Source organism: Python bivittatus, unplaced genomic scaffold (genome assembly GCF_059951505.1).
Source record: "Python bivittatus isolate LINGU-HERP-01145 unplaced genomic scaffold, Pbiv_v1 ctg000020_np1212, whole genome shotgun sequence".
NCBI lineage: Eukaryota > Metazoa > Chordata > Lepidosauria > Squamata > Pythonidae > Python > Python bivittatus.
Genome location: NW_028277030.1, coordinates 75133239 through 75194186, shown reverse-complemented (window position 1 = coordinate 75194186; position 60948 = coordinate 75133239). Strand labels below are relative to the sequence as shown.

The 60948-nt window shown below is 38.8% G+C and overlaps 1 protein-coding gene across 2 annotated transcripts; it reads left to right on the top strand.

The window, feature by feature from the left end:
- The first annotated feature begins 3102 nt into the window (after nucleotides 1-3102).
- On the top strand, nucleotides 3103-50634 carry EPM2A (EPM2A glucan phosphatase, laforin). Of its 2 annotated transcripts, XM_088141724.1 has the most exons (5): nucleotides 3103-3471; nucleotides 19159-19333; nucleotides 30842-30937; nucleotides 36833-37074; nucleotides 46510-50634. In XM_088141724.1, exons 1-5 carry the CDS (start codon nucleotides 3207-3209, stop codon nucleotides 46782-46784), a joined length of 1053 nt encoding a protein of 350 aa, XP_087997850.1. In that variant the 5' UTR covers nucleotides 3103-3206; the 3' UTR covers nucleotides 46785-50634. The 2 variants fall into 2 exon arrangements, with proteins under 2 accessions (XP_087997850.1, XP_007427650.1); XM_007427588.4 differs by lacking the exon at nucleotides 30842-30937 and having other exon boundaries at nucleotides 46510-50632.
- The last annotated feature ends 10314 nt before the right edge of the window (nucleotides 50635-60948 follow it).

The following is a 60948-nucleotide window of genomic DNA, read 5'->3' as shown; positions in this document are numbered from 1 at the left end:
GGCAAAATGTTTTGTGGACTGACGAAACAAAGATTGAACTATTTGGAAAGAACATGCAGCACTACATCTGGCATAAAAAGGGCACTGCATATCATCATGAAAACATCATCCCAACCGTAAAGTATGGTGGAGGAAACATCATGATTTGGGCCTGCTTTGCTGCATCAGGGCCTGGCCAGCTTGCAGCCATTGAAGGGAAGATGAATTCCCAAGTATATCAAAAAATTCTTCAGGATAATGTGAGAATGTCTGTATGTCATCTGAAACTCTGTAGAAGTTGGGTGTTGTAACAGGACAATGACCCAAAACACCGGAGCAAGTCCACAACAGAATGGCTTCAGAAAAACAAAACCCGCCTTTTGGAGTGGCCAAGTCAGAGCCCAGACCTCAACCCAATAGAGATGCTATGGAATGACTTGAAGGGAGCCATACACATGAGACGTCCAAAGAATATGTCAGAGCTAAAGCAGTTCTGCCAGGAAGAATGGGCTAAAACCCCTCCTGAACGATGTGCAGATCTGATCCACAGCTACAGGAAGCGCCTGGTTCAGGTTATTGCTGACAAGGGGGGGTGTCAACCAGTTATTGATTCCAAGGGTTCACTTACTTTTTCCACTAGCATTTTGAATGTTGAATGAGTGCATTCAATAAAGACATGAAGGATCAGAATTGTTTTTGTGTTATTATTTTAGGCACATTATATTTGTCAATACTCTTGACTTAGATGATGGTCAGATCACATTTTATGACAGATTAATGCAGAACACCATGAAATTCCAAAAGGTTCACATACTTTTTCTTGCAACTGTATATTATTTTTCCATCCTAACCTAGGACTACAGTGTAACAACACTGCCTCTTAATTACTACTACTTATATTGTATCATTCAGCTATCTAAAAGCTTATTCCCATGATTTGTCAGTTGTGAAAGTACTACTATAAATTATTTGTTTATAGTGCTATAATTTTAAAACCATGAGATTTTAAAAAACAAAGATATTTTTAGAAGGTGAAAGCATATGATCTGCTAACAATTAGTGTTTAGACTTGAAATTATATGTTAAGTCTGTGAACCCTTTAGAACATCCATAATCCTGCAGTTGTGTGAGCTACAATTTCTAAGCCCTATTAACATATGAAAAGATTCTGGTTAAAAAAACACACACACACAAAATAATGTCCTGGGTCATGACTTTATTAAAACAGTGAGCCAATATTCAATCTTTCTTGGGGAAAAAAAAGAAGCTTTAGTAACTGTTGGCACTTCCTTTAGCAGCAAGAACAGGAAGTCAAATGTTTCTAGTACCTACTGATCGATCCTACACATTGGCTTGGAATAATTTTGGCCCTAAAAAAAGTTGTTGGGATTTGACCATTCAGATCTAAGTAGCAGTCCAAAATATTATGGCATAAATTTTCCATTATTTTACAATGCTAGTTCTGCATCTCCCTAAGGATGTTTCACTGTTTACTAATTTAATACAGGCGGTTCCTAGGATAAGAACATCTGACTTGTGGACAACTCGTACTTACAAATAGCCATAATGCCATAAAGCCTATTATATTAAAATTTTGAGTTAAATAATAATGAACGCACATTCATGAAAATGTGACACTCATGAAAAATTACACGGCTTCAGCAGTTTGTCGAATGCCGTCTGCCATTAACACTGTGTTGACTGATGCTAAATAACTGTTCCAATTTACCTACAAATTCGACTTAAAGACAGACTTAGGAACAGATCTCATTTGTAACCCGGGGACTGCCTGTAAACAAAATGTTGTCCAAATAACCAAAGTTGTTATTTTGCCAAGAAATGTTAGTGTCTGGTACATTTAACTTTGGGCCTTTCAACCTCTATTAATAAGACTGTTTTATAATATCCAATACAGACGTTTGGCAAGAAATATGATATAAATATTGTTCTCTTTAAGCAAATGTGCAGTAGTAAAAATGCATATTTGGATATAATCTTATGAAGAGACAGAATTATGAAAAACTACATGTGAGCAAATGGAATCTATTACTGTATTAGATTTGCAAAATAAGTTCCTGATTCCATAGGAAGATTTGTTATCTTATATCTCTCTACAATACTTCACTCTAGATTTTAATAAACTGTTTGAAAATACACTGTGAAATAATAGCATATGCTTTGTCCAGTAATCTATGGGGAGAGGAGAAGAAAGCTCCAACAAACCTACTGTGACCTAGATCCCATCAACAGGTCTCCATGATTTTTTGAAATTAATCAGGGGAATATAGAAACCTATTTCACTAAATGATGGTATCTTCATTCTTTTAGCTCAGCCTTACAAAAGCAACAAACATTTATATAGAATAAACGTTGAGAATTCCTTAGAGTGCGTGCAAGTTTGGCCTTTAAATGACATACGGAAGGGATGCCCTTCAAACAAATAGGCGGGTTTAAGAAAATACAATTCAATGTTAACAGTAACTTAAACATAACTGAAATGCTGACTCCCCATGGATTTAAAAAAACCCTCCCAGTTACATTAAAAATTACACATCAGCGGCAACTTTGGGAAGGGCTCTGGATCCGCGAAGTTCCTGTATCAGAGACTTGGGAGCCTTCCTTCATATCTGTCAACGAGGCATTTACTCTGTTTGGAAGTGGGAAAGCTAGGGTATCTCCAGGTCCGCTTGATTAATCTCTACAAATCTAAGCCGCGTCCAGCCTGGTTGGTACTTTGTTAACAAGCCCCAGGAAATTCCCCAAATAAGCGGCAATTCTACCTCCTGGGAGTTGCCTGTTCATCGCCCTCCGAGTCTCCCCCCAGGGGTCGGCGGAGAAAGGGAAACGCGGGAGACTTCTTTCCTCGTTCCCCTTCCCTCTGCAGGCGGTGCGGAGCCTACTAAAGGACACGGCGGCTTCTCCAGATCACACGGACTGTTCAGAACTGGAACAGGGATCGAACGGAGAGTAACAGTTGAGGACAAACGCGAGAGCTCGAAAGCGGTCCCGCTTCTGAAGTTTCCCTGCCGGCCAAATCACGTGACTTCCCTCGGCCAATCCCACCCGCCTTTCCCCAGGGTCGCCGCCTCCTCCCTATTCGCTGAATAGAACGTTGCGGCGGCCGGTGACGTAACCGTCACCCCGCCGTGCAACCGGGACCTCCCTGAGCGCGCCCCTCCTTCCCCCCCCGGGTCTTTGGTGTCTGTCTCCCAGGTCCGAAGGCACCCATGCTGTTTCGTTTCGGGGTAATTCTCCCCGCCCGGCTGACTGAAGGCGGGACGGTGCTTTGCGTGTCGGGGTCTCGGCCGGAGCTGGGTCAATGGGACCCCAAGCGCGCGCTGGCCATGAAGCCTGGCCGGCCGCTGGCTCCTTTGCCTGCTCAAGAACCAGTCTTGTGGCTCGCCGAGGTGGCGCTGCCCGAGGAAGAGGCCGCGAGCACCTTTTGGTACAAATTCCTCAGGCGGCTCGAGACAGGAGACGCCGTCTGGGAAGGTAACACCCGCTTAAGTCTCGTGCGCTCGCTGTTGGAGCTCCCCTGGGTGCACGCGCGCGCGCCCACGCTGGCCAGTAGAATTGAGGGCGTGGCCATCCCCCCTCCCTTCTCCGGGCTCGTTCCCGCTAAGAAGAGGAACAGGGACCCTTTACAAGCTTTGTGCAATTGGAGAGGCGCCCAAATAAGCGACGAACAGCCGTTCTTCTCCATTGCCAGTTCGTTTAGCACAAGCTGGAAAGAAATAGGCAAGGGAGAACGATGCCTGGAAGCCCCTAGGACCCTCGCTCACTTCTTGTTGCTGTAGGAGTCTTGAGAGTGACCGGGAATTTGGAAGCATGCAGAAGCATGATCTGCTTCTATCTTTTGCACAGCTTCACAGGGCACCACAGCAGGAAGAACTAAGGTCACAGTGCCGCCTAGAGAAAGAACAGCTGCTCTGCTTGCTACTCACTGCCACTCTTGGAAGGAGCTGATTGTAAGGATTGTGAAGTTATTAAGAGATAATGGGGGGAGTCACTGCTGCCCTGTATTGGCAGGTGGCCCCAGATTTATTAATTTATTCATCACATTTATATAGCCACCCATCTCACATACATGACATACGATGCCCTCAGAAGAGGCCCAGAGAAATGATCAAGTGATCATAGGAGGAGTCACTGCCGGCCTGTACTGGCAGGTGGCCCCAGATGCCCCCAGAAGCATATGTTCTACAGAGAATGCATGGCTATGACTTAGCTTTTTCTTCTTTTGTAAGAGTAGTTGGGCAAAGGATGTTTGTTCCCCATGATTATTTATTTGTTCTGTACCCTGCCTTTCTTCCAGGAACCCATGGTGGTGATATATATTTCCAAAATGGTATACTGTATTTCCAAAACAGCCTGCTGGATAGGTTGGTTGAGAGAGTAATTAGCTCATCTTAATCCAGGGAGCTTCCATGGCTGAAGGTAGACTTGAACCTCTATCTCTTGGGTCTTAGTGCAACATGTTCACCACTATACCACACTTGATTACCAGTCCTTCCTTTCTGGAATGCTGTACTTCCCATTCTTCTGTGCAATACAGTGGGAAGAACTGCCCATAACAAGAAGCTTGTGAAAAATTGGTAGACATGCTACAATTAACAGGAGCCAGCATGGATTTGTTGTAAACAAACTGTTCCACTCTGAATTATTTCCTTCTTTGATAGAGTTACTAGTATAGTAAATCTGGGGAATGATGTAGACAGACTGTAACCGGACTCAGCATAGCCTTGGATGTAGTGCTGATTATACTCCCTTTAACAAAATGCTAAAATATAAGATAGATGATAGATTCATAGTTGGGTGAATCACCACACCAAATAATGTTCATTAATGGTTCCAGCTTGTGGAGGGGAGGGATATATCTAATGGAGGGCCACAGAACCCTCTCTTCATCATTTTCTTTTATCAGTAGTTTGGGTGGGGATGTTAAAGTGAGTCTGCAGATGACCCAAAGGTGAGAGGGGTGGCTAATACTTCAGATGAAAGAGATAACATTTTAAAAGATCTAGACAGGCTTGTGGGCTGAAATGAATAGGATGGAATTTAACAGGGAGAATTATAAAGTTCTGCACCTGGGTAGGAAAAATATAAGGCACAAGTATAGAATAAAGAGGTCCTGGTTTGGCTGTAGTACATGTGAAAGGGATATGGTGTCCTTGTTGTCCACAGGTTAAATAGCAGCAGCAGTGTGATTCAGTTGCTGAAAAGGCAGATGCAATCCTTGGATGCATTAACAAGAGCCCAGAGGAAGGGAAGTAATTGTTCCACACTACTCTACCCTGTTCAGTCCCTATTTGGGGTACAGGGCACCACAGTTCAAAAAGCACAGTGACAAATCAGAATGAGTTCAGAGGAGGGCTGCCAAGATGGTGAGGAACATTTAAAAGCTCTGGATATGTTTAGCCTAGAGAAGAGATGACTGACAGGAGATATGGTAGCAATCCTCACATTTCTAAAGGATTGTCGCATGGAAGAGGGGCAGACATGTTTTTTGTTGCCCCAAAGTTCAGGACCAAAATCAGTGGGTTAAAACTACAAGGAAGGAGCTAGCTAGACATCAGGAATATCTTCCTGATTATATGAGCTGTCAGCCAGCAGAACATGAAGTAAGTTTCCTTTGGCTGTGGTCTGGATGCTGTAGTGGATCCTGCAGCAATCAGAGAATTGAGTTAGATGACCTTCCAGCCGTATAATTCAGTGATCCACAGGGAGGAAAAATCCAGAGCTGATCTTTCATAGTGCAGTGTTCAAGGAAACCCTGCCACTTCACATTACTAATCATAGTTCTAGTCTTCTCTCACTGGCTGATGTGACAGGCTGGACTAGTTCCTCACCTTATTGCCATGTTAGAATGCAAGTGAGTGATAAGATGAATTGACTGCTTTTTCCAAAACTAACTCTGAATGATGCAGCATCTAGAGAGTACGAGGGAGTCGGCAGAGATGCCTGCTTGTATAACACAAAATTGGACTAAATTGACCTTGCCCTGATTTTGGGGGGGAGGTGGGGAGACAAAAGATACTATTTTCTCTAACTTAAGGGGTGAGCAACCTGCAGCCCTGGGTCTAAATTCAGAAGTTCTGTTCAAGCAATCGTTTGAGACATCTGGTAAGATCACCCTGTTCAAGTCTGCTACCTGGGGAGGTCAGCTCAGGGAAAAATAATTTGTACGTTGCATCTTTTTGTGCAGATGTGCTGAGTCATTGTTGGCAAGCATCACATCTAAGATTTCCATGGTCCACACTCAGTTTGCAAAGCTTCTCCCCATTAATATTAGAAAGAAAGGTTCAGATTCACAGCAGGATGAAGGGGATTGTTTCCTTCGCATCATCTGGCCATTTCCTTTGCTTGGTCTACTCACCATTTTTTTTTCCTGGCATGTAAGGTGAGGATCAGCAGAGAATGTTGACTTATTTTACCCCCAGAGCCATAAAAAAGGCCCGAAGCCAGGCATTGCTCCCAAGCAAGCGAGAAATCCTGCTTGCCTAACCACAACCCCATGTAAGGAATAAGAGTTGAGTGAAAGAACAAACCAATGGAACGTGTTTTCCTTGTTTCACTTGTGCACACTGCTTGTTCTTTGCAGCTTTTCTGATGGCATGCAGGATGGGAGAGCAAACTAACTGTGTGCTTCACCTACCCCAAAAGCTTAAAAAACAATTTCCCCAAGGAAGAAAACCCACTTGCTTCAGCCTTCATCATTGCCCCCCTCCCGAAAAAGAGGTCCAAGTGCCCCAGCAGGCTGAAGGAGGCGCATTTCCTTTGTTTCCCCTGGTCTGTTGATCGGTCTGTTTCTCCTTTCTAGCCCTTGGGGAGAGGGGAATGTTCCCTTGCATCACCCACACCCCTCCATGTTTGACAGAAATACCTCCCACATTCATAGTAGCTATTTGGGGTGCATAAGATACCTCGTGAACATGATTTTGTGACTATGCTAGCAAAATAATGGAAAAGACTAGGAAAAAAGATGATTATTAGAGTTAAGTTGGCCAGGGTGCTTCACTTGGAATTTTAACCCTAAAAGGAGATCCTTCAAAAAGTGAGCTTCCTAAATACACACATATTGAAAACTGTGTATGTAGCAAAAGGTAATTTGTGGTTTCTGTCATTGTACCTTTCCTGAATGCCCCCTTCCCCTTTTCCATTTCCCTCTATTTTTTTCTCCCTTTCTCATATGAGCAAATAGTCAGCAAATAAAAATGAATGTCTTCTAAATCCACTAAGTGTCACTGTTCTACCGGAATTGAAAATCTCAGTCTCTCTACAGTTTAGCAGGACCAGCACTTAATCACTTTTGTATATCACTGATGGTAAAAAATGAATGCTAAACAACCTTTTTATTCTTCTTTTGCCTATTTCAGTTATGTATAAGGAATAATTAAAGGAAAGCAATATATTTATTAATTTATTATATTTTTATACTGCTGTACTTCCAAGCAACTACCAGTGGAGTCACAAGTGAAACTGATATATAAAACAGATGAATATAAAAATAAGAATTAAAACAATATAGTAAGCATGGTCTTGACCACATCATTCCCTCAATGCCTTCTGGATAACTCATTGTTAAATAATTTCCTGAAGGCCAGCAGCAAGCATGCTAGCCTAGCCTTAAGAAGGAGGCCCTCCCAAAATGCAGGGGCTGCAACCAGGAAACATTGCCTGTGAGACCCTGCCCTCTGTATCTCTTGGGCCTGGGAAACTCTCAACAGATTTTGACAAGAGTCTGAAAGAGGAGGCAATCCTGAAGCCAAGCCATAAAGGGCATTATACATTAAAATTCAGTTGCACTCAGAAATCTATTGGCAGCCAGTGCAATTACTGTGAAATAAGTATTATATGCTGTGGCAACTCTGATTCACTGATACATGGGCTGCTGCGTTTTGAACCATTTGCAGTTCTGGGTGGTCCTTCAAAGGCAGCCCCATGGAGAGCAGGGGAGAGACCCGACTGGGTCTGTCTGGTCAGGAAGGAGTGGAACCACTGGAGCATAGTGCCTGCAATTCCCAACCCTTGCAGGAAGTCCAGGATGATACAGTGGTCCCATCCAGACCCTTACAAAGGTCTTTGAATTGAATGTCCATTGCCATTTCTCACTGTCATTTCTCACTGTTCTTATTGCCACAATGTAGGCTTGAACATGAGCTCCTGCATAATATTCAGTCAGATTGACTTTTCATCTTCCTCCACTTGTGCTCCAGGTATCTATTCTACAGCTTCATCTCTTAGAGGTTCTCATAAACCAAGGAGCCCCAAAATTGGCCCACAGAGAGAAACTATTAGAAAGCAATCATGAATTTCCCAATTCTAGAACTAGATACCTGGCAGAACTGCTTGCCAGTCCTTAGGGAAACTCCCCAAGTGCCTTTTGAAATCCTCTGGATCCATTAGATGCCTGGGACAGACCATCCAAATAAGTCCATCCACTTCACAGAAGGAATGGGCAATGAGAAATCTCATCTAGACCAGGAATTATGTGATGATCACAAGGGACTCAGTCTAATGTCCTTCATATCCAGATCACTCACCAACCATTCCAAAGTAAAATTGAGGTCTAGCATGCGTCCATCTGTGTGTGTCAAGCCAAATATTACTTGGGATAAGCCATGATAGTCATAAAGGCAATGAATTCCTGGTCCTTCCTAGAACCTGTCCCTAGGCATGAAGGCTGATGTCCCCCAGTACAAGTTGTGAGTTTTCTTTCCACAATAACAAATAAGAAAACCAGAGTAAGTAATTGAAGCTTCATTTTTTTTGCTTCACTTTTTTTACTTCACAGGAAGGAAGGAATACTCTATTACAAACTTCAGCAGTAAAGTTCAGACAAGCCTCCCAGCTGTATAGATAGCTTTAAGCATCATTCATTAGCTTCATTATACTATTCTTAAGCATATATATTTCTGTGTCATTAAGTCATGGACATGTATAAATTATATGTATGTCAATTATACATCTGGGAGGTCCCTTGAACATGCATACTAGTTTAGCTTCTTTCTTCAAGCCTGTCTAGAATCTGTTAATAGTGCTTCATAAAAGTGACAGATATTAAGAATTCATCTCTAAGCAGGTTATCTAAGTAGATTACTGAATATGGCTTTTCTCTGGTTTCACTCTAGCTCAACTTTCTAAAAGAGCAATCATGTGAAGAGGAAACATAATACTGTTGTCCATGTTCTAAGTTTAGCCTCTACAAAGTAACTAGGGGAATTCCAGTACCAGCCAAGAAATCAGGTCCAGGAACTCAGGAACGGTTGCTGTGAGGCAGCACTGTGGCCAAGATGCAAGCAGACCCCCAGCCATGGAGAGTGAGGCAGATCTTCTGATGTAATCTGGGATTGTTTTGACTTTGTGGAGCCAGAGGAAGTTGATAGGATCCTCTATAGTCTGAACATTACTATGTGCCATTTTGAACCACGTCTGTCCTGGTTCCTGCAGGCTGCCAGATAGGGCATGAACAGTTGAGTAAAGGAGATAGTCAACACTTCTCCAGGGGAGGGTATAGTGATGCCCACCTTAAAGGTATTTGACCACTTTCACCCAGTCTCCAACCTCTCCTTTAGGAGCAACGCTGTTGAGTAGGTGGTAGTCCATCATCTGCAGAGGGTCCTAGAAGATATAGATTACCTGAATCTTTTTCAGTTAGAATTCAGGCCCAGCATGGGACCAAAATGGCATTGGTCATTCTTGTGGATGACTTTTGTCAGGTCCTAGATGGGAGTTCAGCACCCTTGGTCCTACTAGACCTTCTAACAGGACCTTCTAACTGACAGTGGTATCTTTCTAGCTCACCTTTAAGGGTTGTGTCAAGCCTTTGAGGCTGACCAGCTGAGGAAACAAGAACACTTGCATTTCTGGAAAGATCTTTGTTGCTAGTAGGCTAATGTAACAAAATCTTGAAAACCTGCCAGAGCAGTTCTCTAGTTCAACTTTTATCTAGTATAATTAATGTGGAGTTATTCTGAGCCTATTTCTCATGCTTCTCCCCTGCCCTGGACTCAAGACTCTCTTCTGTAAGGTCATATACCCCATCCTCTTACTCTGGTGGTCTGTTCACCAATACTTCCCTCTTCTCATTAGGGAAGCACTATTTTCAGCAGTCCCAAAACAAGACCACTCATGCAAACCTTATCCAAACCAATCTTCTCTTGTTCTCCTGTCACTTGGTTGAGTCATTTGCATTGTCCTGGCTCTCTCGTGGGACATCTAGCATTTAGGAGCTCATCCACACATGTTTCCATCACTATTGTTGTCAGTCACGTGGGTCACAGCCCAACTTGACATCCACCAACTTCAGTTCTGTCCTACAAATGCCAGTAACATCAACACCCACTAAAACAAGCCATCAGAGGGATGATGTATTATCAAACCCTACCATTTTATTTCTTAACCTCATTTTCCTGGGGCTTCTTGCCAGAGTCCTGAGCCACATTATTGTTCTGGCCACCTGGTGTCTATTTGGGCTAAGATCCTCCACAGTTCTTCTCTACACATTCCAACTTTATTTTCTATTTCCATCTCCCTCTGTCCAGTTCTTCCTCCCCATTTCTCTCCAGCCTTCTACTGCATCCAATACAATCCTCTCTTCCCAATCCCCTGCCCACTCTCACAGTTGCTGCATTTGTCCCAACTGGTTGTTGTGAAGCCCTTTTCTGTAGTCCCTACATTTTCTTTGTTTCTCCTCCTTTAAACACACCCTACCACATTTGCCATTTTTCTTGCAGGGCTCTTCCAAATGCAGCAATGATCTCCTGATCTCCCCTGCAGCTCCATGGCTCCAGTGGTCTGGGAGACCTCCTTTTCCTTTTCTGGACAGCTCAAACCAAGCAGCATCTCCTTCAGCATTTCAGTCATCATTACACAGCCTCAGACTCCTACGCAGGGTATTTGCCATAATGATTAAAAAAAAAAAAAGATTGAGCCTTCCTTGTGTATAGCATGGAGATTGAAGGAGAACTTTTTTTGCTTGTTAGACTCTAAAAAAGTATTAGCATGTGAATGTATAAATATGGGCTTTAGAGAAGGAAAACTTATGCATGGGCATTATTGAGAAAGTTGGAGTTATGATCATTAAATTTAATCAGATACTAAATAAAAAAGTTCAACCAACTGTTAATTGCCTAGTAACATATAAATAGCTAAATGTAACTTCAAGCATTTTTGTTGGTGAAAAAGTTTAGACCTTTGTATACTTCAAGTTCGTGAGTCACATTAGGTTGTTGTATAATCACTGATGTAGCTGGAGTTCTTTCATCCCACCTCAGAAAAAATATAGAGCAAGAAAGAAACAAAATATTAGCTGATACAAAATAAGAGCCGTATTTTTTATAGAAAGATAAGATACACTGGGGTAATAGTAAGGAAATGTATATAATCAATAGAGGAATGTTCTGGTTGACTCTAGGGGAACGTCTGATTGTGTGAGAGGCAAGGCACACATGCCATTTGAGAAACAACTCAAGGGTTATCTTCTAGAAGGTAGCTAGGACCAAGGCAAACATGAAATGTGATTTACCTGAATTAAAATGAAAAGTTAATACTTTCAAATTCACCTTAACTTCACCTCACGACTACTGCAATGCCCTGTCCATGGGGCTGCTGAGGAACTGCCTGTCTCCAGTTGATACTTGAGGAACCATCTATCTCCAATTGTTTCTGCCCACCTGGTACATTTGGGCAGAGTGGATGCACTCCAAGTCTCCTCTACTAATTGTCATCTTACAGGACCAAGGAAGCATGCCTTCTATATTGTGGCTCCACCTTCTGGAACAGCATCTCTGTAGACATAAGAACAGCACCCTCTCTCCTGGGATTCCAAAAAATCCTCAAGACCTGGGTCAGGCCTGGGGTTGATGCGTTGTGGGGCCTCTGTTGTGATTCATTGTTATTATGATGGTTATTTTGGTCTAGGCTATCCATGTTGTTGTGTGTTTTTTAACTGTTTATAGTGTTTTTGGATTTTGTAAGCCACCTTGAGTCTACCAGAGTGGGCAGCTATAACAAATCTAAATTAATAAATACATATAGCTTATATAATTATACCTTATGGATTTAATAATATTCCTCTTCTGTCACATTAAAGAATTTAATTCAGTGGAAATGTTTGGAGGGTTTCTAGGCAGTGCAGTGCACCAAGGCTTTCAAGGGCTTCAGTTGTTCCTGCTCTATAGGTTGTCTACCTATAACCTAATGGGAAACATTATTGGCCAGCTTTTCCCAGCAGGATCTTCAATATGTGGTGGGATTTTAGCAATGAGAAGTTTTGTTGTGCTCCCAGTCAAAAAGGAGAGTAGTACCAGATTGGGTGCCCAAACTATTCTCATCTGGAGACATTCCTTTTGAGTACTGAGGTACATTAGTTAGTGGCACTAAAGACACCTTGTTGACATTGATTATGCCTACCTGCTATAGATGCTTTCTTTGTCAGCTGAAAAGCTTCTGAGATTTAGGAACCCACCAGAACAGCGTTAATAGAACACAAAAAGATCCAGTACGTGGGGAAGGAGCACTTGGTGAAATGTCTCATCTTGCATCCAAATTTCTGCTTTTGCAAAGCCACCATTGGATTATAAAACTGATTAGCAGTAGAGCAATGGAAATGCTGCTTCACATCATCCATGCTTAATTTCTGTAATTCTTCATCATCACAAGGCATGGTAATAGAGTTAAGTTAGATTAAATGCTATTAACTTAAATTAAAAAGAGAATTAGACAACTTATATGGTGGATAGTTTTCTCAGTGGAATTAGCCATGATGGACAAAAGAGACCTCCTTAAAATTTGCTGCAGGAAGATTTCCTGGGAGAACAACAGAAGAGGGCTGTCCCATATTACTTCTGAGTTTATGGGAGACATATTCACAGAGGTTTGGCATAATTCATCAAGACAATCCCTGTATTCTTAAACAAAATTTTAGAACAAAATTTCAGGAAGAAAGAGAACTCTGCAAACAAGACAGGCCTTTCTCGTTGACAACTCTTACCAGACCGTAGCCATTCCATCTGGCTATACCAAAGGGCAGATGAATCAGAGAGCAGAATCACTCCATTGGCTTAGCTGACAAGCCCTTCTGGTGGCTTTGCTCCTTGGATTGTTTTTCCTTCCAGCTAGTTATTTTAAGAATTTATCTTCCTGGCTTTTCTTTATTCTTCTATGCCCTCTTTCCTTTCCTGTTACTTCTTTTGCATTCCAAAACTGAAGATAGGAAATGTCTTATTACTGATCTTTCTAAGCCACCCTAGAAGCTATTTTTTTTCAAAATGCTTGAATAAAAAAATGGCCATCAAGCCTTCGATTTTATCTCTGGCTATGCTAGTGTAAATCAAAGCAATAAAGGAGATTTATCTTACCATCATCACTATCACCTTTGGTACCAGGATATTTAAAAGCTTTTCTCTATATACACACACACGCACACACACAACAAATACATACACAACAAAACTGGAAAATTTATTTACTACTAGTAGTTATGACTCCTAACCCAATTCATGGGTTTTTTTTAACCGGTCTTGCTTAATGTTTCCTTTAGAAACATTGCCATCTGTGCCATTGCAATCATGAAGATAGGGTTCAGTCTTTTAGAAAAGAGATAAATCTAAGGAGTCTAAAAAGAGGCAATAGATAGTGGAATTGTCCCCAGGTCCTTACTTAATTTGGAGTGCAGGTTTCCATGCCTAAAATATAAAGCTTGTGCTATATACTTGAGCGAGTCTCTTTTGACTCTCAGCCCACCCGCCACCTCCATGTTAGAACTTATATTCTTTTTCCATGATAGATTTTGGCTGCTTTGGTTTACTTTTTGATCATATCTTTCTCTCTTGATATTTTCATGTTTGTTCTTCTCTCCTATATGAGCTACACATTGCTTAAAGATCCTTGTTTTAATCTGCTTTGCAATAAAGCCAGTGGCTTTTTTGATATACCAGCTTGATCATCTTTCCTACACTTCATGCTATGACTATATGAGCAGTCCTTAGGCACTGAAAAGAGTGCTATTTGCAAAGATTGATTTGTAAGGCAGACTTTCATGACTGCTTTGTTCTTTAACATGTTGCTGTGCAAGCAAATGACATAGAAGAATTTTTGAACATTAGCAGAATAACAATAAAGACTTTAAAAACCGATCTCAAATATAATGTAACTTTGGAAGGAAACCATTACTTTGCTTTCTAATTTTGCTATTTACTTTTATCTTGATTGTTTTAGACATGAAAATAACTCTCCATATAGAACATCCAGGCTGATATTAGATGTTTTCTTTCATAAATGAAATACAGTATTTTTTTTTCAGAGATGTGGTATGCACTGAGTAGATTTTAGTTTGAAGATTAATTTAATAGAAAGCCAGTTCAATAGCACTGATAGTTGAAACTGAAAACTTTTATTTTTACCATAAATATTTATAGAAAGAAGGATTCTTGATTAACATACTCAGTCCTGACACGCTGGTAAATTGTTGTATTCCTATAAATAGAATTGGTAAAAAAGTAAAGTTGGATGATTAGTTTCACCAAATAATGGGCAGGGAGCGCAACAAGCAATGTCAAGGCAGGGAGCCCAAGCACAACAGGGTATTTTGTTTTAATGACAGTGGGTGGCTATGCAGGAGACGCAGTGGAGAGAATTAGAATGATTTAGAGAAGAAGGTAAGAAATTATGTCAAAGTATATTTGCTTTGTTCCAGCACTTAGGGAACCCACATCCTGATTTATTACTGTGCAGTAGACAGAGGTCATTCTAGTCTATAAGTTTTTGATCATTGATTCTTAATAGAGTAATCTGGCTAAGCAGTTATTGAAACCTAAAGTCAAATAGCCTCTTTACACTCTGATTAATCAGAGGAAGGGGACGCGGTGGCGCAGCGGCTTAATGACGCTGAAAGTTGCTGGCCAGAAATGGCTGACGCTTCAGCGGTTCGAGTCCAGCCTTCGCATTAAACAGGGTGAGCTCCTGTTTCCTCCCCAGTTCCTGTCAACCCAACAGGTCGAAAACTCACGTGAGTAGACAAATGGGTACTCTCACTCTGGTGGGAGGAAAAATGCTGGTGACGCCTTGGAAAGGAGTCGGGAGCAGTTGCCGGTAAAACGTGAAAACTGTGCTCGCCCGAAAAGGGCGCGAAGCAACGGAAACCCCGCCTCCTGCGCGCGCCAGCTGGGCTCTGCTCTAGGAAGGAGGCTCTGGCAAACCACTTCCGAAACACTTGCCTTGAAAACTGCAAGGACTCATCCAAGCAGTCACTGCAGAGTCAGTAATGACTGAGCGCAGATTAAAAAAAAAAAAAGAGGAAAACAACAAAATAAACAACTACATTTGGAGGGAGGAGCAAGGAGGGGCAATAGCTATGTGTTAACATATTAGTGGTGGTGACTGTATTTGGCTTCAGACCCTGAAAAGCTTCAGCATAACTTTGCTATTTAGACCATGAAAAACTTCTTGAGCTTATAGTCCATGTTTTAACTACCCCATTGTTTCTCTATAATCTACAATAGGGTTCACACCTAGATCTAACAGCATAGGCCGTTCAGGTACTTAGTCCCATGAGTGGCTGAGACTCAGAAGGAAACCCTAATGCCTACCCCATTTTGGGGGTGTTACACATGTGGGTAAGCCACTTGTCAAGGGATTGTTGTGACATAGGCTGGTTATACACCTATGACAGACAAGAGAAAAAACCAATGAGGAGGGCTTATAATTTATAACTTGTTGAGAGATGGGCATACAGTGACAAGAAAGGGGGAGAAGTTTATTCAATTGACATTCAATTGGTAAACATTTCAGAAAGATGCAACAATACTATTTAAGCTTCCTTTGCCACTATTGTTGTACATTGCCTGGACTCACTTCTCACTTAATGATGGAAATTCTGGTCCCAATTACCATTGATAACTGAGGACTACCTGTAAATATGATTCCAAAGTCAAGTAAATAGAAGTTCTTAGAACAGGGGTACATAAGTCTCTCTTGACTGGAAAGTCTTTGCATGCCAATGAAAATATAATAGGTTGATATGGAGTTTCAAAGCGTAGGAACAGCCAGGAGGAGACCTTCAGTTTCTCCTTCCCCACTTTTGCTCTATCCAGCTGGAAACTGTAAGAACTGAATCTCAAATTCCCCCTCCCCGAAAAACCTCTCAGCAGGGTTGGAGGTTCTTCTTGAGCAATGTGGAATGTGATACAAGGAGTTATTTGGGGAAGGGTGGAATTCCATACACTTATCCAAATCCAAGTCTATGAGGTAATTGTGAATGAAGTTAGATTAAATATTGCCTTGATGGTTATAATGCAAAGTTTTTATTTCATGTTAGGAGAATGCTTTCGTTTAATAAATAAAATCCCACTTAAACTCACATTTGTTTAAACTGAAGAGCTAAAGCTATTAACAGAAATGTGTTTGTCAACTGATTTGATCATGCTTTGTTTGACTATTGCTCACATTTATCATTCCCTGAAATATATTCCATCTTGATTAGTACAGTGTACTCTAAGGCTGTTCTCTATAAAAAGCAAGGTGCTTCAATTTGTGCAAAATGCACCTGCTAAGCTAGGAATAGGTATACTATATAAATCACATAATGCTATTACTGAAAGATCTGTACAGGTCATCAGTGGCTTAACAGGCACAATTTTAGATGTTGGCATTAAACTTTAAAATCCTAAATAGCTTAAGGCCTGACAGTCTGAGGGGCTACTACTTCTGTTGATAACCTATCTGACAATTGTGATCTGCAGGACAGACCCTTCTGAAGATGCTGTCAATGTCAAAAGCCTGAGCTATGGACTGTATTCCCTAGGGATTTATACTTGGCCCCCCTTGCTCATTATTAACTGTAAAAATGTATCTCTTTTGTCCAGCTTTTAATTATTAATTAAGTTTAATGTTAATTTTAACTAATGTTTTAAAGTTTTGGGGCTTTTAAAAAAAATTGTTAGCAACCCTGAAATTTTACTTAAGTAGAAAGGCAAGGTATAAACTGAATATTTTTAATATTGATATTTGTGTATTTATGATTATTTAGTTATTTATTTATTTTTATTTGGTTTATATTCCTCCAGGAGCTCAAGGCAATGTACATATTACTCCTTCAAATTTTTCCCCACAAGCCAGCATTCAGTATTATTATATGAATGAAAGATTAATTGACCCAATATCATCTGATCAGGTTCCGTGGCTGAGGGTGGACTTGAACCTAGGTCTCCCCAGTCCAATATCTAAAGCACTATATCTGGGAGAGGAAAGGTGGTAACCTGTGTAGGAAATGGTAGCCTGTTCACCAGCCTCTAAAATGCCCTAGAATAACACATCAACCACAGTATTTTGTAGTATGATGGTGCTCTCCAGAAATTTTGACCAACAGTAGCAAAATCTTCCCCCAAATTTACAAAGAAATAAAACCAAATAATGATGGAAACTGTGTAATAGAAGAAATGTAATTTCAGTGAATATAAAATAAAGCAAATGGGTTTTTAATAGACTAGTAATTAATGAATGGCTATTTAATAAAGAAATGGAATGCATTTTGAAAGAACAACAGCAGAAATTGCAAGCTCCCACATTCAGGTAGGCACTGGTAGATATCACAATTAATGTTATAGTCCCCTGTCCCCCAATTGGAACTACACTGAGAATGGTTGTAGTTGCCTAAATTTGAGAATTGTTGTTATTCAGTGGTTTGCTTACATAATATTAGAGTCATCTTTACAAGTAACTTGTAAAATAGGCCAGCATTATTACTCACATAATGTATTTGGGGGTATAGTCTTTTATCTAAGGCTACCATGTTAGTTCTTGTCTAAAGTGAAAGGGACCTCTAGTTCATAGTTTCTATTATTAAGCCCAACCAATATAGAAACTCTTTTTCATAAATGTGATAGTAGGGATGATGTTTTAAAAGTTGTTTTAGATTTAGTTCCAGAACAGAATCATCTCAATCACTTTGGTTGATGTTTTATGCTTGGAGGGTGACAGGAGAAATGTGATATAATCAATTCTAATGAAATTACAGAAAGTAAATGATAAAAGAACTAAAGTCATATTATAGCCCATAACACTTGGTTATAGATGACTTTCCTAAAAGATTTATGGAAAAAATGTGTTGCAAGCTTCCTAAAAGAAGAGCCTAATTCCTAAGGGAATATTGGGCGAGAGATATGTTCTGCAACAAAAGAGATCATTACCGTATCATAAATGTTCCATCTGAATTAATATTCTGTTAATGGTCCTAGAATCCTTTGGGAATCATAAAGGATGGAAAAGTTATTCTGGATCTCAGTATAATTCCAATCTCTATCTTTATCTATCTTTGGGTTTGTACGACTGACTCTTTTGTACAGGATTGTGGCACAGCCTGCTTATATTGATTAGATTGATATTATATACACACCTATAACACATAAACGTAGATCTACCTTTCTGCTAGATTGCATCTTACTTTTACTGACTCTCAGCTAGTCTGCTTGGAAGCTATATAACATGATTTGTTAGTCTTCTGAATTTGAAATCAGTAGCTTCAAAAGTTAACTGTTTCAAATCAAAGTGTGAGTCATTTTTCATGCAGCAGATGGCACTGTGAATGTCTGTAAGAAAGAAATCAAGGAGAAAATTATGCCTGGGTTAACAGTGTTAAAATTTCTGGGGCTGAATTAGTGCCTAATAGTTGCCAAAATTCAAGTTACTTTAATTCAGAGCATAATTTACCAGTTGTCTGCTCAGGAGTTCTAACTGTACCTATTTCTTATGGCAATGGATTTAGAGTAAGAAAAATAACAATATTAAAAAAGAGATAGAACATTTTAAGATATAATGGTATAGGTAAAAAAAAGTATATGGTGAGTAGGTTATTCAGAATGTGATTCTTAGTTTATAAAGAAAAAATGATAGTTAAAAGACATTTTGTTTTGTATCTTCTAAAACAAAGTTACATATTTATGTACATAAGATGGCTCCAGTAAAGCACTAATTTGGGAATACTAATTTATTACCATAGCTTAAACAAACCTAAATCTATGCTGAATGGTCTGTTGTGTGCAAACATGAAAAATTGGCTGCAATACATATATCCCTGCATAGGATTTGGGGGGCAGGGGCTGGCAACATACTGTTTTCCAAGTATAATTTAATTTATGAGTTCTGCTGAATTACAGTGTGTGTGTTTTCTTATTGTTTTAGGTAATGGACCCCACCATGATCGATGTAGCATTTATAACCCATGCAATTTAGTTGATGGAGTTTACTGCCTCCCAATAGGGCACTGGATTGAAGTTTCTGGGCATACGGATGAAATGAAGCATACAACTGACTTCTATTTTAATATTGCTGGACATCAAGCTATTCACTGCTCCAGGTAACAAAGGAACAAAAATATACCACAGGGAGAATTAGGTGTGAACAGAGATGAGGTGTGGCTTAGGTGGGGACTTTCATAAAAAGATGCTAAGCATGTGTTGTCTTAAGCATTTCCTGCCAGAGGGCTGTTCGTATTATCAGTCCAAATATATTCTGCAGTCTTTATTCTAACTTTTCTTCCATAATGGAGGACAGAAATAAGAAAACTTAGAACACTCTCTGATTGTCTTTTGGTTCACTGGTGTTACCCCTTCCTGGAAGGATATATGGCCTGTTCAGTCAACCCACCCCAGGTGATCCATGGAGCCAAAGAGTTTCCAGAGAGAGCTTGAGGTTTTCCCCGAGGATTTGGTGAACAGTTCAGCCAAGGCCTTAGGTGCTGCCTGGAATGGGCAGGTGGCTGGGGTATTGGACTGCATCTCTCTGTGCACTGATCCTAGGTGTATCTTTGTTCACTGAGGAGTTCCAGGAGATGAAGTACCAGAAGAAATACCTGGAGCACTGTAGGAGGAAGACTCAGAGTGAGTCTGACTAAGCACAGGTAACTTGGACTCTGACTGGGCAGGTCCAACTGAAGTGCCCGGGCCAGATCTTGTGGTACAATCTGGGATGAGTTTGAACTGGTGACTCCTGAGGAAGTGGACAGGGTTGTCAGTTTGGCCACCTGTTTATTGGACCCAGTACCCTTCTGGGTTGTGAAAGTGGCCAGGGAGGTAACTTGTCGTTGGGTCCATGCTATGGTATCAGCCTCTTTGAGGGAGGGGGTGGTACTGCTGCCTTGAAGGAGGCAGTGGTGTGCCCCCTCCTTAAGAGGCTGTCCCTGGACCCAACACTTTTAGATACCTGTAGTCTCCAATCTTCTCTTTTTAGTGAAAGTTGTTGAGAAGGTGGTCAGTCTGCAGTTGATGGTATCCTGGGATGGGGGTAGTGGATAGAGGGCACCTTTGGGGACAGTGGTCACTGTTCTATGGTAGTTCTGTTCCTTCCTCTGGGGCCAGTTTCAATCATTATTTGTTGGGGGAAAGAGGTCGTACCCTAGGGCTCTCCATTGTGGGGTGCTGCAGGGCTCAACTGTGTCTCCCCTTTTATTCAACATCTACATGAAACTGCTGGGTGAAGTCATCCACTGGTTTGGGGTTTGGTATCATCAGTATGTTGATGATACACAATTATATTTTTCAACCCCAGGCCAGCCAAGGGAAACTGTTCAGGTTCTATCCCAGTAGCTGGAGGCTGTACAGGTTTGGATGGGGAGGAATTGTTTCTGACTCATCCTACCAAGACTGATTGGCTGTGGTGTTTGGGGCTGTCTAGATCTGGAAATATTCTATCTTTGGCCTTGAATGGGGTTGCACTTCCCCCCAAGAGTGGTACACAATCTGGGGGTACTCCTGAACTCACAGCTCCTTCTTGATGGGCAGGTCAGGAGGGTCTTTGCACAACTTCAAGTGTACCCTTTCCTAGATCAGTTGTACCCTTTCCTAGATCAGGAGGCCCTTCAGTCACTCATGCCCTAGTCATTTCATGGCCTGACTTCCACAGTGCACTACATAGGTCCTTGAAGACCACTTGGAAATTTCAGCTGGCTCAGAATGCAGTGGCACAGGCAGTGATGGGCATGCCTTAGTGTGCCCATGTGGCACTTCTGCTTCCTGAGCTGCATTGGTTACTAGTATGCTTCTGGGTGCAATTCAAGGTGCTGGTTATGACTTATAAAGCCCACATGATGTAGGGCCTTGTTAGGTGAAGGATACCTATCTCCTGTGGTATCAGCTGGACAGTTTTATCCAACAGAGTTGCCATGCTCTAGGTCCCTTCAGTTAAATGTTTTTTGTCAGGACCACAGAAGCATGCCTTTCATGGCACCTACCCTCTGGAATGAGATTCCCCCCAATATCCATGTGGCTCCTACTCTGCTGGCATTCCAGAAAGCTTTAGAGACTTGGCTGTTCTCCTGGGCCTTGGGTTAAGGTGATTGGTGGGCTGCCAGATCCACCCCCGAGTTTTGTTGTTTATTCTTTTATAAGCATTCTGTTTTTTGTGTGATTGCTTTTATTTTACATCACCCAGAGTCATTTGAAGTCAGGCAGTGTCTAAATCGAATGAATGAAATTAATTAAAATAAATGTAAAGCTTTGGGTGGGTTACAAATGAAAAAACATTGTGTGAACTTTCTCCTCCTCTAAAAGTTTGTGCACAATTTTTAGTTATTTTAGATTACCCAAAGATCTCTTTTGCATGTATGTTTCAGGTCTTAGAGATAAATATTCTGGTTTACCAATACTAAAAAAGTGCAGAATTCCCTCAAATTAAGATTGATTCTTGGTATCACAGGTAGTTTTGGGCAGCATAATGGATGTGGCTCACAACTGCTTTCTTCAGGGGTGTTTTTTTCAGCTTCCTACTCTAGCTTATAGCCCCTGGTGGTCTCCCATCCAAGAAGGGTGCTTAGTTCCTTTGGAATCAACCAAGGCCAGCTAGGTGCTGCCATCTGCTCTGATTCCTGATGTCATGGAAAGATTAATAATAAAAAAAAGCCAGTTATGAAATACTGCCAGTCAGTTTATTTACATACTTTTAACAGTACCTGACATTTTGTTGAATGAACATCTGATTGAGAAACTCAGCAATTACTTTTAATATTGAGTACTGTCTGCTTTATTTGCACTATCAAGCAATCATCCTTTCTGTGCTCCAGAATTAAAACATTTATTGCCTTCGCGAACAAGGCCCTCAGCAGCTTTCTACAAATATCTGTAAGTAGATGCTAATCTCCACATTCAGCTTCTTGACTAACAACAGTAATAGCAGTTGCCAAGCATTGAATTTAAAGTGAATAAGATAGAGGCAAAGATATAAGATAAGGAATTCACTGTCAAGCAGAAGAGAACCAAACCAAAAGCAGTCACAAGAAAAAAAAGGCAGTGGTAGGGGTAAGAAAGCCAGGCAGTAATAGGTACCAGATTAAAAAGATACAGCGACCCTTCGAAATAACAAAGTTGGGTTCTCATAAACTGAATGCAGTAGGTGCAGCTTGCTTCCTTATGACCCTGACGTGGCTGAAGCTGGCTAACATGGAACAAATTAGATGGAGTTACAAGAAAAGCACATGTCAGAGTTTGTTCTTTACATATTTGCATATTTGTGGTCGGTCGGTTGGTCTGTCTGTCTGTCTGTCTGTCTGTCTGTCTGTCTGTCTGTCTGTCTGTCTGTCTATCTATCTATCTATCTATCTATCTATCTATCTATCTATCTATCTATCTGGTAAAGCAGAGGAAAATTGATCTACAGCAACCATTCGCAGTTAAGACGATGAAAAAGTAACTTTGCAACTAGTCCTCACATTTACAACCTTTTCAGGTCTGTAAAGCAAAGGAAAGCTGAAGTAAAATCATAAGCACAGTTGCAGATTCACTTAGCATCTGTTTTGCTTAACAACTAAGTTGTCGGTCCTAGTTGCAGTCACTAGACAAGGACTACCTGTACTTTTTATGGGAAGGGGGAGAAAAATGTCTTTTTGGAAAAGTTATTTTAATTTAGAATAAGTGTAGATGGCAGCATGTGAATGAAATTCAGTCAGTTTTACCAGAAAACTGTCACCCAGCCCAGCATAGTCAGGTCCCTGGAACTGATGGCAGTAGCAAGCAAAAATGCATCTTGCTTTGCCCACTGTACAGCCCATATACAGATCTGAGTAACAGCTATTCAGAAGTAATTTGGGCAGCTTGGGACTATAGTATATCAAGTATAACTTTGAAAATAGATATCAAGCTTAATTGGAAATGCCAGCTTGAAAGTAGGCAGAGGTTTTTCAACTACTCCAAAAATAAATGTCTTATGCTCAAAATGTATTGAGATGATGATGATGATGATGATGATAATGATGATTACTATATACACAACAATGTGAAATCACAGCTGCCAGTTGTTTAGCTGGTGTTAGCCAGCTAAAGATTCGCATCGGGTTCTTCCCAAGAACATAGGATGTCATAATGTACAGATCCATGCAGTGTGGCCTTTTGCAATTAAAATTTTGTCAATGTACAGATTTTCTAAGGGCCATCCAAGGTTTGTTGGTATGGCACCCAGTATGCCAATAACCTCTGGGACTACCACTGCTGGTTTATGCCATAATCTTTCAATTTCAGTTTTCAGATCTTAACACTTTATGATCTTCTCCAATTCTTTGTCTTCTATTCTACTATCCCCTGGTACTGCCACATCAATTATCAACTCTCTTTTTAAAATTAATTAATTAATTATTATTATTACTATTATTACTATTAATCCAATGCAAGGTGAAGGCCTCTTCATTGAAAGTTATGGACTGTAATCTACCAGGTTGATCCATTGTGGGTTGGTAGATAGATGTTTTTTAACTTCTTAGACTAGACCTGGGAAAGAATGACTGGCTCAGAATTACCTGGCTAGCTTCTGTATCTGAGGGAGGACTAGAACCTGGGTTTCCTCACTGTTGTTTTGAAATTTGTTATTTTATGCTTTAACTTATTGTAACAAAATCCAAAGAGTCATAACTGGTATTCTCAGGAGACTGACTGCTTCACTTTCCAACAGCTCAGGAACTGTCATTTGCTCCTTCATATAAGTAATTGTACGCCACCCAGAGTCACTTTGTGTGAGATGGGTGGCTATATAAATGTGACATATAAATAAATAATAATAAAAATTCCAACGGGAGAGCTCTAACAGCATGCTCAGAAAATCTTCCCTATGTGTCTTTATGGGATTAACAATATGCTGCCAAGTAGTTTGTTTGAAACTGTTTTTTCAGCACTTGACAACAAACTGAGAAACATATGAAATCAATGTGGTGTTATTTAAAATTCCATTACCTTGTGATATGCAAGTAAATAAAAGCAGGAAATAATATACAAATTAATAGGAGAGCCATGTATAATACAGGAATCATATCACTAAAAATGCTGCCTATGCACGATGGACAATTTATCCTTGTATGTGACTTTTGTTCCTTTTGAGAAGGTTCAGACTTGAAAAGGTTCAGACTTTTGCCTCAAGGTTGAACCATTTATTAATTCAGAGATGTCAGGATGAAGCAGGCAAACCAAATGCATTATGACAACCCAAGATCCAGCTTGTCCAAATGAATTTTAACAACCCAAGACCTGGCTTAACAGTTATAATGCTCAGAGACATATATACGGTTCATTTGAAAGTATCAAAGCAAAGGATAAAAGTATATTGGTTAGCCCATTAAGGCTAAAAGAAATTATCCAGCAAGGATACATGCTTTGTTTAATATTTAAGTCCTAGCCAAAAGCTTCATCTGGTGCATATTTATCCATATTCCGTGACAGTCATTAAAATTTCTGGTTGCTGTTAATATTTACACTGAATTATTCATTCAGAATATGAAGGAGGGGTCTAAAATACTTCGTTATTGTTGCTTTTTATTCAGTTTGAATTAAGTTCAAAAGTAAAATCTATTTAAATATTTAAAGAAAAATGTGAATGCTAAGTGTCTGGAGTGATTTTTTATTTCAAAATTATAACATGGAACTATGGAAGGGGAAAAGGACAACTTTTAACTGGAGTTTAATGAGCTATGTGGTATGAACAGAAAGCCACAGTGATGCTCTGTAGTTAAAAAATTGCAGTCAGAGTTATTACATTTGTTGCAGTTCCTACATTTGGAACTAAGTTTTGAGGCCCAGCCTTAATCATATACAACAGAAATTCATTATCAGCTGCATCAGTCATTGGGGTTCTATATGGTGAGTTAGAGAACAAAAATAATTGTTTTGTTGTCTGACTACTGGCCCTAATTAAAACAGAAACAAGTATCTTTGTTTCTGACACAGGCGAATGGGTTTATACTGTCCCTTTTGAAGTTGGTTGAAAGTTAGCTACTGATTTTACTCTTTTGAAACTCAAATAGTTCATAAATATTAGGTCTGAAGCCTCAAAAGGGCAGGGGGCTTCACTTTAATAAAGGCTTTGATGAAGCATCCTTTTGAAGTTGCTTCACAAAATGAACCCTCTGTTAAGTTCCCCATTGAAGCCACTGTGCCACATAAAATTAGGCACTGTGCTGGCCTCAGATGCACCCATTTCCAGTGAAACTAACTGATTGCTGATCAAGGCAGCCTGCCTCCACACTTTTGAGAGGAAGTGGAGGATCTTACTTTTTCCATGCTGAGGCACTATTTTCAAGTGGATCCCTCAGCAATTAGTGTCAAAGAAACTTCCCAAAGCAAAGCAGTGTCATTTCACCCTGATATATCATTTATAATTAAACACCACATGCAAATAGATGAGCTGCAATAAGCAGCTGTCTTAAGATGCTTATAGATAATTTGCAGATTGACCCTCTGGGAAGTAAGAATACAAAATTCTGCAGCCTCAGTATTTATGTGTGTCTATATGTGTACACAGTCTAAAAATATTTGTTTTGTTAAGATATATATATTTCAGAGATGTACACAAAAAAACATTGACAAGTATGAACAGCACAATGAAATGAATTAAATATCAATAAATAAGAGACTAAAATTAAGCCAAAATCATTTTGGCTACAATCCTATATACATTTACTTCTCAAAGAGATTAGAAATTCTTAAATAATTGTCTTTGAATTGGGTGGCAGTTTAATATTCAGTTATTTAAGAGGCATATACTGAAAGGGAGGAAACACTATAGAAAGAGTGGAGCACATTATTACAGAAAGTGTTAATGCCTTAACAATTAGATCACCAGAGTGTATCAAGAGAAGCAGGGCTTGTCCAGGACTTCTCCTTTCCCTGTCACTTCTTCCTCTTCTGTCATCTTTATTTGGCTTGTTTCTCCCTTTGTTTTTGTTTTTCTTTCCCTTCCAAATTCAGGTACACTTTCTGCAGATGAAGTTCCCAGTCAAGGAACTTCATCATCCATGAAGATCAAAGGGAATGTTAGTTCCATATCAGTATGCTCAAACAGTAATTGCCAGTAATAAACCAGTCTTTCAGGACCAAGCAATCCAGGTGGCCACAGACCACACTGGGGTTGTCATTAAACAGTGAGAAACATTTGTCCCCACACTTCTCTCCCTGTGAAGATGGCTCTGGAACTGATGGATCAAACTCAACAGCTTTGCAGCAGCCAGCCATATGTCAGATGTCAACAGTGACTTAGCAGATCATTTCAGCAGGATAGCAGCTATATGTCATGAATGAAATCTCCAACTATTGTTAACCATATCTTCAATATTTGGAGCTAACCAGTGATAGATTTATTTGCATCTTGGAACCATGCTTAATATCTTCACTCATATCCCAAAGGTGGCAAGAGCCCAAGAAGATATGTTCCTCCTCAAATGGAGGGTACTTCTTCTTTATGCACTTTCACTCATTTCACTAACCCAAAATATTACCAAGGTTGTAGATAGTCCATAGACTATGCATCCTAGTAAGCCTTTGGGGGTCAAGATAGTCTTAGTTTTTCTCCCTATTATTGTCTTTGATATACTCTAGTTTTTCTCAGCATTTGGATCTGCTCTCTCTCCATAAGTGTCAGTCCAGTTCTCAACAGTGTGGTTCATGTGGTTATTTTCTCAGAGATACTAGATGTTATAGAAGTTGCATATAAGGCAATTCCCTATGTATGTAAAACTAGGAAGTGGACTTCTTGAGGTTCCTGGGTTTGGAGAGATTTCACTTGGAGTATGATTTTCTTATCAAAGGTACAAATTTGATGTTCATTTTAATAGAAGTTTATTTAGCTAGTATCTTTGCTCAACCCTTTCCATAGAGAGTTATTCAGGTTTATCTCCTCCAGATAAAACATGCTTTCTCACTGTTCCTTATAATATATATCCCCTTGGATATATCAACTTTGCCCCCCAAAACATCCATGGATTTGGAACATTCTCCATAAAGAGCTTTTTCTGTGGAGAGTTTTCATATGAATTAGGTGTGTGGTTGTTTGTTTGTTTGTTTAATATTAAATGTATATACCGCCTTTATTTTGTACAAAAGATAGCACGCTTAATGCTCCTGCCTCCTGTTTTCCCCACAATAACCACCCTGTGAGGTGGGTTGGGCTGACAGAGAATGACTAGCCCAAAGTCACCCAGCCAGCTTTCATGCTTAAGAGAGGACTGGATGATGTAAATCGCACTAAAACCTAGAGACAGTGCCAGTGTCTGCTACTCTGGACAATAAAGCAGATTTTCTGTGTACCTTAGATTTTTTTTTCAAATTGATGATCCATATTCTAAGTCTCTGTTACCAATTAGTCAAGTAACTTTTACTGTATTAGAGTATGTCAGTCTCCATCTTATCTAAGGCAGAAACTGGGGTTATACCATCTACATTTGTAAGCGCTGTGGTGCTGATGCACACATAAGGTCTAATGTATGTGAACTCAGAGGCACATGCTACCATCATCTGCAATATCCTTTGTTTTTCTTTGTTGCTTTGAGCAATATTGTATCAGTATATAAGGCCAATGATGGCTCAGTACAGTTGGCTGCATATTTCCATGAGAACCCAAAAAGCCCTATGTACTGAAAAGTCTGTAGATGCAATGGCCATATAATTTTGGGCTTCATTTTTCATAGGGCTTATCTAAAACTTTCAAACATTAGCTAGGAAGGTAATATACAATTTATCAAAAGAAAAACTTGCAGATTCCCATTATTTTGCCTATAGTTTTAGAACATTTCTAGTTATTAAAAGCCAACAAACATTTAAAAATTATTGTTTTCTTCTGTCAGGAGGCTTTTTGTTTCTCAGAATAACAAACTCCAAACAAGTGAACTGTAGCTGTGCTTATAACAAACATACTTAAAAACCTCATTTATTGTGATACTCAAGAAGTTAAATTACAATTCCTGTAATAGCTAAAAATGAAGCAGGATAGAAGCTGTGTTCTGGCAGTTTTGCCACTCTGCTTGAATATATTATATTATATTATATTATATTATATTATATTATATTATATTATATTATATTATATTATATTATATTATATTACATTACATTACATTACATTACATTACATTACATTACATTACATTACATTACATTACATTTATATTATTTACCCCTTATTAGATAATAACACTGAAGCTTAATGGTCAGTATTATGTGTTTCATTCTATATTTTCCCATATGATACTTTTTAAAAAGTAATAAATCTGAGAGAAAAAGTATTTTCTTACATTAAAATTAAACCCAAGAAAAAAGATCAATTTGATAGCAGTTGCCTCACAGAAATGTGAAACTTTTTCCTATAAAAAGACAAATTGTTCAGAAAAAGTCATGTGGAAGAATCTTCTGGCATGTATTCATGGCAAATACATGATAGTGTATTTATATGGATGACGGTTTCTACCAAAATGGTGTGATATGCCTCTGAAGCTTCTTGGTAAGTTGAGTCTTTGTGTTGTACTCCAGGTAAAGGGAATTTTTTCACGTATTTGTAATTAAACATAAATGTTAGGGAGCAAGATAACTTGGGCTGTATTTACAGTTTTGGCTTATGTATGATAGGATAACCCCAAAGCATTGCCTTCAGTCTGACAAGCAGGTTATCTCCCCATTATTTCTCACATTCTTCAATTTTATTGTCACTTCAAAGTTTTATCCATATGGCTTCAGGTATATCTCAGTTATTCTTTGTCTCTAAGTGTTTGTGCCTATTATCTTATTTTTAGGAGGAATGATAATAGACCCCTCACCTTACAGACTGATAAATCAGACTTTGTATTGCAGCACAAAGAGTATCATAAATCATAAGCATAATGCTTTGCATTCCATGATAAGAAATACACACAGACACATATACATACAGGTAGTCCTCAACTTATGACCATTCGTTCAGTGACTGTTTGAAGTTACAATGGCGCTGAAAATGGTTATGACCGGCCCTTGGAGTTCCAGCTGCCCCACCACCCCAGCAGTCACATGATTGTGATCTGGGTGCTTGGCAACCCATTCGCACTAACAACCAATTGCCAAGTGCCCCATGATCATGAGATAGCCATTTGCAACCTTCCCTGCCAGCTTTCCCAGAAAGTCAATGGGGAAGCCAGCAGGGAAGGTCGCAAGTCACTGGGATAAGTCTCCCCCACCCGTGTACCCTCCCCAGCCCCTCTGTACTTGCAGCGCACTGGCAACTCATGCATCCCCCACACCGTCCCTGACCCTTGCCGTGCCTCCCTTGCACCCCTGTGCACCCACCCTGACCTATGCAGTGCCTCTCACGCACACCCTCCCACCTTCATGCACCCTCCCCAACCCTCCCTCACACACTTGTGCCTCTTATGCATTCTCCCTGACCTCCCTGTACCCCCTGTACCCCCTACTCCCTCCCCCACCTGGCAGCAGCCACCTACCTGCCTGTGGACCTGGGATTTGCAACTTCCTGCCAGCTTCTCAGCCCAGCTTCCCGCAACCAAACCTGATTTTGGTTGTGGGAAGCCGGCAGGAAGTTGCCTTGCCTAACAACTGTGGGATTCAGTTAATGATGGAAACTGGGACTGCAGGGATTGCCGTCACTAAGTGACGTGGTTGCATTTTATGACCACATTGCTTAACAATGGAAATTCTCATCCCAGTTGCTGTTGTAGGCCGAGGACTACCTGTAGTGTGGTTTTCAACAGTAATTACAATGAGTACTGTATCTTCTTTTGGTTGCCAAATTTGTTCCCATGCGAGAACTTCAAAAAAATAGACTAGATTACATCTAAGAAGAAAATTTATCTTTGCTTAACTACTTTTCATCAGGATGCCACAAATAATGAATGGGAAATGCACATAGAAAAAATGTAATAGCTTCTTGATTCCATTCATTTGAAAGCCCTGGAGTAGAATTGAGTTAAAATATGTAGCTATTACTAATTTATAAGATAATTTCTATATACTAATTTTCCCCTCCTATTTTCATGTTTCAGATGAAAATAAGTGTATGCATTTGTGCTTGAAAACATACACCCTTATCTATATCTGTGTCTATTTGTACCTACTTTAAAGACCAGCTCAAGACTATTTGTTCTTTTAGTACAAGGATAAAGATGCCATCTGCCCAATTCTATGTACAGAAATCAGCTGTGCTGACAAGCAGATCTTAGTTCAATACCAATAATGGTACAATATCATTCATAATACCTGAAAATTACTTTATGCATATGGGGTGCAAGGCAGGTTTCCTATCACAGCTTTCTTCCCATTTCTTTCCAGGGCTTCCTGCCACCAGCATTTGCTCCCTGTGATGGCCAACTTATTCTGTTATAAGAACCCATCTTCTTTTCAATAATCCTTTGGATTGCTGTTATTTTTTCTTGGCAGGTCTACTGAGAGTGATACAGTTTGCCTATAGTTTTAATTAATATGCTGGCAAGTGCCTGTATCTTCCTTTATAAATTCAGAATACCATTATAATTAAATGAAGTTAGCCCAATAAAAATATCAGCTTAATTAATTGTATTCCATTTATTCAGGGAATTGAAGTATAGTTCTAATATATTGGTGCTTTATGTTTGCTTTAGATTTTGCTCCCATCAGCTCCTCCAGAGTATCGAATGGAACTGTCCAGCCCCACACAGCTGGGCAAGATCAAGGAAGCAAAAACTACACAGACTTCAGTAAGGTGCTTTGAATGCTAGTCTTGCAGAATCTTGGAAAGTGTAAGAGGAATCTCCAACCCTTGTTTATAATGAGTTGATTAAGTCTCTTTGAATGATTTAAAGCTCTTCTTTCCAGGTTTCTTGCCACCTAGGCTGAGATGCCTTTTATAAGGCAAGCTGCCAATGGACTCACCTTCTATCTTGATTGTTTTGAGCTACTCTGCTTTCCATTATTTTCCCAGATGTCTCATGAACAAAAATTGGGAGGCGCTGCTCACAGTCACTCATGCCTTAGTCACCTCTCAGTTGGGCTGTTGCAACAAACTCTACGTGGAACTGCCCTTGAAGAGCATTCAGAAGCTTCAGCTTGTACAGAATACAGCGGCACATGCAGTTCTGGGCACACCTTGGTATGCCACTGCTTTGTGAACTATGCTGGCTCCTAGTAGGCTTCTGGGTACATTTCTAGGTGCTGGTTGTCACCTTTAAAGCTGTACATGGCATGGGGCCAGGATACTTGCAGGATTGCCTTTCCAATATGATTTCTGCCCATCCGACCAGATTTAGCAGAGTGGGCACGCAGGGTCACTTGATGGGTCCTTTCTCTGCCATAGTGCCTGCCCTTTGAAACAGCCTGTTCCTTGAGATACAGATGGCCCTGATTCTATTGACCTTTCAGAAGGCCGTGAAGACCTGGCTCTTCCTCCAGGCATTAAAGCTGGGATATTAGTTATGGGAGCTCTTTGTTTGTCACCCAGGGTTTCTTAGGATGGGTGGGTGGATGGATGGATAACAGAAGCTATCTTCTTTTCCCTCTCAGTTGCCTGGACTGTCACTTGAAATTAAGCTTCCCTTGCCACTCTTGATTTGGAAAAATGAATGTGTGGCTTCTCCATTTCAAGAGAAATATTCCGGCAGCATCTCTCTTTTCCCTCTTGGATATATAAAATCTCTCTCAGTTAATGTGTGCTTAAAAGGAAAAATGAACATCTGTAGAACAATATAAATATGTAATAGGGATACAGAATTAATCACAGTTTCCTCTTGTTCAGCTTCCTGTTGTATGTGCATTTTTTGCTCTTCAAATACTACACAAGGCAGATCTATGCAGTATTATGCATATCTTAACCTATTAAGATCCATGTTGTATAAGATCAAACGTTGAACATGCAATAAAATTAGTTTTCCACAACTGTTTACCTTCTAGATGTGTTAGGATTACAATTCTCTGATTTCCCAGCCACCTGGGAATTGTGGGAGATGTAGCCCTAATATTTCTAGACAATTGGGAAAGGTAGTGATAATGATCCTGACAATCATGAAATGTTTTGTGAAATTGAATCAGAACACTTGATGGGCAAGTATAGTGAACTATAAAAATTGAAAGTGTAGTACAGTTTAAGTAGATAATAAAAACAGGAATCATGCTGGATTTAAGAAGTGAATGCACAGGCACCCATCTAAGCAAAACCAGCAATATAAATTAATGGCTGGTGAGTTTCATTATCTCTAGTTTCTTTGGCAGAGTAGCTTAATTTTAGTAAGTATTAGCTTTAATCATAAGGAACAGCCATAGAGAGCTTCATTATAGATAAACAAGTTAAATTCATCACTTCATTGTAAATAAACAAGTTAAATTTACTGAAATCTGCTTACAGAGGCTTGCCTTTACACTGCTTCTTGACATGGTTGAGTTGGTTGTGAAACTAGAAGATGTTTACAAGGCTGGTAATTTTTTAATGCTTCACAATGCAAAATGGTGTCAGAACAGCAATGATGTTTTACAACTCCAGGCTTGTAATGTCTCTGTAGGTAAGAACAGAATTTACACCGATTAAATGAAAAGAATTTGTTCTAGTTTCATTTGCACCCAAAGTGAATCGTCAAATTTAATTAAGAATGTGCAGAGTTGGGAAGGGAATCATCGATGCATCCTATGCATTGGTATCATTAAAATAATTGAATGTATTGTGACAGAATAGTAATTGTGAAAGTGACTTTATAAAACCTCATGTTTTCTTAATATCTGTTTACTTCATTTTCAAATTGTTACACATTTTCAGAACCAGCCTCAATCCCTTTGGTGTTGTTACATTGTGTAGAGAGTAAGGAAGATGATCTTGATGGAGTTATGCAGAATCCATTGCTAGGGTGTTGAGAGATGAAAAATTTTAAGTCCATAACAAACATATAAAGTTTGTAAGCAACTCAGATAGACACCTCCCTAATTCACTTAAGTATAAGAAGGGAGAGGAAGTACAGCACAATCTGACTTGCAAGATTCTATTATTACAGCTAATCTCAATAAAAGTAGTTTTAACCTTCCTGTGGAGTTGATTACTTAATCTGGTCTACCTAATGGGGCTGACATGTTGTTCATAGGGTAAAGAAAGTATGAAAATAAGTCTTCATTGGGAGGATGTGTATTGTAATTTGTCCTCGGACCCCTCACCTGAGGACATCTAATTGAAAACTCTTACAAGTTACTTCTCATGGCACCCAAGACTGAATGGCTATAGATGATTGTCTTGTCCTTCTTATTTCTTCAGGGCCGGCTTCCCTGTCCATTTTCCACTAGTATCAGTGAACCGTGGGTAATTAATATTTTCAGCTAGATATAAGGTCTAAACAACATTGTCATTCATAATCTTTTGTGTACCCAATTTGGTCTTATGTATGCTTGCTTTTTATGAGTCTTTACTCTCAGCCAATTTACTCACTTAATGCTTTTCTTTCTCTTGTCTTTCCTTTAATATGTAAAGTGAGACTTAAGGAAGAAAGTTGTAAGTTCTAGTAATTTTATAGAACTCTTGAATTTGATCATGGGACAACTCCCTAAATTCCACTTTTCATGATGTACTAAAAGAATTTTTTAAAAGTGTGAATCATTTATAGTGCCAGAATCCTTGCAAAATACCATTGCAAAATATCAATTCCGCTAAATATTAGCTTGGCTTTTTCACTTGTTTTTTTACTTGCTGTGGTTCTGCCATTAAAAGTCATGGGGGGAGGGATGTAAGGTATGGGAAGATGGATGGAAGACCATTAGAGGCAGATTGGCTCTTATAACAAGCAATGGAATGTTCAAGGTTGTACCAACGGGAGAATGTGAGAAGACTAAGGAGGCAGGGAGGCGAGAGGAGGAGAAGGAAAAAGGGTAAAAGCAACTTTTGGTGCTCACAGGCTTAGTCTTAGCAATGCTTTGGATCTGTACATTTATTCTCAATAAATGAACTTTTTTTTGAATCATGAATGGTTGCCAGGAGAGTTACTGTAATTGAGAGCTGAAGGTGTCAGGTCGTTACATATAGTTTCCCTCTCCCATTTCTGTAATATATACCAACTTTTAATGTGAGTTTTAGAAGTAAGCTCCACATTACCTTGTCACTTAAAACAGTTTACAGAACTACTCTTACTGAAAATAACAATTTGGATCATTCCACAGATATCATATAAAAGAGGAACATGGTCCCAGAAATTGTTGATCAAAATCAGGCTCAGAGCAAAATTTTGTTCTGTACATATCAAATCTTGAGTACCATTATGTAGGAACTGAAATGTCTTTGCTATCTAAGAGCTAACAGGCTTGGAGCACAGGGATGAAAATGATGGAAAATCCAAAAACTTCAAGGAAAGTAAAAATATAGTTATCCTCCCTTTTTCCACATTTTTGATTACTGTTGCATGTACCAGGAACAAAGCGTATGCCAGGATAAAGGAAGAAACCTGGGCAGTTCAAATTTGATGTCCTTTTCTGCAACCCAACTGAGGAGTTGAAACTAAAACTACGATAAAAAGTATGAATAATAAAGCAAAATATATCCATGGCAAACCCAAAGAACAATATTGGGGGGAGTGGGGAATAGTGCTTTTGAGAAAACATATATTCATATATAATATTGAACAGAAATACAAATATTTTAAACATCCATATTAAACATTTCTGTCCAAAATGGTATTTGAAAGTAGTTGTTTATAAAAAACAACAACAACTTGGTAATGAATATTGATTAAACGTCAAGTGTTCTTCATTATAAAGTTTTTCAAAGTACTTTGTTGAATTATTCACTTTTCAGCCATGCTGATTTTCTGCACTTTTAAATAACAGAAAAGATTTAATAAATGAAATAGTTTACTTTTTTTTTCAATGTTCTGCAATAACAAAGTTAGTGGCTGACTATAAAAGCTGAATCAGTTTTATGTGCTGGTTCAGTTTATATGCTTTAGCAAACATACAGTGTTTGAGTATATCCTGAGTATTCCTTGTAAGAGATTGTTGGTGATTTTCCAAGTTCTTCCAATCTTCTTTTGACCAAAAGCATTGCCAAAGAGGAAAATGTATACTAGTTTGTTTATACCTTTGGCAAGATAATCTAGAAGAGTTGCAGTTTATATAGTATAATCTAATTGAGTATAATAGCACTGATGGATCATTTTTATAATCATTTTTTCTTGATAGCTGCTGACATAGATTTAAAAGTAATTCTGTGCCACAAAGATTTCTAATGAGATTCAAGTTCAGTCCCCAAATCATCATCCTAATGTTTTTTCAAGAGAACTGGTCATGCTTAATTAAATTAAATTTTAATTAAGAGAATCTAACAATTAAAATAAGTAGATATATGTGTTGTTAAAATTTATTAATGGTCTTGATTGATACGATCTATGTATGTTATGATGGAATGATTGAATTTCATTCATTTCAAATAAGTTTAGTACTTTTTTTCAGAATGTATTCAGAAATCACAGGATAGTGATCTACAGTCAAATCTCTAATTATATAAAATTGTCTATCTTCTTGTAATAAACAAGTTTATTCTCACCTTGATCCCCTCCCCAACTTGTTTCTCAGCCTTTGAAAGTTGGCAGTTCTTGTTGTGTTTCAGGCCAAATCAAAGGCTTTTTAAACTATACTCTCAGTGGACTACTTTCTAAAGTGAATCAATTTCTCAGTCTAGTCAAACACTATCTTAGACACAGATGAAAGGGAGAATTGCTTTCTTAAAGTAGCTGGATTTCTGGGAAAAAGAAATATAAGAAACATACAAGGCTTATATATCATGTAAATGGCCCTCTAGTTAAAATCGCATCATCCAGTGCTTAGTGTATTAGTTACCACTATGGGAAAGCAAAGCTATTACAGAGAAGCACATTTCTGGAAGATTTAAACTAACATCATTAAAATACAATCAAATGTGACAAGCCTTGTATCTATGGAAGAATTATAGAATTTGCTATCATAACATATAGTGACAATCCTCACAAGAGTGAAATAATTTGACAAATATGTTACTCTCTGAGGGTTTCTTAAGTCGATATTAAGAACATTGTCTTCTGAGTAAATTGCTAGAATGAGAATGATAATGGAATACAAGTGATAAATAACCTGTTTCATAATACCCAAACTAATTCTCTGGCAGTCTAATTCAGAAGTCCAAATAACTAAACTCAGTGTCAATAAGGGTCAGCTAAATATGTTTGTAGCCATATATTGGTCCATTACTTGATTTCTTTGTGCAAGATTTGACAGCAGATTTTTCATGTGCAATATTCTATTTTGTGTCCAGTAAGTAGTAGTTGCTATAATGTATGGGAAATTATCTGGCCAAAGTATGAAGTGGACTCCTTAGGATGCTAGAAATTGTTTTCAAGGGAATATGTTTTTCTTTGTCCTTCATGAAAGCCTTTCCTAATCATTATACAGCATGAGGGAGTTGATTCAAGCCTGAATAAATTATATTTTCTTTCCTTCATTTCTTCCTTGAATTTCAAGTTCCTTGTGATATTTGGTAAGTTTTTATTTAAACATGAATTGTAGAAAATGGCTACCCATCAATTAATCATGTTACTGACTTAAATAAATCCTTGAAGTCTTGTAACATTCATTAGTTCAATATTTTTCTCTTTGAACAGGATTTTGCCAAATCTATGGTTAGGAAGTTGCCCTCGTCAAGTGGAACATGTGACTGTCAAGCTAAAACATGAGTTGGGTATTACAGCTATAATGAACTTCCAGACCGAATGGGATGTAGTTCAGAATTCCTGGGGATGCAACCGCTATCCAGAACCAATGAGCCCAGAGGTTCTCATGAAGCTGTACAAAGATGAAGGCCTTGCTTACGTCTGGATGCCAACACCAGACATGAGTACTGAAGGTAATATTCACACTCCATCTCTAGCAAAACATTCATTCAATGATATAGTTGAATAATGTAGCTTTACAAATGTACTGTTAACCTCAGATTTTGCATTATAGCACTCGTGGAGAATCCTAAGGATTTAACAAGCAAATCTCACTCATAAAAGCTCATTTTAAGCATAATAGTTAACTATGCATTGTGTACTCTTAGAATGTACTGAATATTCAACAATATTGAAAGGAAAGTCCTGCTTTTACTGTAGAGATTAATAATATGGTGGTGGTGTTTGTAAAGATAAGAAAACCATCTATACCCAATAGATTATAATTAATTTCTATCAGTACTACTCAAAGCATATAGTTATTTGCATATATAAATGTAGCAGCAGGATGGATCTCAAAAGTAAAATTATTTGTTTCATCACATATATTCTCTTTGCCCCAGGAATATTGTCCTTAAAACTATCAAATAATCACAGTTAATTAAGATCACTTAATCAAGGTCACTTTTGTGCATATGAATTATACACTTGAAATTGCATGCCACAATAAATATATTGCGCTTTGAAGCACTATAAGATTCTGGGTATTTGTAAGGCAACCAAATAATAGGGTCATAACTACTCCTTGTGAGTTTCTAAAATGCTACATGATTAATCAATTTCACTTTGATCCTTTATTTTCCTAAAATAGCTTCTAGGCTAAATCAATATTCTTCTAGTAACACTTTTCATGTTTGTGTTATTCCAGGTTGCAGGACCAAGTCAGATCTTTATTTATGTACTACTTAACAAAATAGTTGTGCCTCGCCCTCTTGAATTAGAGGTCACTTAAAACTAAAGAGTAACAAAATAGATAATGAAAACAACAATTAAAATTTAACAGACAGAATAGCCAGCCAATAATTAATAAAATCACAATAATCAAGAGTAACAAAAGATTAAGAATCAGCAAAATAAACCCATAAAAGGAGCCCAAGTTGATAATCAAGCACCCAGCTTGCTTTCCATAAAAATATAGCCTTTGTCTGACTGCCAAGCAGGAAACTGAACAGACTTCCCCTGAAGAATTTTAACATTTATTGCCTGTGTTGGTCATGTCAATCCTATTAAACCTATTCCTCGTATCTCAATTGGGAAAGAAGAACTGAGCATTCCTGCAATGACAGTATTAAGGTATAGAAAGATTATGTATGCCCAGTTTTAGAGTGGAGGGTAAGGGGGAAAATATTCCCTTTATGTTTGCTGAATGTTTATCATTTCAAATTAATTAAGCTAGGGTGACCTTTAGACTGAGGATTTTTTTCAACAAAACTTTATCTTCTGAGAGAAGTTCCTTCTCCTTGTCTTCAGTTAGCTTTATTAGATCCACATTTTTACAGCCATGTCTGATCTTCTGAAATGAAATATGAAGAATGTAGTTTCTGTTGAAACTGTTTTATTAAAAATAATGATACTCATTTGAAACTATATAAACAGGATTTGAGGTTTATATTTTTCATCAATAGTTTTACAGCAGATATGGCAAATAATAAGTGGTGCTTTTATTTCACCACAAGTTCCTATTCAAATTCCTCTTTGGGCCAGACTAGATGCTATGCAAAGTTAAAATTAATATTGTTCTGTGTGTTTTTTAAAACATTGAAAAAACAGACTTTATAAGCTGCAGTAAGCAGAACAACACTGATGTGATGCTTAACCCTTTCCTTGGTAAGCTTTTTATTTCGGCTTAGAATTGCTCCTACTGCTTGGGAGGGTAGTTTTGAGTTGAAAAAGAATAGCTGTGGAAAACATTAGATGCTATACATTTCCTGCTTTCTCACCTTGTTTGTAACCTTTCCATTAAAAAAAAAAATTTGGAAAATTTATTACACATAATTGATTATACTGTCTAGTTTGGGGCATATATATGGGAATGGCTGGCATAGGGGAAAAGGTCAGACTAAAAAAAACATCAGAAGTAGAGAGAGGCTTCCTATAAAACTTGCAGTGATAGTTATGATGCTGTCCATCCACATAATACATTATATTCTACTTCCTTCAATCTTGCCAAGCTAATCATTTTTTCTAGTCCCATCATCTGTTTGCATCACATGTCTAAAATATATGGGTTTCTGCTTGCTAATAATCAGTTCAAGGGAGCAGTCATTTTATTTCTTCAAAGACCAACTGATTGATCACTCTTCTTGCAACCCTGGTATTCTAAATAACTGTCTTCAAATCTATAATTCTGGCATGATCTGCATACTCAAAAACTTGCTTTATTGAGTAAAGGTAAAAACTCATTCCATTAGCTTGGTCTAAAAAAGTCTCCATCTTATATTAGCAATGTGATCTCATGTCCCTCTGGCTTTTCTGAAACTTGCCTATTCATTTATCATCTCTGTTTCCATATATGATTCTATTCTTCTTTGTAAGATCTTAAGTAAAACTTTCATTCCTGAAGAATTAGTGCAATGGGTTCAGTAATACACACTTCCTCCTGCATCTTCCTTGTTCCATATATGGAGCATATACACACCAGTCTTTTCCACATCACTTTTTCTGTAAGTATTGACATACAGCTGTTGGCAATCTTTAAAGATTTCACTAATCTTTAAAGTGTCTCTCATTTTCCTTTTCTTGTTAATTTTTCTCTATTTGTCGACCTACATCACAGGGTAGTAGTTGTGGAGAAATATTGAAGGAGGGAGCATTATGTTCACTGTCTTCAAATCCTGCTTGAAAGGCAGGATATAAATCCAATACATAAAAATAAATCTTGCATTCAGACTGCGTGTCCCACAGGTGCTAGCATACCTAGATCCTTTATTTCTTTTTAAAGCTTAACCTGTATATTGAACACCAAAATTCATGTTCTGTCTACAATCTGCACTTGGAAGTGTTGTGGCTGTTTGGATTGTGTTTATCCTTCTTCAGTTTCCCATGAAGTAATTTGATTGTCACATTATCCATCTGGTGATGTCCATTTGTAGAGCCTGTATTTATGTTGGTTGAAGCAGGTTTTGGCAAAATGAACAAAGAATTCTCTCTGTAAAATTCTATTAACCTATTTCCTGTTTTGTTTCATTTTCCAATTCAAATCTTCCTGTAATTCCAGGAACTCTTTTTCTCCAACTTTGTCCATCCAATCACCCATTAGTGGCACTACATCCTTTCTAGATGTTGCATTTATCACCTCTGCCATAGAATTTGTCAGTGTCTTCTGCCATTACATCTATATTAGGAGCATAGAACTTATATAAAATGGATGTTCATTAGATAGTCACTGATTCTAATAGATATCATTCTATTTATTGGCTTATAGCCAAGCTTATATTTAGCATTGTACTTTTGGAGTATTATTCCAATTCTTTTGCATAGAGTATTCCTCAGTAGCTAGAAAAATGTCTTCCAGTCTAGGGGAGAATCTCATCATCTGGCATACAACTTGTCTAAATGTTTATACAAATTTCTTAGCAACAAGATAAAAGTCTCTTGCTCTGAATATCATATAAACATCTGATTTAAAGTAGCACATTCTGGTCTACTTAAATTCATTTATTCCTAAAATACTGCATGTAGTATGTTAACATTCCTGCTTTGACATTTCTAGAATTTCTTGGTTCGTGCTTCTAAAATTCCATGTTCTAATTGTTTTTGGCTTTGGAAGACAACTTCTTTTTCAATACTGGTATCATTAGTGTAGGTTTGTTCTTGGGCACTTTATCACCTCCAAATCTAGTGGAAGTTTGACATTTTTCCTCAGTAGCTAGAAAAATGTCTTCCAGTCTAGGGGAGAATCTCATCATCTGGCATACAACTTGTCTAAATGTTTATACAAATTTCTTAGCAACAAGATAAAAGTGTTTTGCTGTTGTCTTCTTTAGAATGACTTTGGAGTTCTGTATCCTAAATTGATTGGCTTTCATGATACCAGTACAACTCTCCTTCCCATCTCCTTCATTGTGGATTGCTCTTTGTTCCACCTCTCCCCTGTTGATATTACTCAAGCAAGGGTTATTCTATCAGGAGTATGCACTTCCATGAGCATATGCTCTCAAGGTCATTACTGCTACGGAACCTTCCCTAGAAAAGTAATATCCTGGGAAGAAAGTAGGATACATTTAGTTAAAAACACTGACCAACTTTTAGTCCTATTCCATGTTCCTTGTTGAGTAGGGAATCAGTGACATTGTGGCCACCGTGCTTGATTTCGTGTTCCTCCTTATGGATTAATGAATTCATGTTACTCACTGAGGAAAGAAGAGAGGTCAACTTTACTCCTTCTTGTACCTCACCTTAATCAGCACTTACAGAGTATTTAGCTTTTGTAAAGGGATTTCTGTAGATAAAATTTGAATGCAGTTCCATCTTTTTTTAAAAAATGCTTGTATTGTAGTATGGTTTAAACATGTTCTTTAGTTGCAGCTTCAGTGCAAAGTAGTTCTTCAGTAACATATCATGTGAATATGAGACTTCGCCACTTGCAAAATCAGAAGGAACATAAGCATTGAATATGCTCTAGTCTTCTCCACATTATTATTATCAGACTTCAGGCATTTGCCAAGGGGCACTGTCTAGTTATGCTTGCCATTTCATTTGTGTCCTCTTGCTTGTTCTTTACCTCTGTTTCCTTTTTCTTGCTGGCAGAGATGTTGGGTTTTTACATTCTTATTAGTGAATCTGATTCTTTCATTAAAAGATGGGCTACACAAGAGAACAGAAGGGCCAAAAGAAGTTTGTGCTTGTAGTTGTTGTGGAAGCACACTGCATGTTAATTAGGATCATAGGATCATGCCTGGAGCAGAAATACTTAATTTTGGAACTGCCAGTATGTGAATTAGAAAAATATGTGGTAGAACAAAGTACTTAGTGTACATTGAATTATTTTCTATTACCTCACGCACATTGCTTCATTGTTACATTTTCTTTATTGAACCCAATCTTCCTTATCTGCTTTATCCACAGTTGCTAAAATGGAACCTATTGCTTGTAAATGAGGTAAAAGGTGCTTGATTTTGTAACAACCTCATTCTTTCCTCCTTCCCAGGCTTGCTATTAAAAAATGCCCTGTATATGTTGTGCTAGATTCTATAGGTTCTCTGGGCTTGAAAGGTAAATAAATTCAGGTTCCCCAAGGCTCTTATTCCTGGACTCTTGACTGTATATATTCAGTGACAGTTTAGTTTCTGTAAAGGGCAACTTTATTTTCTTAGGGAAACCCACTTCAGATTTTGAAATCCAAAATGATCACTCCTACCTCCAATACCAGAGCACGATTAATAAGCACCTTCAGGTGATATAGTGAATAGAATGCTAGGTTTTTTGGTGAAAAGCTTAAGATGAGACAGACATAAAAATAGAAGAATGCTAAGATGCGCTCTTCTGTAAATTCAGTAATTTACAGAAGATGCACAGAGCAGCCAATCAAATTGAATTATTGGCTGATCTGCAGATTGCTAATTAAAAAAAAAACTCTTAAGCACCATATGTACATCAATTGATATACTTCTTAGCTTATTAAAATACAGATTTATTTTATGACATACTAGAGAGGTAGGACATTGCCTTGGTAATATCATAGATGCCATCCAATTAGCATTATGCGTAATAGGTTGAATAGATAACAGGTAGGCCCAAGTTTAAGAACGAGTTCTGTTCCCAAGGCCTGTCCTTAAGTCGAATTTGTATGTAAATCAGAACAGTATTATTGTATAATACTGTATAAGTAGCATTGTGTAATGAACTCAAACCATCGTGTATTTAATTCAAATCATTGTGTATTTAACTCGAATTTTGCTACAATAGCATTCTTAACTATGGGTCATCTGTAAACCAGGTGTTCTTATCCTGGGGACTACCTGTAATTATTGAAACTACTACTAAATTCAGCCTTCCCAAAATATTACACCCGCCATCAGTCTGAAATCCATGCTCCTTTCATTAGCTTACCAGCACCATAGTTGCTTTCTTAATGGCCTGTTCTATCTGTTATAAGGTTCATTATTTAGTACACTTTTTTACTGCTTTTCTCAGTTCTTGTCTCCCAAAGCAGCTCTCTTTGTCTCTCACACAGAGAGATAGGTAAATGAATCCTGTCATCAAGCTTATAAATTGAAAAAGACAAGACACATAAGGAAAGAAAAGATCAGTTTTTGCAAGGTCAAAACAAACCGCTAATGCTGTTAGCAAGTATTTCTATCTAATACTGGCAAGGTAGGTCTTCCCTTGGTGATTTTCTTGCTCCACTAATCCATGATTCTTATTTATTTGTCTGATAGGAAGGACCAGAATGTCCTTTCTTCTTGCTTCTGCAGTGTCAGGATAACTGTAGTTTGTGACAAGAAGGGCAGAACAATCTCCTGCCAACTGTTTCTTGTGACAGGTTTGTCCCTCTCTTACAATGGAGTGTCAACCCTACAAGGTAGGTGTAATGGTATGTGGGAACGACCTTGGGAGACAGGGGGAAGATCTGCAGCCAGGGCAATGGTCGGATAAGAGGCAGTTTAGCCCGCAGGAGGAATGTGGGCATGGCAAACTTCTCAGAAGGGGCCCTCCCTAGTTTCTTGAGCTGTAAAGGTGACGGGAGAAACGTACTTTCAGACTTGCTAGATTCTGTTATTGTAACTGTACGATAAAGTAGAGCTAGTTCTTCTGGGTGTGCTTTTTGTCAGGACTACCTCACAAGGCTGACATCAGTCTTGCTGCAGCTCTTCCTCCTATCTCCCACATACCATTACAAAGTATGACAAAGTTTTATACAATAAAAAGACTACAAAACCTATGAATATTTAATAGCTTTTGTTGATTCAGTTATTATAACAATGTGAACATTACTTATGCCACATAACTAGCTATAATGTTGGAAAGTACATACTGTATCATTTGAAATGGGGGAAATGGAATTCACAATCAGTTTACCTGTGGTTGAAAAGAATTTCTTTTGTACTTCAGACAAATTAAAAAAAAGATACACAAGATAATAAGAACTTCTACAAGTGTCATAACTCACATATACATTAATCAAAACAGAACTCCACAATTTTCTCACTTTGCTCTATTATACAGAAGATAGTATAGGAGTTGGTCATGGTTAATTTACAATTTCAGAATTTGCATTAAACACACAGAGTATCTAATTTATAATTGAATAGGAAGCAAGTAGTCTCTGTGTAGAGTTTTTGGTAATGAATTAATGTGTTAACATGTTAGTAAAATTTTTAGTTCATATATCTAACTTAGAGTTAATCAGCATATATTTGCAGGCAAAGTTGTCTTCTGAAAACTTTGTGGACTGGTCCTGCCACTTAGTAAACAAACACTTGGGATCTGTTGGAATTATTCAGCATTAGCATTATTTTTATTTGGCTCTTTTGCCACAAAGGTAGCAATCCACGGATTATATGCTGCCTCCAGGTTTTTCACAATGTGTTACCCATCACAAGAGATTGCCCATTTTACAAGAAGGAAGAAGAATATGTGCATGCAAGATATCTGTGTGGGTGTGTTTTATATATATGTGTATTACATTTATATTCTGCCTTTTCTCTAAAGGTAAAAGTAAGTGTATGTAGGGAGCTTTCACCCAGCCTTCACCCCTCTATCTAGCCTCTTCCACCCAGAAGTCACCCACTCTTGTCTTGTTTGGTTCACAACATATTTCCAGCTAGGAAGCAGGATAATCTAACAGTTAAAAAAAAGACCTACTTCTGTTTTAAAATGTTAAGATGGCTAAAAGGAACTTAAATGCATTTATATTTGAATCCACAGACAAAATTGTTTCTCAAAGATATGCAAATCTTTTTATTACAAATGTTGTGTAGATATCTTTGGTGTAGTGCTTAAGGCACCAGACTAGAACTGGGAGGCCGTGAGTTCTAGCCCCTCCTTAGGCAGAAAGCCAGCTTGGTGACCTTGGGCCAGTCCCTCTCTCAGCAATAAGAAGGTAGCAAGGGCAAACCACTTCCAAAATCTTGCCAAGAAAACTGCAGGGACCAGTCCAGGCAGTCACTAGGAGTCAACATTGACTTGAAGGCACCAAAACCCCCCAAACCTTTATATAGATATTTGAGGTACTTTTACGCTGCTGTTCTTCCTCTTGGAGCAATTTCTTCTAGGATTGCTTGTTGCTTGATTCACTTTCTTTCTGCAAATAATGTGAACAACAGTTCTTCAAGCTAGCATAGGCTGTTTCCAACCTGTGTACAGGAGAATTCTGCCAATTCTTTTATTCTGCAAGCAAAGCGAGGCATGAAAGGGACATTTGGAAGGCTGCTAAAGACCCCTATGTGGCCAACCATTGATAATACTTGATAACAATTGCTAGCAGAAATAGAGTAATGAGGTCGCTCTCAGCTGTTTGGCTCCAATATACAGTGTTTTTAAAGTCACCCTAGGTGGTGGATGATCATGAAACTAGGTTATCTGTCTGTGTCCACTTCTCATTACTCATTCAGCAAACAAACAAAACAAAGAAAAAATCACTTTCATCCCTGAAATCATAATAGGACTTACTGAGCCAGACATGGGTGATTAGGAAGAGACATACAAATAATTGTGCCGGTGGAATATCAGAAATGATCAAAACAAAACGAAAAGATAAAAAGACACTTAAACAAAAGATAACTTTTTAAAATGGTTGGTGAAATTGTTTAAGAGAATAGAGCATGATTTAAATCAGCTGGCTGGGGGATTCTGGAAGTTGAAGTCCACACATCTTGAAGTTGCCAAGTTTGAAAAACTTTAAGATAGGATATTTTAGCATTGGATTGACAGCTGCATCCTAGTACTTGTTCTGCCTACCCAACCCACTGATACCATTACTGGCGAAGTGGTGTCACTCACAGATAGCTTTTTTTGTTTATACTTATGAAATGCCCTGCTGATACCTGAGAGAGAGAGAGAGAAATGTTATTTTAGGTAGCTTGAAGTGCTTCTTCAAGTGAAGTGAAGCTTGTCACTTACTTATTTGTCAATAAGGCAGTGCAGTACTTCAGATTCAGTTCCAAAAAGATGCTCTGTGGTACAGAGGCACACAAATGTGGCATCTGTTTACATCACATGAAAGTCACTACATCTTTTCCTGGAATCACACAGCAGATAAAGACAGGCATCTGGGCCTAGGAAATGACATGGCTGCTTTAAGAGTTGCAGACAAGTGCCATATTTGTGCTCCTCTATGCTTCAAAATACCTTTTTGAACGGAATCAGATGTGGTGCATGGCCTTATTGCTCAAAATCCTTCTCCATGTAACTTAGGAGGGATTCACAGAAAATAAAGATGGTGTGAAGTTGGAGACCACTGTGTTATTTGAAATGCCCTGCTACTCAGAAAAAAAGAAAAACTTACTGCCTAGGAAGAAGTAGGAATTTTTGCAAGTACCATCAGACCAATTGGGGTGGGACAGGATGATCTAGGAGAGAGTTGAGAGAGAGCATGCATTTGACAGTTATCTTGTTTCTAATTCCAGGAAGAGTACAGATGCTACCTCAGGCTGTCTATCTCCTACATGGGCTGCTGGAGAATGGGCACACTGTCTACGTTCACTGCAATGCAGGTGTTGGTAGGTCCACAGCGGCAATTTGTGGCTGGTTAAAATATGTGCTGGGATGGAACTTGAGGAAAGTGCAATATTTCGTAGCCTCCAGAAGAGCAGCCATCTACATTGATGAAGAAGCTCTGGTCCGTGCCGAGGAGGATTTCTTCCAGAAATTTGGGTCGCTTCGTTCCTCATTCAAGCCTTAGCAGCAGCAGAAGAAATTGCTAGCAGCATTGTTAGGCTCATACTTCTGAGAAACCATGGCCTTAGCTTGAAAAATGCTACCACTGCCTGAGGAAATAGTGGGATGAAAATTTGAGTGAATGTGTGGGCAGCAGTCAGGACACATAATTATGTAGCCATTTTAGAGAAGGGGAATTCACATTGATTGGTACTTTGATTACTGTTTGGGAGAGGGGCTAATTCTAGTTTGCCCACTCCTTCATGTCTCAGCCCTTGGCAGGACCTGGACTGGGAAGCTAAGCAGGGTCAGGCACACTTAGTGGAAGACTTCTGGGGAATGCCAGGGTTGTATCTAAAAGAAGGTAGTGGCAAACCATTTCCATAGTGTTGCCAAGAAAATGACATGGAGATGTAACTGCCTGAAGTCAAGTTCAGCTTACTGTCTTTCACAAGCAATTATTTAGCATTATTGTTGATTTTCTAGCAGAACTCCACATATGCCTATACAAAAACACAGAGCCTGGCAGCTGGACTAGGAAAGAAACTGCAGATGCAGCCCCTGTTTCTGCACTCCGTTCTTTATCTGGTTATGGCTGAGCATATGAAATTTTGTAAACATCCTAGCCCATGCAGCAAATTTGATAGAGATGAGCAATGTGAAGTGTACCAAGCAAAACCTCCAATGTAGTATCCTCCAGATTTGTTATAAGCCCCATCTTGGCTAACCTTGGGAGCTGGGGGTGATGGGAGCTGTAATACAACAGTTGTGTAAAGGAAAAGAAACAATTCTGTCATGCTTGAAAGCGTGGGAGGAGAGCTGTGTTAGTCTATGATGGCCAAAAAAATCAGAGGGACTTTGGTACTACTTTTTCCATTTAACAAATGTTAAAAGGTATAGGTTTTGTGATGTAAATTATACATCACAGTTGTTAATTGTTAAAGAACTTATAATCTGTCTCATGTATATCCTGTATCTGTATAGATAACCTGTCTTCTCCTCCTTTCCCCCCTCCTGCCTCACCCCAATTTAAATCCTACGTCAGTCTAGCCACTCTGTGCATCTGATGAAGTGAGATGCAACTCATGAGAGTTTATGCCTTTTAATAAAATTTGTTAGTCAAAAAAGTGCTACCAAACTCGTCCTGATTTTACACTTCGCAGTGGAAGCTGTTACAAAATAGTAAATCATAAACATTTTTTCTCATATACCCACATGCGCAATCTAGATTCTTTGGTTATTTTAAATGAAAATTGTAATGAGAAAATAAGAAGTTAATACTTTGTCATCTGAACACATTGATTTGTGATAGCAAAGATTTATTTTACAATATCAGGGTTTCTATTTTAAACATACTGTATATACTCATGTATAAGCCCATCCACATATAAGCCAACCCTTGAATTTTTGAACAAAATGGATGTTCAAAATTCAAATGGATGAACAAAATTCATCCACCCATGAATAAGCCAACTCTCAAAATTTTCAGGATTTAATTTTCACAAGTGGCTTATCTATGGGTGGTGCACTTTCATAGTATTTTGAGGGTCTGCTGATCTGCAGATAGGCTTATACTCGAGTGTATACAGGACATATGGGTACTTTTAAAAGGTATTACCATTTATATTTGTGTATAAGCCCATCCGCGGATAAACTGAAGCCAATTTTGGGGATGTATTTTGGCACCTAAAATTCTTGGCTTATCCATGAGTTTATACAGTAAATTCAAAACTAACCTCTAGTCAACTTGTCTCCAGTACTTAAAAAAAAATCCTGTTTTGTAGATTTAATGTTCCAAAAACATGATTCTAATGTAAAATCTCCAGGAGTAAGAACTATTTTGTTTTCTAGTTTATTCTATACCTGAAAGGGTAACATGAACTAGGAGTCTTTACACTAGTTAGCTGTTGAAAAGATTCCTGCACTTAAGTCTTGATTGCACAGTCCTTCAAAATTTTTAATGCTTTTCAGAGGATGAGTTTTCATGGAAACAATACTATTTACTGGATAGAGCCAGGTGGATTAACATAATTGCTGCCATAGATCCATAAATGTGAGGCAGGCAATGATTATGAAGGACAGGTGTTTGGCCTTCCTTTTTGCTTTCCCGTTGGGTGTTATGGTAGGAAATAGATTTAAATCTGCTCTCGAGTTGGAGAAAAAGAGTTGGAACTAAAAATATATTTTAAAAGTCAGGGAAATAATATGGAAAGACAAAAAAAGAAAATTTCTCCAGTCCTTGAATTTGCCTCTGTCAGTATTGAGTCATATTTATAGCCCTATCAAATATCAATTAAAATGATATATCAGAGGAAGACACACACTTTCAGCTCAGTTATCACTCAATTATTATATGTAATATGTTCTATAAAATGCAATTTATTTAATGTTTAGACAAGTTTTTGTTTCTGATTTTTTTTTAAAAGAAAGCTTGTTTCAAAGAGATTCCCTATGTCTAGGTTTAAGATCCTCTCTAAAGGATAACCACAGACCTTGATTTACCTTTTAGGCCAAGTCTTGTTCTGATTGACTGAGGTTAGACTTGTCCAGGCAGCCCATCCCAAGTGTCCTATCTAGTTTGCCGGTGTCATGTCATTCCCTAATTCTGATATTTTCCAAGCTGCCAGAATTTTTGTCATATATTAAAACAAGTTACTGTATGGAGAAGCTTCAGTACTACCATGTTAAAGATGTTGATGTCAGTACAATAAACTATTGTAATCCAGGTGACCAATTAAGTATGTGCAGGATCATAGGCTGTGTATGTTTTAAAACAGATTATTATTTTTGAATGTAGCTTAAATGGAAAATAGTTCAGCTGAAACAAGGGGACCTGTGGACATTGTGCAGCAATCTTCATAAATTTGTGAAATCTAGGCTGGAATAATTGCCTGGTCTTGATCTGTGACAACTACAACGTCAGTTGCTACCACAACATCTGGGAGGATGCTTAGTGAAGGTGGGAGGAAAGTCCAGAAGCATTATAGGCTTTAATAAACATGTATCATAGCTTATAGAAGGACAATTCTTCCTGTAAATAGTTTTATTTGAAAACTAACCATGCATTGGTTTGTTTTAAAAAACAATCTATATTTTGTTCTTTATTTTTTGCTAAAGTCATCTTGTAGGCAAGAATGGCACTGAATATGATTTTAACTGCATATTTGACTTTATTTCTGAGTTTGGATTTGAGCTAGCATGTGCCATTAAATATTTGAAATGCACAATATTAACAATAAACAAGTTTTGTCTATTGGACGTCCAAGATCTGAGCAAGAGTGACTTGTGGTTCTTATGCTGCAGTTGAATTATAACAATTTACAATCCATAACATAAATAAGGGGTTAAAAGTATTTGGTGATTGTTCCTGACAGTGCATGGAAGATAATTTTTGACAAGATGAAGGTTGTGTGTGGTCTGTTCATTTTAATTATGCGTGTGGTGTCACAGGACAAATTCTAAGGCCAAATGAGAGCCAATTCATGCTAACTTGTAGCAAATTCACATCATAGAAACTTCATCTGTAGTTTCTGTAGAGCCAGCCTAAATATTTTGTGATCTCTTCACTATTACTTGTATTTATTTAGCCACTGTATGAAAATGAAAACAATCCTCAAGAGAACACAGGATTCAATCTGAAATTGGTGGGATCTAAAAGTGGCACACTGTAGCTGAATTCCCATACATATATTAATATTTCCATTAAAGGTGGCTTTTTTTTTTAGGTCTGAATAATAGGATTGGAGGAGATTAACTATTAATGTACAATAGAAATGCAAATGATAAACAGTATATACTCTATCAAGCCAATAACAACAAAAAGTGACTCTCTCAAAATACTTAACTTTCATTAAATTATATAATAGCCTGGAATATGTAGTTATCTATTAAAAATCCAATTTAAAACAAGTTAATCTATTGATTAAATTATTAGCGGTCACCACACAAAATCTGATTATGCTATTTAACTAAAAGGATGAGTACATTTATGTAATTAATTTCTTTCTGTATCATCTCTTAGAAAGTGAACATAAAGGTGCTAATGCATGTTTGGGAGGAAAATCCTCATAAAATGAGAATCCATTAGCATGATTTCCTAGTGAGAAAACTGCAAAGATACTGAGGAGGCTGGTGTATCCATTCAAAAGGGTTTGTTAAAAGCACTGATTACAGCCCAATTTTTAAACCAAGAACTATGGAAAATCAAACAATTCAGAAAGCCACAATCATCATTATCACCATCATCATCATTATCATTATCATCAATTCAGAAGGTCACAATCATCATCATCATCATCATCATCATCATCTCTACCTGGAAAATTATGGAATTCAGATAGAATAGCACTCCAGTTGAAAGATATTTTGAACCAATTGCTCAGAAGTTGGGCAACTGTTGAATGCTGACTGTTTTATAAATCACAAGATTACAAGATGGACATGGGCCTTGTGAGTTAATGTGTATAAACATCTGGAGCTTTTTGGTAAATTCTGTTATTTGCTGATCACAAGAACTTTGCAAGAAGTATGTTAACCTCTACTTTTTCTGTTAACAGTATTTTTAAAGTAGAGGTGTGCCTAAAGCAGATTTTGCCTGAGGAACTTTCCATGTGATAGTACATATTAGGAACATATCTCTGGAGAAAAACAGAACCTTGAACTTGGTAAGATCACATATATGGCCTTACTCCAGCTTAATATTGTTTTAACAAGAAAGGTACTGTGTTTGCAAATAATTAAAATTCCTGTTCCCAGTAAACTTAACGTGAGATGAAAATCCTGTTCTCCCTCGCTTCAGGTAAGATCAAGCTTGGGACTATCATAGAACTGTCAAATTATATCAGGATGCTCCTTTGTCTGCAAGACTCATGTGTACACGCATATACATTTCTAATAGAAAGCTATTTTATGTAACTACATTGCCCCATAATTTTAGCATATCATTTAGTGGGACATGTTTTGTGACTTGCTTGGAAGCCAAAAAACAAAAACCTTTATATGGAAATAATTACTGCTCTAAGAGGGGAAAAAAACAACAAAGCCTGATTCCAATGTCCAAGAAGTCTCTGCACCAAGTGTTCATGCTGCATTTATCAGTAGAGTTAGCACTGCTGAAAAATGGTCAAATGTGGCTGGGGCTTCATTTACTACACTCACTGGAAGATTATAACAAGGTTATTTCATGCACAACAATTGTGCAGAATTATGCCTTAACATTTTGTTTCAACTGCCAGATTTTATCAGGGTTTGAGACACATCTTTTGGGGGCAGAGGGGTGAAAATCAAAATTTTGAGCCATTTAATAACTATCTAGGACTATGAGCTGGGGGCTTCAGCCCTTCTGATGTAATAATTAATCAATAGAACACATGATCCTGATCAATGTTTCAGTACCTTCCATTCCTTTTGATGTGTGTATATATATGTCACCAGCATGCAGGTCTCTGCCTGGTGTGTATTAGTGGTGTTGCCATGGTTTCAGGAGGAATGACTGTCATCACTTGTATCTTCTCAATTTAGCCAGACTGCTCCATTTTTCCACAGAGAGCTCTTTGGATCCTAAGATTTCTTGATGTTACCCTGGCATGATTTGGGTGCTAGGAAAGGACCACCACAGCATTCTCTGCAAGAGAAAAAGGTGGAAAGAATGAAAACATTATTTTAAGAAAACTGAGTGGCAGAAGAGTTTTGAAGTAGAGCACATGCGTTTTCAAGCAAAAAAAGGTTGCAGGGAAAGAGCAGGCATAGAAGTAAAGGAGAACTTCAGCAGCTGGAGGAAAAATAAGATGAGCTCAGACAGCTTAAAGAATTCATGCAGAGCTGTAAACTGCAAGAGAGAAGTTTTGATTGGAGCTCAGAAATGGAAAATGATGTTTTGAAGTCTGGTTTTTGCTTCCTGGCGAGTGGACATAGTGACTGGCAGAATTCTGGCTAACTCAGCCATTTATATGGGAAGAATAAATTCCATCTCCTGAAAGTTTAGAAGGGATATTCATTAAACACGGAAATAGCACTGAAACCTTTGCATGGTTTTTGCACAGAAACAGCAACAAAAACAAAGCATGTTATATAATCAAAACTGCATCTGATTGGGTAATCATTCATGAGCTCACTCATTTGTTCAGGTTAAAATCATTTCTAAAACAAAGCTTGGGGGGTCTTCATCTGATTTAAAAAAAAAAATTGTCAGAAAGACAATTATGGCAGAACCCTGGTCTTTTCACCTTTAGCTATATCAAAGGGGGGAAATATACAGTAGAACAGACTGAATGTCTGCAGTGGAGCATACTATCATCTTGCCTTCGAACCTCTCAGATAGTATGAGGCACAGTCCTTGAGGTCCTTCCGTATCTGACTCACTGAAGGCAAATTCTACAGAAGTGTTCTCAGAAGACCTTCCTGAGGAAGAAAATAAACTATTCTGTACTAAAGTTACAGCTGTTGGTTCTAGGTTTTCAGGTGCAGAAGATGGAAACCCATCAATATCAGGGTTATCATGAGAGCAAAGAGAACTTTAGATGGCTTGAAGCAGCTCCACAGTGGTTATCCATCAGGGCTCTGGTGCAGGGCCCTGGCATCTACAGTACTGTGCAAAAGTTTTAGGCACATGTGAAAAATGCTGTAAAATAAGAATGCTTTCAAAAATATGTATTGTAATTGTTTATGTTTATCAATTTACAAAATGCAAAGTGAGCAAACAGAAGAGAAATCTAAATCAAATCAATATTTGGTGTGACTACCCTTTGGCTTCAAACCAGCATCAATTCTTACACTTGTACACTTGCACAAAGTCAGGGATCTTGTAGGGTTAGAGTCAGGTGTATGATTAACCAATTATACCAAGCAGGTGCTAATGATCATCAATTTCATATGTAGGTTGAAACAGTCATTAACTGAAACAGAAACAGCTGTGTAGGAGGCTTAAAACTGGGTGAGGAACAGCCAAACTCTGCTATTGAGGTGAGGTTGTGGAAGACAATTTCATGTTACAGGTCATACACCATGGCAAGACTGAGCACAGCAACAAGACACAAGGTAGTTCTACTGCATCAGCAAGGTCTCTCCCAGGCAAAAATTTCAAAGCAGACTGGGCTTTCAAGATGTACTGTTCAAGCTCTTTTGAAGAAGCACAAAGAAATAGGCAACACTGAGGACCGTAGACACAGTGGTTGGCCAAGGAAACTTAATGCAGCAGATGGAAGACACATCATGCTTACTTCCCTTTGACATTGGAAGTTAGTTCTCCAAGATGGTTGGAACAACCTACCTGCCAAGTTCCTTCAAAAACTCTGTGCAAGTGTACCTAGAAGAATTGATGCTGTTTTGAAGGCAAAGGATGGTCACACCAATATTGATTTGATTTGGGTTTTTCTTCTGTTTGCTTACCTTGCATTTTGTAAATTGATAAACATAAACAATTACAATATATATTTTTGAAAGCATTCTTACTTTACAGCATTTTTTCACATGTGCCTAAAACTTTTGCACAGTACTGTATGTATCTAGCATTTGCTGAAGCAGCATTGGACTTGCAAATCTCTAAGTGTGTGGCTGGCATTTCTGTCCTGTTACATAGGACTATTGTTCACTGATCCCTGTATATTCTATAGATCCATTAGTTCAACTGATCTGCTCTGTTTTCCAGGAAACCATTTAAAAGCCTTTAAAAAAAATCTATGCCCTGTTGTTCCATTGGGTAGATAAAAGCTTCCTTGTTCTCATTGGAGCAGATTCTTAATTCTTTTTTTTTTAATCTGCTTTCAGTCGTGACCGATTCTACGGAGACTGCCTGGACGAGTCCCTGCAGTTTTCCTGGCAAGGTTTTTTGGAAGTGGTTTGCCATTGCCTCCTTCCTAGGGTGGAGCCCAGCTGGTGGTCACAGGAAATTGAGTCTCTTCCATTGCATTGCATCCAGCAACCAGCAACCAATTCCCGTTTTACCATGCAAGGTGCTGCCAGCGTTTTTCCTCCCACCGGGGTGAGAGTACCTATTTATCTACTCACTTACGCTTTTGAGCTGCTAGGTGGGCAGGAGCTGAGGGCGCAAGACAGGAGCTCACCCCACCACACGGAGCTTGGGCTTGAACCACTGAAGTGTCGACCATTTCTGGCTAGCAACTTCTAGCATCATTAAGCCGCTGCACCACCATGTCCCCTTCTTAATTCTTACCCCCAAATTAGTTTTGCAGGACTTGAGGACTCCGTGGAATTGTTTTGGGATGAATGTGGAGGGACTGAGGTCCAATTCAGGACCAGAACTCATATTTCTAGTCCAACAACTAATGTCATTTAATCATAGAATATCATCACTATCCCTCCTTCCCTCCTTAATCTTGAGGTAAAGTATACTATCTGAAAGCCAACTGGGCAAATCTCAGCTACAGGGACCTAGTATGATCTTGGTGGAACATGCCAGGTTACATTCTTATCTAGATCATGAAGGAGTAGGGTCATATTTACAAAGTGATCTGGCATTTAAAAGAACCAATGTATAGTTTAAAGCCTCCAGTCCAAAGCCTCCAGCAATGCAGCACCCAGGATCTCAGGCAGAAGGTGGCTGGAAGGTGAAGTTGGAACCAAATTTTCTATGCTCTTTCCCCTGTAACTGCCTGTTTCTCCATCATATCTTCCTCTGCTCATCAGTACAACAATTCCTCACTCATGCACCAGCCCCCAAACTTCCTCTCCACCCCACCCCAGCCCAGGCTACTTTCAGTCTCCATTTCTAGCTTTCTTCCTTTGGCATCTCTATCTAGCTGGGGCTATTCTAGCAGGCTGGATCTGCAGCAGATTGGGTCTGCAGCCCACCCTCGATGAGGCACTTCATTCCATGGAACTGCATGTTTGGCTTCATTCAGGTACAGGGAGGATATGCTCCTCTTTGCTGAAGGACTGTGCTTGACACACAGCTTCTCTTCCAGCACTTTCCTTAGTCAGAAATGGGCTTTTCAGCTTCTGAACTCTGTATGTACTGATGCCCTTTCCTCCAGCCAAGCAGTGCAATCAAGCCACTCTGGTCCTCTGTTCAGAAAGGACGAGCCATGTAGCTTCACAAAGCTCTTTAAAGGGGTGGTGCCAATAAACCTTCATCAAAATGAAGCCCCCCCTGTGAAAATTTGCACAGCCCTAATATAGTGTATACACACACACACACACACAAAACCAGTAAAGGAGAAGCCAAGTTAATTAGATGAACACTAACGAGTTGACATACAAAGTGATTATTGAACTGTGGCCATGTAATTTCACAGCTAGATTAGAGACAATTGATGTAACAGTGGGACTTAGATGAGCAAAACAGCTTTAATAGGGATTAAGCAATTGAAATGCAAGATGTGGAATCTTAAAAAATTAAATATTGAGGTATGTATGGCATAAACAAAATGAAACAGCATAAGTACACAATGGTTGTAACTAACAATCTGAAAACAATGAAGAAAACAAGTACAAGTAAAGCAGGTGAAATCAATGCAAAGGGGGGAAGATATTTAAGGACATGGAATTCTTCCAGGTTACAAGACAAGGAGAAAATGTCATGATGAGCAGGAAGATAACGATGCCAAGAAATGTTCAGCAGATGAAGGAGGTATAAACAAATCCAAACTAAAAATTAACTTCATTCATTTATGACTCACCTTTCTTTGAAGAACCTCTGAAAATTTCTGTATGAACCAATCATATTGTATCTCTCAGTAAACCCAGTAATTTCAGTTCCTGTGCTTTTAATGACAGAAGGACATAGCTGTATGCATACAAAATCCCACTTTTTCAGATGTTCTAGAGATTCAACTAAGCATAAGCAGCCATGGATGGCCAGACTTGAGTGGCTTACAGCTTTCTATTTGTATGCCCTATCAAATAAGTTATGACTTTTTGATATTTATTTTACAGTTTCCTATTTGACTTCTGCACTTCAAGGAAGCTAGAATGATTATGAGAAGGCATGTGCTTAGATAAATAATTCTGCGCCCAAAGGTATGCTGAGAATAATGAACGTCCCCAGCTTGAATATCACACAACTGCCCTGAGTGAGTGGTTCTACCAATTTATGGAGAAAGAAAGAAATGGAGGGGGATGGAAAGAGGCTTCTTCACAGTTTAAATTAATGCAATGCCCACACACCTCACTTTCTGACACTTACAGTGAAAGGATTTCTTCTTGACCAAAAGAACCAGCAGTGGCAGTAAGATACAGGTAATCCTTGACTTACAACCACAAATGGGACCAGAATTTCCATTGCTAGCAAAGCAAGATGTCACATGACCACATCGCTTAGCGTCAGCAATCCCAGCAGTCCCGGTTGCTGCTGTTAACTGAGAATCACGGATTGTTAAGTGAGTATCCAGCCCAATCCAAGCTATTCCAGGCTTGGTCCTTCCCAGCCCCGAGCCTCAGTAAGGTAAGGGACTGCCTCCAACTCCCCTCACCTGTCTATCTCCCCCCTACATTTCTGTCTTTCTGGCCACCCTGCACCATGCCTTGTAGGGTGGCAAGCAGACCCAGAACCATGTGGCTCTGGGGGCTGCTCGCCACGCCCTGGGAGCTGCAGCCCCCCTAGTCCAGTCCCAGCCACAATCGCCCCTGCAACCCTGAGCTCAGAGGCCCCTACTGTCCTGCGCTGTGCCACCCCAGCTGACCTTCACCCTGTTCTTGCTCCTGCTGCTGGGCCAGGCTGGGGCTGGGCTTTGCGCTGTGGGGGGGGGGGGGAGTCGAAAGCAGCCCCTTTGTAAAGAGCTCCTGGCTGGGGCTGGGCTTCATGGTGGTTGGGGGGTTTTTTTGGAACATGAAGTCCAGTCCTGCCCAGGAGCCCTTTGCAAAGGGACTGCTTTTGGCTTTTTTTTTTTTTTCCCACAGTGCAAAGCTCAGCCCCAGCCTGGCCCAGCAGCCAGGCCAGGCACACCTTGTCAGCAGCAGGAGCAAGAAGAGGGTGAAGAACAGCAGCAGGAGCAAGAACTGGGGCTGCGAAACCTAGGGTGGCATGGGGACAAAAGGGCATAGATTGGGAGGAGATAGGTGGGTAGAGGGAGATGAAGTGCCCCTGCGGTCATAAGTGTGGGTGGGCTGCCAAGTGCCTGAATTTTGATCACAAGACCATGGAGGTGTTGCAACGGCTGTAACTTTGGACATGGGTCGTAAGCACCTTCATTCAGCACCATTGTAACTTCGAAGAGTCGCTGAACAAATGGTCATAAGTCGAGGACCACTTGTAAAGCAAATACCTTGACAATGAGCTGGGATGGTGAGGGAATGGGGTATGTTTCTTTCTATTGGAAAGATCACTTTTGCTGCCATCCTTCAGTCTTTGCCTTTTTGAGTTATAGATAATCAGAGGTGATATAAGTATTTTTTTCAAGCAGGCTTGGAAAGATAATTTGTCCTCCTCCTTTCCTTCCCATGGTGAAAGATGGAAAGACTATAATATTCCTGGGCATTTGTTTTTAAGGCAGAAAATGGTGGTTCTTACCATTACCATCACACTCAGTGTTTATATCTGTTTTCACCTTCATTGTGGTGCATGTATAGACCTGGTCTTTTAAGAAATATCTAAGAAACAATTTAGGACTCAGCCTAAATTGTCTCTCAGCTTCCATTTCCTCACTAAGGATTCATTGCATCTTATAGCATCACCCAGCTGTCTTTGCAGTGTTTTGAAGCCTATCTCCATTACTGCTATATTGACACAACAATGTTGGATGATACTAGAAGATGCTATAAATCACTAAAGTGGAAATGATTTTTAATTTGTCACTGGGAAAACAGCAGAAGCAGAGAGTTGAGCGGAAGAAGGGGACAAATATGCAATTACATTAGTGACATGTGTTTACGCTTGGTTACAAGCCAAGTTGCAGCAAGGCAGCCTTCTCCAACTGATGCTCTGAAAATATTTTAAATTACAACTACCATCAATCCATGATTGGAGATGCGGTGCATGTAATCTGAAGGATATCAAGCTGGAGAAGATTGTATCAGGGGTAGAATCCAGAGAGAAAAATGAAACAGTTTCTAAAATAAGGGAGGCTCCTGAATGAGTAGTTGAAATAGGTGGGGAGCATGTACAGTGGCAAGGAGAAAAGGAAAGTATTTCAAAGAATATGATAGGGATTTGATGAAAGAGGAATTGGAGGAGGAGAAGAAGATACATGTGGCCATCACAAAATAACAAGATAGATGAGGTTATGAAGAGTATAGCAACTCTTCAAGAGAAATTTTTGGTGATTTAAATGTTAATCTATACATCAACATTCTTCTTTCATTACTAATATACAAAATGTAATAGCCCAAAAGAGCTATATTATCCATATTTCTTCAATACTTTACTCTCATATGCACTGTTTCCAAATGTATTTGGTTGCATATTTTTCTCTTGTTAAGTATTCCCATGCTATGCTTTTATTGAATCCTTGGTTCCAGTAAAGGAGTTGTCACAATAGGAAACAAGAACATGTAATGCTCTTCTCAGAAATACCGAAGTTTGAGAGAGTATTACTGCATCATCTGCATATAGCAGTATTCCAAGATGTTTGTCTGTCAATTTTGGTGGATGGTAACCTAGGTTGTTTAGGTGAGCAATCAATGAGTTAATATATAAATTAAATAATAGCAAAGCCTGCCTACTACTTCTGATACAGTAGTGGGAATTTGCAAACTGCCATTCTGAAAGGGAGATTCCAGAAGATCTCATGTAATGAACCCCTTTGTCACTAATCAGGAGCTATTGAAACAACAGCCCACACACTTTTCTATTGTCAATCTTACTACAAATTGCAGCACAAACTTATTATACCTTTATTAACTGAAATCACAGCGTACACTGACTCTTTTATCTTAGTTATCTCATAGCTGAACAGAATGATGTACTCCCTTATATTGTCATGAAATTGTGTTTAATAACTGGCAGGATCCATTAGGATCTTACCACAAATAGTTTGATTTGAATATATATAATATATATAAAACCTTTATTTTATTCTTAACCTTATTTTATCTCATTAATCTTATTTCATCAATTTTACTCTGCTGTATTACTATAGTCTGGTCAATGTCCAAAATGAAGTACTCTGATGCTGATTTTGATTTTGGTTCACTGAAGTGTGTGTTTGCTTTAAGATGGAGGTTTTTAAAAAATGGGAAAAGACAGTGTGAAACACATTTTCCCTGGTCTGCTTGTTTTGCTTCAGAAAAAATTCTAAGAAAATCCCCAACAGTTATAACTGGCTGAAAAAGGCACTCCCTTTTCATATTTACTACAGGTAAGGAGACATGGTAAATTTTCTTATTTAAACTAGGTTGACAGTTTCTCCATCTCCATCCAGTTCAGGCTCAAGAGAGATACTTGTTTGGGTGAGAACTTTGATCAGCTTTTAAGGGCAGTAGTTTGTAGTATCCACTTTGGTGATTGTGCTTCAGGCAATGCCTTTGGAGAGCATCAGGCTGGGGAAGCCTTCTTCAAGTTGAGGATCTGACTCAAAGCCCAACTTGTGCATAGCACCTGGCAAGTGGTTCAGTGCTATAGCACTGAATTGAAGATAGGGAAGACAAAAACAAACCCAGTGTAACACCTAGAATATCAGAGACTATATGAAGAGATTGGTAGACACCAGATTTGCTAGCTGACTAACACTAGCCAAGAGTTGCACTGAATGCTTATTTTCTTCTAAGCCCAGTTCAAGATCCTAGTGATGACTAATGAAACCATAAAAGAGGTCAAGGTTAAGCCTTAGGGGGAAAATGCCCCTCTCTCTACCTGCCTGTGTTTTAAATCTCGATGACAGCCTGATCTCATTATCGCACCATTAGTGACATTCAGTGAATGGTAGCACAACACAAATGCATTTCTCCACGGTAATGGAGACTATGGATGAATATGGAACGCTCTTCCTTCCCTGTAAGAAGCCAATTCTGTTGCTATTTCAACAACAGGTAGGAAGACTAAACTGTTTCACCAGGTAATGAGGTATGCTAAAATCATCTCTGAGAACATCCATGCTCAATCTCATTAGATTCCAACTGCAACAAACCTCCTACCCATTGTTACGATAAGCCCATGTGGTTTAATTATCATCACTATGAGGCACAATTACATAAGGCTTCAATTAATTTCTATTATTTGTTAATAGCTCCTGAATTAATTGGGTCGGCAAGACTATACAATGAGTAAATAACTTTACAATTGTGATGTTCTATTTGAT

Excerpts from the sequence above, each read along its gene's own strand:
- EPM2A (XM_088141724.1), top strand. The coding sequence starts at position 3,207 with ATGCTGTTTCGTTTCGGGGTAATTCTCCCCGCCCGGCTGACTGAAGGC. Across the intron at positions 3,472-19,158 it reads AGGAGACGCCGTCTGGGAAG|GTAATGGACCCCACCATGAT; the intron begins GTAACACCCGCT and ends TTATTGTTTTAG. Across the intron at positions 19,334-30,841 it reads CAAGCTATTCACTGCTCCAG|ATTTTGCTCCCATCAGCTCC; the intron begins GTAACAAAGGAA and ends TGTTTGCTTTAG.